At 47.2% G+C, this 60948-nt stretch overlaps 1 protein-coding gene across 1 annotated transcript; it reads left to right on the forward strand.

The window, feature by feature from the left end:
• The first annotated feature begins 18292 nt into the window (after window positions 1–18292).
• SMTNL2 (smoothelin like 2) lies at window positions 18293–59524 on the forward strand. Its single transcript, XM_090025192.1, has 9 exons — window positions 18293–18710; window positions 44737–44824; window positions 45592–45834; window positions 46615–46677; window positions 47992–48067; window positions 49941–50111; window positions 51044–51161; window positions 52598–52749; window positions 57922–59524. Exons 1-9 carry the CDS (start codon window positions 18333–18335, stop codon window positions 58046–58048), a joined length of 1416 nt encoding a protein of 471 aa, XP_089881318.1. The 5' UTR covers window positions 18293–18332; the 3' UTR covers window positions 58049–59524.
• The last annotated feature ends 1424 nt before the right edge of the window (window positions 59525–60948 follow it).

Consider the following 60948-nt stretch of genomic DNA (forward strand, 5'->3'; position numbering starts at 1 on the left):
CTTGTCATGTTCTTCCACGTCTAAAGTTATTGCACAGAAGTGGTGGACAGATTACTCCACATTATCTGGGTGCCCCGTGAAATCAGGACGTGGTCTCTTGGCTGTTATGTTAAGCTGAAATGAGTGGCACGTCTTTTACCAAACGGGCTGTGGGTTTGCACCTGAATCCTCCTTGCATACAGATACTGTGTGTTGTCTGTAACTGAACCGATTATGGGAACTGAAACACTTGGCTGGGATGCAGGAGATCTGGGACTAGTTCCTGACTCTTACAAACACTGTATGGGTGCATCTACATGAGATGCGTTAATGTGCATTAGCCTAATTTAATGCACATTATGGGCATGTCTACATGTGCATGCCCTTAATACACATTAAAAATGGCAAAATTAGGCTAATTATGTCTAAATTTGATACCTGCAAATGCAGGTATCAAATTTAGGTGTGATTAGTTCAAATTCATTAATGCACGTGTAGACATGATCCAACACGAGGTCTGCCCGTCCATTAGAGGCACATGGCAGGGCTGCAACGACTTGGCACTAACTTTAGTAGACACCTGCCAAAAACCACTTAATGCTCATTAGCTTAATGCGCATTAAATTTAGTTACGCTTAAATGCATGTGTAGACGTGCTGTGTGTGAAAATCACATGGGGGAGGGGCAGAAATACTCAAAGGGCAGTAATCCCCTTTGTCATGTCTGAAAATCTCACCCAAGACTCTCTGTGCCTCACCTTCTCACCTGCAAAAAAGGGCAAAATAAGACTTCCCTTCTCCCACCAATTGTCCATCTTATGTAGTTATACTTTGAGGGCACTTACACACATACAGGGAGCCTGCTCCAACACGTTGGAAATCCTGTGCATCAGAGCAAACTGGATTAATTAAGTCTGCTACAGCATGTAAGTTGGCGTGCTCTGGCAGCCTTGTGCATCGCATGTATCAGCGGCGCAGCATGCCTCTGCACTGAGAAAATGGTGATGGTGTGCTTTGAACTACAACATGCCCAATGTGCTTTAGTTCAAAGCACGCTGCCACCATTTTGTCAGCGTGAAGGTGCGCTGTGCTACTGATACACATGATGTGCGGGTGCTTTTAATTAGTGCGGCTTGCTAGTTAAAAGCGCCTGGCACTGCATCGGGAGCACGTGTAAAAACGCCCTGAGCTCTTTGGAGCTGGAACTGTCTCTTACCATGTGTGTGGACAGCACCAAACACATCTGCCTGTAGTTCTTTCAGGAGCTCCTCCAGCCAATAAGTACTGAAAATAAGCTAGAGTTTGTAAGTATAACCTAGGAACTGTCTATGTTCCTCAACCTTTATCGGGAAATTCTAGCCATCATACTTCTCATAATTCTTGGCTAGAGTACGTAATGTTCTGGCAGGAAAAGATAAGGGCAAGCCCCAGGAGGATGAAGCGATATCACTGAAAAGTACATATTTACAGAAGCCTCGGAGTTAGTCTCCTATTAATTATAATGATACCATTTGTAGAGCTTTCAAGTCTCACAAAGATGGTGACCTCATTGTTTTCATAATTAATCTCTACCTGTTGTAAAATGCAGAGCCTCATGGTACTGTAAGTAGTTGCCTGTCATCATCTCCTCTGCCATTGTGATAATTTGATCCTTATTATAAAGCTAGGAAGGACTCAGCAGAAAAATCGTGGAAGCCAGAATGTCTGGCTAGTTCTTGTATGCCTGGATAAATTCCTAATAATTGCTTGGTATTGCAATATATGATTGCAATCCACTCTACAAAAGAGGCTTTATGCTATTACTCAGTCTAGGTCTTTCTGGGGTTAGAATATCAAACTGAGTCTTGGAGATATTATTCTTTTGGGCCAAAACACAACAGATAAATCCAAATCCAGAAACTGGATACCTCCAAGTTTGGAGATGTTTGGAAATGGGGTCTTGGTTCAAGCCCCTCTCTTGGCTCTGTAGTTAGATGAGACTGTCTCACTGAGGTATATAAAACCCTTCATGCCACATGAATCTACCCTAGGTAAAACGATCCTGACAACTACTTTTTCCAAAGTACATCATTCCATTTTGGAGACTTCTATTTTGTTTCGTAGTGCATTTAATGCATGTGAAAAGTGCCTGATTGACAGCCTTGGAGACATGAGTCTGAGTACTCTATCTGCTATTGCTAGAGTAGCATGTTCCCCTGGTGATATTTTATACAAGGCTTTATGCCATGCCTAAGCTAGAAAGCAGTACTATTTAACTATACCACTATAGCATAGCTGTCAAGTATGTGGGGGCCCAAGTGCCCTGGCTCCCCTCGGGAAGAGGGTAGGGTGACCACCAGTCCCTAACTGAGCAGGACAGTCCCAAAATGGGAACATCAGGTCCCCATTCTGGGCTGCTTGACTCTGGGACAGCATTGTGCAGGGATCTAGGTTTTCTGTTTGCTGCAGAAAAACATGGAAAACAGCAGGTTTCCCCTTGCAGACTGCAAGGGGCTGCAGGGAGCAGGATGCAGGAGGCACCACATATGTGTGTGCGAGCGCACACATGCATGTGGCCAGGAATATGGCCCCAGCCAGTGGTGAAGACCAGCTCCCCCAGCTGCCTGCAGGTAAGTCCATGGGGGGAGGGGTGCAAACTGAGGCCCCCATGGTGAGGGAGAGAGTGGGGCAGGGGCTGGGGCTGGGGGCTCCCCATGCCCAGCCAGGATGGTATATGGGGCCCAGGGGTGGGGAGCAAGACAGAGCCACAGGCCCCAGAGCCCAGGGGGTGGGACGGGGGGTGCAGCTCCCTGCCACTGTACACACTCCTGGGGAGAGGGAAATGGGGGAGCATGTACCCCCCAGATTTGTGTGCAGGGCGGGGGTGGCATTCACTTCTGCCAGCCATGGGTACTGCTTGGCTCTGCTCTGGCCAGGACACTGGGGGCGGGGCATCATCTTAGCTCCCCCAGCAAAAATAAAAGTCAGTGCCTATGCAGTATAGACAGCATGCTAGGACTTTGACCCACATAACTGGTTCAGTAAAATGTCTCTTCCTTTACGGGGATTATTTTACCTACCTTGGAACTGTAGAACAGTCCTGAGAGCAGGAGGAAGTTGGAAGGAAGAAGAAAAAATGCTAAAAGCCAACTGGTACTCAGGTCCTCTTCCATTTCAATCCCTTTCTGCTTCAGGGCTTTGGAAAAGGTCACATCCCAGTTTGACATGCTATTGAAGAGGCCTGCAGTAGGTACACCATTTTCGGGGGGATCAGATGTTTTTCCTTAATGACCAGCACAGTTTTGAGTTTTGTGTGCTGCCCATATCTCAAGCAGAAAGTTAGTGTGGAGTTATCCACAAGTGCTTCCAAGCTGTACAAAGAGGGGACGAAGGCTGCTTTATCTTAGAGCACGGCATCCCATGGCCTTGCCTGCCTGATGAGGTTTATCTACATCACACATTATTCAGGTCTCTCCTACCTTTGCTAATACTCCTACCTTTGTTTGTGCTCCACTAGTGTTATTTTTCTTGTATAGACAAACCCTTTCCTTGATGTCTCTTGCCCTTACCGCAGAGTCAAGCCATTCACTTCACTTTACCACTTTGAAAGGTGCATGGGAGATTTACTTAGTTAAGTATGCCCTGATATTAGTCAATGATTATAAAATGCTTTCAGATCATTGGGTTACTTGGTCAAGTGATAAGGAAAGAAAGGTAGGAAGGGAACTAAACTGCAAAGGGTTTGGATCAGCTCTAGGATCGTGGATATTAGAGAAGAAAAGAACTAGTCCCGTAACTCCACAAAAGCACAATTGTTTCCATCACTCTATTGTCTAGTGTTTCATCCATTCTAGTTTCAAATATCTGATGTGACAGCATTAGCCTTTTAAAGTTTAGTGCATCCCAACAGGATCAAATTATAGTGTGTCAGCATGACTGCGCGGGCACCATTTTCTGAATAGGAACATCTTGGCCTCCTGTGCTATGTGTGGCAGTGATACTTGTGAAATAGTCTGGGCCTTTCTCTGGCTGAATACTCTTCAGAAATGTGGAGGATACTGTGCATGCCGATAATGATCTGCCCAGCACTCAAAAAAAAAGGACTTTCCACCAATCTGATTCAACAGGAAATGGCTCTGTCTGCACTGGAAATAACTGGAAGCACTGGGCACAGAAACCTTAACCATCTGTGGGAAATCACATCTCAAAGTGGAGCCAGAACTGGAGAACGTACATGTGCCCCCTGGTATCTCTCGTCAGCAGTTCTGACGTGCAAATTGAAGAAAATTAGGGTTGGAAGGGACCTCAGGAGGTCATCTAGTCCAGGCCCCTGGGCAAAGCCGGACCATCCCCAAATACATCGTCCCAACCAAAGCTTTGTCTATCCGGGTCTTGAAAACCTCCAAGGATGGTGCTTCCACCATTTCTCTGGGTAACCTGTTCCAGTGTTTTACTACCCTCCTAGTGAGAAAATCCTTCCTAATATCCAACCTAAACTTCCCTTGCTGCAACTTGAAACCGTTGCTCCTTGTTCTGTCATCTGCCACCACTGCGAACAGTCCAGGTCCATCCTCTTTAACCCAGCTTCAGGTAGTTGAAGGCTGCTATTCAATCCCCCCTCAGTCTTCTCTTCTTCAAACTAAATAAGCCCAGTTCCCTCAGCCTCTTCTCAGAAGTCATGTGTCTCATCCCCTGAACCATTTTTGTTGCCCTCCAGTGGACTGTCTCCAATTTGTCCATATCTTTTCTGTAGTTGGGGGCCCAAAACTGGACACAGTACTCCAGTGCTGAATAGATAGAAATAATTATTTCCCTTGACTTACTAGCAATACTCCTACTAATGCAGCCCAGGATGCTGTTAGCCTTCTTGGCAACAAGGGCACACTGCTGGCTCATATTCAGCTTATTGTCCACTGTAACCCCCAGGACCTTTTCTGCAGAGCTGCTGCCCAGCCAGTCAGCGCCCAGCCTGTGACGGTGCATGGGTTTGTTCCATCCTCACACTTGTCCTTGTTAAACCTCGTTAGAGTCCTTTTGGTCCAATCCTCCAACTTGTCTAGGTCACTCTGAATCCTAGCTTTACCCTCTGGCTTATCTACTACTCCCCCCAGCTTGGTGTCATCTGCAAAGTTGCTGAGGGTGCGCTCTATGCCATCTTCCAGGTCATTAATGAAGACATTGAACAAAACCAGCCACAGGACCGACCCCTGGGGCACCCTACTTGATACCAGCTGCCAACTAACCATGGAGCCATTGTTTACTAGTCTCTGAGCCCAATGGTCCTGCCAGTTTTCTGTCTACCTTACAGTCCATTCATTCAGCCCATACTTCCTTAGCTTTCCTGGGAGAATGCTGTGGGAGACCGTATCAAAAGCCTTGCTAAAATCAAGGTACACGACATCTACCGGTCTCCCTGCATCCACAGATGCTTAGGAGACCCTAAGCATCTGTAGATGCAGGGAGACCGGTGGATGGAGTGGAATCTGCCCCTCTGACTACCAGTAAATCCCAATGGATCCAGGAGCAGGGTAAGAGGGGTGCTCCCTGTTCCCCTTTGGCTGTGTCTTGCATGCATCATGGGCTCCTTGTATGCCAGGCCAGTTCCATGTATGCCATGAGCTTTGAGCTCACCAGATGATGGGTGTAGGGAGCTGGCTGGACTGGGACCCCTGCTTTCATGTTGCTTTGGAGCTGGAGGGGTGAACGATACTGCTGTTCATCATCCTCACCCTCCTCCTCCCCGCTGAATTTAGAATCAGGAGAAAGTAGGAGATGAGCAACAGTGGCAGCCCTGTGGAAACAAGGACTCCAGCCAGGCCTCATGCCAACAACTCACGTGTGGCACAGCCAAAGAGGGGTCCAACTGTGCCCTCCCATCCTCCAGATCCACCCCTGCTGACTACAGTGGGATTTGAGGGAAACGCAGCATTTCTGGGGCAGTGCACAACACTTTGCAAGGTGGGGTCTTGTGTTTCTGACTTTTTTTTTTAGTAAGAAAGAGGAGAAATAGAAAGGAGCCGTGCATCATCCTCCCTGTGTGGGGCTCCAAGGCATAAATCATATATTTTTGTATTTTACGAGGGTAAAGATTTCTCCAGGCTGCCAAGCATTTCTGGATTAAGGCAAGTGCAGTGTGGCCTCCTGTAAATATTCTATTTAGAGGACAGTTTGCTGTGGGGGCACCATGAATGCATCTGCCTGCGGGACAAACTAACTTTAAACTTTCTATGTACATGGCAACCTGCTGTAAATAACGTATCCTGTGTGCACAGCCACTCTGCAGGCTGGGACAAATCCTGGCATAATTTCTGTTCTCAGGGCAGCGCTGACATGGGAGTCGCTATTTCTCTCCCACGGACCCAGTCTAAAGCTGCTGTAGTCAAGAAGGAGTCTTTTGACTAACTCGGTTGGTTTTCAGCGTAGACGGGGCAAAGATGCTCCCCTACAAAGGTGCTCATACCAGTGTAGCTTAGTCCTGTGTGAGAGGGTACATAAACCAAAATAAGGAACCTTAGTACTGGTATAGCTGAGCCTGATCCTATTCTAGCTATTTGGTGCCTGAGTGCACTTTACAATCCAATTCATACCTTTCTCAAGTCCCTGGCAGACCATTAGCTTATCTGCCTTTGTAAGGAGGGGTCATTAACCTTAAGATAAAACTCTCAAGAATGTACCAAGGAGGGAGAGGACCCACCCACTTTTTGCATTGTTTTTCAGCAGTATGGGGTAGGATCACATTTAGATAGCTAAATCCACCTAGTACCTAATAAGTGAACTAGAATCCCCTCCACACTGTGTTGCGCTATGTTGTCATAGGACAACACCAGCAAAATTGCACCGCTCCCCACCCCTGCCCCCTCAAGCCCTCATAGCAATATCACTAACACAATTTTTTGTGTAGATATTCAGCTTGCATTTTGGGATTTGCGAGAGACTGGTGGCTGGAAGCTATCCAAGCCTCTTCCCTTCTTCAAAGCATTGTGCGCCTGTAAATCTCATTTTCTGGAATTTTGGAGGGGAAAGGAATCATGGTGTGCCCCAAGTTGCTTGGGGCTGATAATTTAATCAGGTTCAAAAAAGAATTGGACAGAATCATGGAGGATAGATCCATCATTGGGCGTTAAATGTGGTCGGTAGAGTTGCAGCCTCAAAATTAGGATGTGCTAGTCCTTGGAATACTTGAAGCTATAGGGAGAAGGGCAGGAGACAGGTCAGTCCGGACAGATTCTGCATAAATAGCCTTTCCCTTACCATCCCTGCTCTGCCCCACTGAGAGGCAGGACACTGGGATAGATGTACCCGGAGTCAGATCCAGCTCAGCACTTCTTTTGTTCTTCAGGTTTAAAAAAAAAATGCAGCACAGATGCATGCAGCATAAGAATACTCTGCACACCTGGTAATGTGATTACCATGACAGCCACCTCTTTCCTTCCTTCCTCTAAAACTATTTTAAAAAGACAGTTTATATTTGGTTTAGAAGAATTACACAAATAGCTGCATTGTGTTACCATTTATCATGTTAAGATTTGCATGATAGTGGCAACAACAAACTGTAAACTAATGACAAAATCACTTGCCGCAGAGTCCTGGGCTAACTCCAAGAACCTATCAAAGGCAATTCAACCCCGTGGGGACCAGGTAATCCCCTTCCTGATAGAATTCACAGTGAAGGGTCTCAAACAACCAAAGCATTCATCAGCCAAATCCTCAATTGATGTAAATCAGTGGCAGGAAGGGATGCGTTAGAGCAGTGATTCTCAGCCTTTTTGGACTCAAGGCAGCCCTCACTGTACTCGAGGCACCCCTCCTTAACTTTTGTGACTCAAGTAGCACCCAATTTCAATTTTTAATTTATGTATTGCAGTGCTTCCCTCTTTACACAGGGGCTGGACAGTAGGGGTGAGGGGATCTTCCAGGCAGGGACAAGCCTGAGCCTGGCTTACCTGCTCGGTTTATCTGCTTGTCTCCTCACTTATCTCCTCATACCTTCTGACACCCATTTTAAGGATCTGGCAGCACCCTAGGGTGCCCTGGCATGTGGTTGAGAATCAGTACCTTAGAGGGGAGACAGAAGGAGCATGGAGATGGCAGATCGAGGCCCCTGCGGTGAGGGAGGGAGTGGGACAGGGACAGGCTGGGGCTGGGTAAAGCCACGAGAGGCTCATCTGGGGCGTGCGAGGAGCGGGAGGGCAGATTCTGCAGCTATGTATACTGCCAGGGCAGCCATGGGGGTGTGTACCCCCCATATCTGTGCGTGGGGCAAAGGCAGGCTGCCGCTGCGGACTGGGGCCAGAGGTGGTACTGGGCTCTTCCTGGCGAGGGGGTTGGGCCAGGGCTGCGCTCTAGGTGGGCGGCAGCGGCACTGGGGATGGAAGCCTACAGGGAGGCTACAGCCACCCCAGAATTTGTCATAGCACCCCAGTAGCCCCGCTCCCAGTGCCGCTGCCCGCCCTGAGAGCAGCCATGGCCTAGTCCACCCCCAACTGGGAAGAGCCCCGTGCCAGTGCCGGCCCCAGCCTGCAGCAGCAGTGCGCCATCATCCCAGGCACAGATCGGGGGGCACACGCCTCCCATGGCTCCCTTGGGGTTGCACGTAGCAGCAGGAGCTGCTGTGCCTCCCCGTGCTCCCCAGACAAGCCGCTCCCAGCTCTGTCCCGTGCTTTGCCCCACCTGGATAGCACCTGCCCCAGCCCCAGCCCCTCACTGCAGAGGCCTCAGTCTGCCCCTGCATCGTGGCAGGGCACTGTAGGTGCCTGCTACTTTAAGGGCCTGAGCCAAGCTGCCAGCATGTTCCTGATTGGGGCAGCCATTTTAAATCCCTGGCTGCCTTTATAACCCGATCAGTTCCCTGCTGGCGGGTGAGGCAGCAACATTGCCTGGCTGTAAGGCCACTGGTATCATCCTGGAGGTAAGGGAGCAGCTGTAGGGGATGGCTTGGAAGCTCCTGGTCCTGGGCATGACCTAAAACTGCACCCTGCCGGGAGTGGGTGGCCTGGCGGGGCTCTCAGTGGCACAGGAGCAACCAGGAAATGCCAGGCCAGTGATCACCCTGGTGAAAGGTGGGTAGGGGAGCCTTAACCCCAGCCCTCACCTTTGCGTGGGTTGAAAATAACAGCAATTGCCAAGCACAATGACCTGCTGCTCCAGGTGGGGAGAGTCCCTGTGAGACCCTGGAGCACCAGTCGTGGTGTGCGCAAGGGGAACAACATCAAAGGAGACGTAGAGGCCAGGTAAGCTTCTGGAAGTGCCTGAGACAGTTGGGGAGAGACCCCACAGGGCCAGGGTCACTCCCAGGAGCACCTGAGCTGGGAATGGGGAACCGCACTCCGTAAATGCAGGCAGGAGACGAAGACCCTGCTGAGGGACTCAACTGGTCAGTGCTGGGGCCAGGACCTGAGGGCCAAAAGGGCCAGGGGCCCACCGCAAGGGACACCCACAATGAACGCAGAAGCTTGGGGTCCCAACTGGGCCTGAGATGGGGCCAGGGCTTATGGAAGCCAAAGGTCCCCACGGATGAGGGCCACAGCTAATGGGCGAAGGTGAGGGTTCAGCTGACTGTCTGAGATGCCACCTGCGAGGCTTGGGCTGCGGTGTAGGGAAGGAACGGAGCCGCAGGTAGCCCCCCCTGCCCCAATATCAGGGTGCAACAATGAGCAGCTTCCCACCTTAATTAACAACTTTATTAATTGCCAACAAGGTGTGGTGGGCAAGACAAGCGGGTGGCGTGCCCAGAGCCAGGTGGGGAGCTAACTGCAGCCAGCCAGGGATCCCCACTTTGCCACACCCATCCATGCCCCTTTCCTCCCCTTGCCCCTTCCCCTCCAACAGACTTACCATCCAGACACTGCTCTCCAAGGTGCCGGGCTGGCTACATGCGTGCTGTAGCTGTGCGCATGCACGCAGCACTTACCGATGATGTTATTGGCCTCATCAGCCAGAAAACGCCAATTGCTGATAATGTCAATTTTCCTTGTATCAGTCCCGATATGATATGGACCGGTGTATCAGTGCACCTCTAGTTAAAATATTGGTGGATGCAAGCAATTTTTGCAGATATTCATTTCAAAAGTACACTAGTAATATGAGATAAGGGATGGATTTTTTTTCACAGTACTAACCCAGAGCCTCTCATGGAAGTCAGCAAAGTTACTTCCAGGCTAGGGACAGAAGTACACATAAACCAGTTTAAGTGATCAGAAACCGGTTTAAACCTGTAACAGAGCATAAGTTCAGTGCACATAAACCAGTTTCAAAATGGCCAAAACTGGTTTAAGATAAACCTGGTTACATGCAGTATCAGACTTAACTGATTTGGGTCAAACCGGTTTATGCAACTTCTGTCCCAGACGCCTGTCATTATGCCGGGGTCCCTTCCCAATGGTTCTGGCCCTTTCTGAAATGGATAATTGGAGCAAAAATCTGGCCTACGTTCAACCCATGAAGTCCACAGAGTGTCATCGCAGACTGGAAACAAAGGGAAATCAAAATCTTTTGCCAACATAGCTTTGGCCCCAATCTTGCAAGCGACTGCCTGCAGGGACTCTGGAGCCTGTCTGCACTGAGGACCTGGTAGAATGAAGGCTTTGGACGTCTGACATCTGCTTTGGTTGCTCAGAAGCCATCCAGACTGTAACGCAGCAGCGACTGACTCAGGAGGTTGAAAGCAAGGGGCGGAGGAAGGCCCTATGTGGAACTTTGCCTTGTTCCAAAGAAGATAAAGGAGCATGATGTCACCGCACCGACGTAAATCTTATGAGAGAAAACAGATCTCGGTCGAAGGAGTGCTGTGACAAAGGCTGGAAGCCTCCTTTTTAACCCTTCCTTGTGCTGCCCCCTTCACAATATAAACACGCCAGCAGATTTTTTCCATTCCCAATTCTGTGCCTCTGAGGGAGAGCTGGAAGGAAATGCCACCCCAGCCCCCGAGCTTCCTTGGAGTGGAATTAAAACTGTACAGGGGGCTTCAGAGTAAATTACCTTAAAGCAAAGAGCCCAATTCCCCTCCCACTTTCAGGAAAATAAATTAGAAGTATCCTTAATGACATTAATAAAGTTAGGCTTGCATAAATCAAACTGGTGTGTCCACTGCATTTTTTAAACAATGCTCAAAGTGCTCTGCAAACACTTATGGCCAGATCTGCAGCTGATGTATATCAGTATAACTCCACCGGGTTTGACGGGTCTATCCCTATTTACACATTAAGGAAAAAACTAAATCAGTGTCTGAAATCCCCTCACAAATCACTGTTGTGCTTGGGTCTTGCGCTCTGCTTGATCTTTTGCCATCCTTGTTTGCCCCTGAAGTGGCTGTTTCAGCATGCGCTGCGATCGCACAAAACCGTCATTAGCTATGTATCCATAATATAAAATACAGCATACAAATATTATGAAAGCCAATTGCTCTGCATGGAGTGGAACCAAAACGTGAACACACAGACCTCATAATGATCAACCCTCCACCCCAACAAATTCCAAAGTCAAGCTTAAATGTTAAAGGGAACATATGAATCACTTTCTTGTGGCCAGTTAGCACTGACTCAATATTTGTTTTAGCTCCATGTTACATTGTTGATTGAATAACAGCCTATTTTATCATACTTTACATGTGCTAGCAAATGACCCAGGAACATGTATGTCAATTGATAGCCTTTGGATTTAATATTTACTGACTGCCTTTACAGGGGTAGAAGTTAATTGATTGGATTAAGTTTAATTTGAATGATCTCATGGTCAGCGGGATGTGCCAAATTTTCACTCTCAGACCTCAAGGAGAATTTCTGAAGATTTATAGCAGCAAATAAAGCTATTTTTGTCTAACATTGTTTTATTCCAGCACAGTGTTGATATCAGAGATTCCAAACACTCAAAAAAATATGGCAATGGATCAGCGCAGACCTGCCAAAATAGCTAGAGTTTTACAAAAGCACACACGCGCGTGTGCACACACACACACACACATACACACACACAATCTGGCATCAAACTTTAATGTGAAATAACTCTTGGAACATTTAATAGATTAGGTAATAGAGTGTTTCTTTCCTGTCCCCCAATCAAGTGAGACAGATTTTTTTTTTTAAAAAAGGATCTTTGCAGGATTCGTGAGAGATTTGTGGTAGTGTTTATACTGCACGCATAAAAATGATAGTCCAGTTGTTGAAGGTACTATAATAGCTGAAATAGAATATGTATCTATTTATGCACTATATTATCAGGGGGGAATATATTTAAATCTGATGAACTCCTCTGTCAAACATTAGGAAAATGATCGTGCAACTTCTGCTTATACAAATTATCCAGTTTTGGTTTCAAAAGGATTATCTCCTTGAGTGTTACTGGTTTGAGTAAGATGGTTCACAGACCTTAAGAAAACTTCATAATGCCTAAAGGTGAGCGTTAGTTATAAAACACAGAGCTGAATTAAAAATTTCATATGCAGTGAAGTAAACACCTTCAGTGCTGATGTTCTGACTCTTGGAGTTGACCGAATCTTGGTTCTGCTTGCAGGCAGTCTTGGCATATTATTATTGCTTCCATGTGCAGTGATGGAAAGAAATTGAGGTCCTGACTCTGAAGGGTTGAGCTGCAGGCTCTGAGCCATTTTAAATAACTTTTTCGGAAGGTGGATATAGGATTTATGTTGGTCTAACTTACATATCATGGAGACTACTAGCAATAAGCAACAAATAGTAATAGTATCACCCCCCGCCCCCATGCATCACTGATGAAGTGGTTTGTCTGGTTCCAGTCAGTAATGTTGGAGCAAGGCCACTGAAGCAGTGGGCTTGTACCAGTATCATGGACTGTTAAACTGTTACTGGCTTGTAAACCTTTATTGCTGCTGCTGATGTGTGCAAGACTGAAAAACCCCAGGCTTGATCCTCAGAGCCCAGACTGAGTTCGCTGGGCTGGCATCTATTACAAAAAATATGTTTTATGAGTACACTGAGCTCATTTGTTCTGGAAATCATTGAGATGAAATAAGTTGGAGCACCCGCCCCCCCCTTTTTTTGGAGTCACCCTTCAGAGCAAGACCTCACTGTAAGACAGATCATTTCCAAGGCTCCAGCTACACCGGGTATTTAAAACATATTTTGGAGTGTAATATGATGTTATATCAGCACTTAGAAGCTATATGGCAACGATTGCTTTAGAAATATAATGAGACTCATACATAAAATTTGAGCACTAATCTCACAACCATTGTGGTCACTCTGAGCTGTAGTGCCTGGTCTTTTTTCATTGTAGAACACTACATACATTTTCATAAGAGTGGATGAATAGATCAGAACATAGTGCAGGGTAAATCACTTCTACTGTGGCTTGCGGAGCTGAGGCAAGGTAGTTTTAAGGCTGTGATTAGAAGCCCGATTCTTAAACAGACATCAATCACTCCTTTCCAACAGTGTGATCCCCAACAATGGCCTAGAAAGCCATGTTTGAAACAGTTTTTAGCAGGATGTTCCACACAATTCCAAAATGTGGTGACACCCCTGGTATAGATGGGGGACCTCTTTTATGCTGGAAGAAAAAGGTTGATTTCATTGCCCTGGACAGATTTCAAGAAGCTTCTCATTTGGACAGAAAAAAGGGCAGAGTGGGTTCTGTTTTAATGAGATAGATCGGTGCTACATGTCTTGGGCGGTTGTTATTCCTCTACAGGATTCTGTTTGGCTTCTTTTGTGCAGAAAAAGATAAGGAACTGACCCCAAAACTATGACTGGAAAGGTAGCATTTGGATCAGGCAAGAAGTGTGCTGGGCAGTTCTGTGCCCTGGGCTCCGAACGTGGTAGTGTGGTGGTTGAGAGAGTAGCAGTGGGTACCTAAGTTGGTACCTTTTTGTGTTATGCTGCTAGATCAGGCCCTAAGATTGTCTCTAAATTATTCTAGTTGAAAAAGTTTTTGTTGTCAAACTTAAAAAGGAATCATAGCTACAACAAAGCTCAAATTGGAGAGAGAGGAGTTTAATCTTTTAGGACCTAGGAATTGCTGTTCAAAGCTAGCGGGGGCTGGGCATCTAAATCCCTTAGGCAGCTTTGAAATGGAGTGTCTAAGCACTCTCCCCCCGGCCCTTAATTATGTCACTTGGTTTGTTTTTCTCATCTGTTATTTGGTTTTATATTACGTGTTTCGTGATGGTTTTGTCATTGTTTGTGGAGGCTGCACTATTCCCAAGGCTGTGTCCAGCTGTGACAACTTGGGAAAGGGAGCTTTCAAACAGATCCAGAAAGATGATGGGCATAATTTTAAATGTCTAAACATGGAGCAAAGAACCCCTTGTCCTAAAAACAGGAGACAGCAAGGCTGAAAAAATGGACTGTAATTTGCTGTGAGATCTTTCTCCCCACATCGGATGCATTTGAACGTGTATTGTGCAATATCCCAAATGCATCGGCAAAGGGAAAGATTCATAAATATTATGCCTTTATAGTTATTATTTGCCTATGTCAGAAAGCACCAAACAAAGCTTATTTTCTTGGATCTGGCATGTGCTGCTTAGGGTTGGTCCAAAATGTTGTGACAGAAAAATGAACTTTTGATTTAATTTAATATTTTCCTGCAAGGAGTTTGCTTTCCTTTAATTCCTTTTTTCTTTTTGTTGGAAAAAGTGATACCTGCCTGAATTTTTTTTCTTTTCAGCTGAAAATGTATTGGGTTTTTTTGGTTTTTTTAAAACAAATGTCTAAGTATCCCATGGAAAACCATTTCTAACAAACCTTTGGTCTTGCCGCTATCCTCCAGCAGCATTTTGGTCCTATCCATATTAGAATTTGATCCATACATACCATATCTTCAACTCTCCCATGAAATATGAACTTTCATTTCTACCCAGGAGAAGTTTTACAATCTTTGTAGGGTGAAAGGTGTTTGTGCCCGAAAGCTTGCAATTAAAGATTTTTTTGTTGTTGCAAAAATCCAGTTCATCTAATAAAAGATATCACCTCTACCATGAGCCCTGATTGCTCTGTCCATGCATATGCACACTTTACACAATGCATAATTAACCTGTTGAATTCACTGTCGTAGGAGGTGGTGGAGGCAAATAGCATAGCCAGATTCAAAAAGGGAATAGATAAATTAATGGATGATATATCTGTATTAATGGCTGTTGAACAAAATGGTTGGAGACGGTTCCTCTGGCATCTCTAAAACTATAATGATGAATGCCAGAGGGGGTACTGAATAGGACAGATCACTCTAGGGGTACCTGGTTCAGTGGTCTCCATCTATAACATCCACTTTTGCATTTGCCCCTCTCGGATACAGGATACTAATCTAAATGGACCACCGCTCTGACCCAGTGTGGCACTTGTTATATTTTTATGTTCTCAGGGCCAACCTCAGTGCTCAAACATCACATGTCAACCACCTCCACCAATATAAGAGTTTGGCTTTGAAAAAAATCACAGCATTTTACTCCCAAATATCCAAAAATGTATTTTAATGTGCATTTCCACCTAATCATGAGGAATAAACAAAAGAGAGACCTGGGAGTACCACTTAATAACTCAATTCTAGTAGCTGGGAGCTTTTAGTAGAAGAGAAAATACCTTGCTTGCCTCTGTAGGAGCTGCCCAAGGCTCTTTCACCTCAAATGTGCCCCGATGTATGTCTAACGCAACAGTACGCTGTGGTGTAAATTAGGGCAGAATTGAGCCTCATTTGCCCGCTCTTTCCGGGCACAGAAGCTTAGATCCACTGTTGCTGCTGCCTGTCAGGGAACAACTGTTGAGGGCCGACCCCTTTCCTACGGCAAGAAAGCAACTATTGTCTTGCATTTGTCTGCAGGGGCAGTTCAGAGCTATGAACTCCTGCCCCCAAGATCACCACTACCAGGGGACATTGGAAGATTTTTTTACTTTGCCTCCTACCAGCAAAGCAAGAAAACAAGCAATCCACCGGCGGTTAAATATTATCTCCAGCTTAAGTGAATGAGTAAACACCACATACTCCTAGCGACGGGGTGTGTGGGGCCTCAACCGCAGCCACCAAGCAGAGCCCTTTTCTGGGAACCCCAGGTCAACCTAAGTTAAATACATAAGTATTTAAGTACCCCCAGCCTATAAGTACATGAGGGGGTCCCCACCATCATGAATATCACGTGGCTGGGGGGGCACCGGGAGCTCCCACAGGTGGTGGCAATGGGAGCGTGGCAGTGGCAAGCAGGGAGCTCCCGCAGGCAGCCACAGCAGTGTCAGCAGTGGGGAGCTCCTGCATGGGCAGCTGGTGCCTCCTGAGTCTGGGGGGGCACCCAATCGCCGACAGATCGGGGGTCCCCCAGCAGCCAAATGCCAAGTGCGAAACTACCAGCGGGGAAACCGGACGTGCGCTTCCCGTTTCATGGCTGGCGCTGCCAGGGGGTGCGCGGCCCATCGCAGCGGGTGCACGTGGACGTGAACCTCTACGAATATGACTTCTAGCAGAGGCTAGGGGGGCCTGGGAGGCTCTTGTCAGCTGAAACGAAGGCCGCTTTAGGGTCTGTCCAGCCCAGGGGCAGCGAAGAGCCGCGTGGCTTTGGGCCCAGGGGTGCCCCGGAGCTGCCCCCTCGGCCGCGGCTCCCCCGGGCAGCGAAGAGCCGCGTGGCTTTGGGCCCAGGGGTGCCCCGGAGCTGCCCCCTTGGCCGCGGCTCCCCCGGGCAGCGAAGAGCCGCGTGGCTTTGGGCCCAGGGGTGCCCCGGAGCTGCCCCCTCGCCCGCAGCTCCCCCGGGCAGCGAGGAGCCGCGTTGCTTTGGGCCCAGGGGTGCCCCGGGGGCTGCCCCCCCGCCCGCAGCTCCCCCGGGCAGCGAGGAGCCGCGTGGTTTTGGGCCCAGGGGTGCCCCGGGGGCTGCCCCCTCGCCGCGGCTCCCCCGGGCAGCGATGAGCCGGGTGGCTTTGGGCCCAGGGGTGCCCCGGGGGCTGCCCCCTTGCCGCGGCTCCCCCGGGCAGCAAAGAGCCGTGTGGCTTTGGGCCCAGGGGTGCCCCGGGGGCTGCCCCCCCGCCCGCGGCTCCCCGGGGCAGTGATGAGCCGGGTGGCTTTGGGCCCAGGGGTGCCCCGGGGGCTGTCCCCTCGCCGCGGCTCCCCCGGGCAGCGATGAGCCGCGTGGCTTTGGGCCTGGGGTGCCCCGGGGGCTGTCCCCTCGCCCACAGCTCCCCCGGGCAGTGATGAGCCGCGTGGCTTTGGGCCCGGGGTGCCCCGGGGGCTGTCCCCTCGCCCACAGCTCCCCCGGGCAGCGAAGAGCCGCGTGGCTTTGGGCCCAGGGGTGCCCCGGAGCTGCCCCCTCGGCCGCGGCTCCCCCGGGCAGCGAAGAGCCGCGTGGCTTTGGGCCCAGGGGTGCCCCGGAGCTGCCCCCTCGGCCGCGGCTCCCCCGGGCAGCGAAGAGCCGCGTGGCTTTGGGCCCAGGGGTGCCCCGGAGCTGCCCCCTCGCCCGCAGCTCCCCCGGGCAGCGAGGAGCCGCGTGGCTTTGGGCCCAGGGGTGCCCCGGGGGCTGCCCCCTTGCCGCGGCTCCCCCGGGCAGCAAAGAGCCGTGTGGCTTTGGGCCCAGGGGTGCCCCGGGGGCTGCCCCCCCGCCCGCGGCTCCCCGGGGCAGTGATGAGCCGGGTGGCTTTGGGCCCAGGGGTGCCCCGGGGGCTGTCCCCTCGCCGCGGCTCCCCCGGGCAGCGATGAGCCGCGTGGCTTTGGGCCCAGGGGTGCCCCGGGGGCTGTCCCCTCGCCGCGGCTCCCCCGGGCAGCGATGAGCCGCGTGGCTTTGGGCCCAGGGGTGCCCCGGGGGCTGCCCCCTTGCCGCGGCTCCCCCGGGCAGCAAAGAGCCGTGTGGCTTTGGGCCCAGGGGTGCCCCGGGGGCTGCCCCCCCGCCCGCGGCTCCCCGGGGCAGTGATGAGCCGGGTGGCTTTGGGCCCAGGGGTGCCCCGGGGGCTGTCCCCTCGCCGCGGCTCCCCCGGGCAGCGAGGAGCCGTGTGGCTTTGGGCCCAGGGGTGCCCCGGGGGCTGTCCCCTCGCCGCGGCTCCCCCGGGCAGCGAGGAGCCGCGTGGCTTTGGGCCCAGGGGTGCCCCGGGGGCTGCCCCCCCGCCCGCGGCTCCCCCGCGCAGGAAGAGCCGTGTGGCTTTGGGCCCAGGGGTGCCCCGGGGGCTGTCCCCTCGCCCGCGGCTCCCCCGGGCAGCGAGGAGCCGCGTGGCTTTGGGCCCAGGGGTGCCCCGGGGGCTGCCCCCCCGCCCGCGGCTCCCCCGCGCAGGAAGAGCCGGCTGCCGCGGGCGCGGCGGGGTTGCGCCGCCCAGGGGTGCCCGGGGGCCGAGCGCCGGCGGCTCCGCGCCTCCCCCGGCGCCCCGCTCCCACCCCTGGCGCGGGAGCTGCCTCCCGCCTGGGGGCGCGGCCGCGCGGGGCTCGCTCGGGGCCGCGGCCATGGAGGCGGCGGCGGGCGCGGAGCTGGCGGAGCTGAGCGGCGCGGAGGCGCAGAGCGTGTGCGAGGCGCTGGGGCGCTACGAGGACACGCTGCGCGGCGCCGTGCGGGACATCCACGCCGACATCCAGGCGTTCAAGCAGGGCGTGGAGCGGCAGGTGGCCGAGGTGCTGCGCCTGGCCGGCCCGCTCGGGCGCTCCGTGGCCGAGCTGCAGCACGAGAACCGGCGGCTGCGGGCGCACGTGGAGCGCCTGGCGCGGCAGGTGGAGGCGCTGGGCCGCGGCGCGGGGCTGCCCCCGGACGGCGCGGGCGCGGGCGCGGCCGGCGGGGCGCCGCGCTTCTCCAGCCGCGCGGAGCTGGCCCTGGGCGGCCGCAGCCAGGTGAGCGCCCCCCCGCGGGGCACGTTTGGGATCGCGGCGATGCCCCCCCCGGCTGGCTTCAGCGGGACAAAGCCGCCGCGGGCCGCCGGCCTCCGGGGCTCGGTCCCGGGCGAGCTAGGCGGGCGCCGACATCATGCGCAGCGCGGCCGAGCGCGCAGGGGGCAGCGATGTCTGCGGCACCGCACCCCGGGGCGGCCAGGCCCCTGCCGCCCGCCCTGAGGCACGCTGCCGAGCAAAACGCCTTGGAGAGACCTGGCAGAGCACCCTGCTCTCGGCAGGAAGATGCCCGGGGTCGGGCGGCCCCAGCGAGGGGACTGCCCGGGCTCTTGGAGACCTGCTCCCCCTTCCACAGTCTGGACACCCTGGCTGTGAAGGAGCTTTCTGGTGTTAAGCCAGGAGTGTGTATGCAGTGGTCCTCTGCTGGCGGGGAGGGCGAGCATTAGGGCTTGCTGAGACCCACGCCTGGGCCATCTGAAAGTGAGGAGGAGGAGGAGCGAGGAGTGAGCGGGTGAGGCGTTTGCTTTGCTCCTTCCTGCGGTGGATGAATTAGAGCGTGTTCAACAGTAGTTGTTACCAGTGCAGCCCTTTCGTGCTCGCAAGCTGTTTGCTGCTACAGGTTGGGCACGCGTCAGCATTCGTAGAACGGCCCTGACAAATCATCTTTACCCGGTAGGTTGTTTGTGTGTTTACTTTGACTCATCACCTTTCATGCGGTTGGGCTGGACACCCAGCACTGCGTTTGTGGTCTTAAGCCCTGCTCCTGCGCACGTTTTTGTCTGCATTCCCCTTTCAAGCACCTGCCTATGCGCTCCGAACCCAGGCTCACTTGTACAGCTGGGCGTAGGGGATAAATCCCAAATTGCACGTTTATCTCAGGCTGGAACCTGCCCACTTTGCAACGAGGATGCAGACAAGTTCATTCAAGAGCTGACAGTCCTCCAGTGCCCTGCCAGTGACTCCTTTACCCCGAAGGACAGACTTACAGTATTGATTCAGAGGACATCCTAGCGCTGGGGGATATACCTCCAGACACACGTGGGAGAGTGCAGAGGACGGACTGAAGAGCTGGGTGAGCCCTGGGGATACCTGCACCTTTTTGCTGATCACGCCCCCTGAATCCAGCACAGGGTGTCAGCGTGACTGCATCTGTGGGGTAGACACAAGTTGTATAAAAGCTTTTAAAGCTGCCTTGGGCTGCCTGAGGGGCTTTCTAGGCAGAGGAGGTTCTCGAGCTGAGCTGGCTAAGGTAATGTTAAGGCAGCATAGTACAAAGTTGTCTAAAGTAGCAGCTCTCAAGTTTTTTTGTACCAGGACCCATTTGTAAACAGCAATGGCCAGTCCTGACCCAGTGCCCCTCACTCCTGAGCGACTGCCCCTCCACCCCAAGCGCCACAGTGTGTGGGGCAGGGGGTGGGTGTGTGGGGTAAGGGGGGCCCCAAGCAGCCCCTCACAGGCTTGAAGTCTGCCAGCCTGCAAGGGAAAGTTTCCCACATTTTTCTTCTTTAAAGGAGAATCCATTGTTAAAGTTTGTTTGCAACCCTTTCATATATTCTTGCAACCCCCTTTTGGGTCACGACCCACAGGTTGAGAAACGCTGGTCTAAAGGCAGCTCCGAATCTGGTTCCAAGTGCAGATCAGCAGACAGTGCAGCCTAAGATCCTATAAATACGAAGCAGGCCAGTGCTGAGAGCTTTTTAAATAGCGTGTTTATAGGCAAGGGTCCATATCGTTTCCTCTTGCAGAGAGAGCAGTGTGATCCGTAAAGCAATCTGGATTTATTAATCGTGGTATCAGATAATTTCACTTGAGTAACTTGAGCCAAGACTGTTGTATGTGGCAGTTTTATTTGTTACAGTCTTCTGAAGGATCACCCAGGAAAGACTTGTTCATCCTTCCTTCTCCATTCTGGAAAATTGGTGGAAGTTCAGCGTTCAGACTGAAGTGGCACATTTGATGCCTTCACAAAATCCCAGGAAACCTTTATTTATCTGTTGCAGCTAGCTCCTGAAGTGTTTGATCAGCTTTTACTCACTCGTAGCTCAGTAAGGATCTGTTGTTGAAGACAGTGGAAATCTTTTTATTGACAAAATAAGGCTCATGTCTATACATAAGAATTGCACAGGGCACACTCCAGAGCCCACTGACATCAATGGGAACGTCTGCACTGAGTTCAGAGGTCTTTGGATTGGGGTTACAGAGCAGAAGGAGGCCCCCCAAATTCTTGCACTCTAGTGTCTAACATTTGGAAGTCAAACCTAAAACATCACCAGTTTAAAATATTGAGGTTTACATTGTTTTGGTTCTGGTTTTTGCACCCTTGCAGTACAGTCAGGTTATGTTTTCAAGTTTTTATCTGCAACCATGGGGGCTAGACATTTGTTTTATGAAACAGTGGCAACTGCTGTACTTTTAATCACATGACTCCTGGACCTGGGGCTGCATGGAAAACTCCCAAATATCACAAGACTTGCAGTAAAGTATAAGGGCTGGTAATAGTGTGAATAGGAGGTCAATTCAGCTTCAAAAGTCCCCTAATTACGCGTGGTAGGTAGGTGCTAATTACAGCACCCCATCCATTAATAGGAGGGTGGGTGTGATGTAAAAGTTTTCAGTAGAATAGATCCTGGATATGTTCACGTATATGGTTCCTTTAAGATATCCCCGGCATGTCCTTTTCACAGAGAGGCACTGATGTTCTGCAAAGCTTTGATGATTCAATGGAGACAACTCCAACTCATTAATAATGAAACTGATTCCTGGTCAGCAATGCTGCTTGACTCCGATGTGCCCTTTATGTTAATGCATGATGGACAGATGAACAGAAAATAATTAACAGTATTTCCATGCATTTCTCTAACTGAAAACTCACTACTGTTGTTCCGGGACATGAGTCCCAAAGGTGAAACACAGATCTCACTGAAGTCTATAGGAGTTGAAGGAGCCGGCCAGTGTCATTGTGGAACCCCTGACAAAATTCTCCCACAACTCGTGGCACTCTGGAGGAGCCCCTGGGGACTGGAAGAGGGCCAGCGTTGTGCCCAACCACAAGAAGGGCAGGATGAGGGACCCGGGTCATTATAGGCCAATCAGCCTAACTTCCATCCTAGGGAAAATCCTAGAAAAGTTCATAATGAGTCTATCTGCGATAATAAGCTTGCAGAAGGTAAGATTCTGGATGACAGCCAGCGCGGCTTCGTCGTGGACAAGTCTTGCCTTACCAATGTCATCTCCTTCTGTGACCAGGTAACTCGCCGCCTGGACACGAGAGCAGGTTGACATTGTATACCTAGACTTCCAAAAGGCCTTTGATCTAGTATCCTACAATGTCCTCGTGAGAAAATTGGAGGATTGTGGGCTTAACTCCGGGACAGTCAGGAGGGTGAGAAACTGGCTGCCAGATACGACCCAGAGAATCGTAGTGAACGGATCTGTGTCATCCTGGCGAGAAGTGGGCAACGGTGTCGCACGGGGGTCGGTGCTCAGTCCGGTACTTTTCAACACCTTTATTAATGATTTGGATGCGGAGGTGAAGAGCTCACTGGCCAAGTTTGCGGACGACGCCAAGTTATGGGGAAGTTTGGTCACGCTTGAAGATAGGCTGCAGATACAGGAGGACCTAGACAGGCTAGCAAGTCGGGCAGATGGGAACCTGATGAAGTTCAATGTTGAGAAATGTAAAGTGCTCCACCTTGGGGTGAACAACCCCCAACACACCTACAGGCTTGGTGGTCCCAAACTGACCAGCACCACAGATGAGAGGGACCCGGGGCTAATGATAGACCACAGTATGAATATGCGCCGGCAGTGCGATGCTGTGTCAGTAGGGCAATAATACTCTGGTGTGCATCAGTCGATGCATCTCCAGCAAAGCCAAGGAGGTGATTCTTCCACTCTACTCAGTACTGGTGAGACCACAGCTGGAGTACTGTGTCCAGCTCTGGGCACCCCACTTTAACAAGGACGTGGACAAGCTTGAGAGAGTCCAAAGAAGAGCCACCGGTAGGATCAGAGTCTTAAAGCCGTATAAGGAAAGGCTGAGGGATCTGGGACTCTTCAGCCTGAGGAAAAGAAAGCTAAGAGGGGACCTGGTAGCAGCTTACCACTACACTAGGGGAGTACATCAAGGGCTCGGTGAGCAACTGTTCATCAGGGCACCCAAGGGGAAAACCAGGAGTAATAGCCACAAACTCCTTGACGATTGATTCAGACTCAACATTAGGAAAAACCTCTTCACAGTCAGGGTGTCCAGACCGTGGAATAAGCTCCCTCCAGAGGTGGTGCAATCGCCTACCCTGGACATCTTCAAGAGGAGACTGGGCGATCTCCTCACTGGGGTCACCTGGCCCCAGGTATCTTCCCTGCGTGGTGCAGGGGGCTGGATCCGATGATCTTCCGAGGTCCTTTCCGGCCTTACAACCTATGGATCATGAATCTATGAGTTTTAACATTGACATGGAGGGAGAAGCATTGGTGCTAAATATTAGTAAATACCAATTTATTAGTAGAATTTTGTGTTGTTGTTTGTATTGGTTAAAAACGTGTTTTTTGTTTCTGTCCTTGTTTACAATAAAGCCAAAAATAGTTTAACTGCAGATTTCAGCAGAAGCCAGAACCAAAGCATCTTTGTTGATAAAACCAAAAGCGCTGATGACAGTTTGTACTATATCAGTTGCATAAATAAATGTGTCCAAATTGCTAAGACTTGCCTTTGTGAAGTCTCCCAGAACAGAAGGCGGAGAGTTAGGAATTCTTGCATGTTAGCCCCGGCTTTAGATTTGCTACAGTGAGGAAGATAAGCAAGTATTTGGAGAAGGAGGAGTTAGGAAGTTAGTTCGGGACTCACAAGACTTGGGTTCAGTTTACATAATGAAATGAATCAAAAGGCAGTGGTTTATTTAAATAAAATATCGACTCTTTTCCAAATGCAGATGCCTGCCTTTACATCCACTGATGAGTAAATGTGGTCCTTTAAAATCTATTTTTGATCTATCGATAAATATTTGCATGATGTAAAAGTTAGGCAGATGAAGGAAATTCAACAATTATGGGGAACCAGGAACATTTTCAAGGAAAATTCTGCAAAATAGAATACTGTATTAATGTTATTGTTGTTATTCATGACTGCTATTACAAAAGGGTCTCAAAGACTCAACTGAGATCAGGTCCCCACTGTGAAGGGGTGCCCAAATGCAGTCTGCAGAGCCATGGCATCTGGGATCCCACCAGGTTGGGAAGTTTGGCAGCAGGGAAGTGGTGGCAAATAATACAGCCACCCTCCCCCGCTACCAAATTCCACGAGCCCTGTGGCAGGTCGGAGCCAAGCCACATCCTTCTCTTTGCACAATTCCTCCTCTCCCCTCATGGGGCTGGGTCAGACCCCTTCCCTCCCACCTTGGGGCTGGTTGGGGGCTGCGTGAAGCCCCCTTTCTCCCATGGGGCTGGGTTGGGACCAGGCTGTCCCCTACCCCCCTCTTTGCACCTGGATGGTGCCCTGCCATGCTTGTCCCCAGTGCTGGATCGGGACCACCAGCTGGATTTGGCCTACAGACAGACTGGGCCCTGTCCATCAGACCCACCAGGCAAAAAGGTTGAGCACCCCTTAAAAAAACCGAGAGGCAAACAAACTTGCAAGGCCAGGTCTCCTGAATCCCAGCCCAGCTCCCTGCCTGATGAATCTGTTGCTTTATAGTAAGCAAGGTAGTAGGCTGATGACACAGATCATACACAGCTCCCTTCTGATTCAAGCGTGATTTCATAGTGCTAGTATTCTAATTCTCTCATAATTTGCCAAAAAAACAGAAGAAACCTTGTTTATTTCTCTGTTGGAAGTTTTCTTTCAAGGAGTCATTTAGTCCTCCATTTCTCTGGGTCTTTATTTTGCCACAAGCGTCTGATTTTAGCTGATGCGCACTGCTAAATTCAAGGTCAGACCCAATATTTTGCATCTGCCAAAGAAAATAACTTAAACTTACACCTGAAGAGTCTTGTGCTTCCATTATTTATAGAAGCACCAGGGTTTTTTTTCCCCCTTCACAGCTGCATGTTAATCTGGAGTGCATGTTATTAATGCTATGAAAATGGGGTTGGATTCTTAACTCCAGCTTTGGCAAGTCATTGGTCCTGTGCTATGTTTCTGACAGCTCTTGGTCCGAGCTGTCATTACCAGTTACCAGTGAAGTCATTCTCAGCAGCTGGGTTTGCAGATCCCCTGGGGAGAAGCGAGAAAGCACTTACAGCTGGAGCCACCTCAAGCAGCTATAAAAGACAACAGAAGTATTGAATTTATACAAATATGATTAATGACTTCTACTTGCCTGGGGATGAGAGGGGCTGGGATGTTTCTGTCACGCATGATGGGTTGAAGTCTTAGAGTAACAACTGCATGGGACACATTCTTGTAAGTGGTTTTTATTTTTAAGCCTAACCACCCTGTGGTGCCAACAGGAATGCTGTGCAGAGACCAGCAGTGCAGGGGACATGACTCTAAGCCTGAGTTCCTCTCCTACATTGATGCAAAAGGTGAAATTCGGACCTTGTTGAAGTCAGTAGCAGTTTTGCCATTGAAAAAATCCCATGCATTTTTGACCATTTCAGGTATCCAATGCCAGGTTTGATCATTTAAACGAAGGATTTGCATGACCTGTTGGAAGTTCGCCATGACTGGAAACTTCACACTCAAAGCAGAATGTCAAAGCCATTATCACCTCTAGAGCAATAACTAATTGTGTGTCACGCTCCCGTACAAGATTTTAGCTGCTAACATGCAGAGTTGCTTGCTGCGGAAGGGAATTGCTTTTGTGTCTAGATAAACCAGAGAGGAAGGAGTCTGCTCAGCACACCCTGCCTGTTCTAACACAGCACGTGTGCATGCATTAATGTGCACGTGCACACATGGATTAGTGCCCTAAAGCATCCCTTTGCCGATGGGTCCTCCTTGACTAGCAGTTGAAACAACCATGAAACATAAAGTTCACTCTGACTTTGAATTCCCTGAAACTGGGTTATTCTTGGGTTTTTTTTCTCTGAGACTTTTTTGACCCTTAGTTTCCTCTGCCCAGAGAGTTGTTCCCACCTGCCAGAATGGAGTGAATGAGCTGCCCCTGCCCCTGTGAGTCAGCAGGAATGAGCGTGTGCGTCCAGGCTGGGATTTTACAAAGCAGGCCAGCAGAAGAGCCAGTTCCCCGATCAGTGTGGCTGTGGGCTCTGGGGAGGTTGAAATCTAGATCCAGTATGATGGGGGATGTGGAGGCTGGCATTTTATCTCTTGGACCCATACATGATCATGTCTGTGGCCTCCAGGTTTGGTCCCCCCGTTCCTGTGACAGGCCCTTGGGGAGCGCAGTAGAATCCGGGTCTGACAGGCAACTTCCTGGCCAAAAACGTGGAATTTCATCGCAACTGAACAGTGAAATGTTGTTGATTTTTGCCAGGAGAGGATCATAGGAAAGGAGGGCTGGAAGAGACCTCAGGAGGTCATCTAGTCTAGCCCCCAGGTCAAGACAGGATTATCTCTGACTAAACCATCCCAGCCTTTCTAACCTGCTCTTGAAAATGTCCAGGGGTGAAGATTGCACAGCTTTGCTAGAGAGTTTGTTGCAGTGCTTGACCAGCCTCATAGTCAGAAAGTTGTGAGATGAAATTTGTCTTGTGTTTCACATTTTTTTGAAATACTTAATTGATCGCTTTCTCCCTTTTTTTTAAGATAATGGGATTAGGGGCCATAGATGCCAGAATTGCAGCCCATCTCTTTATGCACATCTGTTCGAGCATCTTAGCTTAACAGATCCCTGATCTCTGCCGAGGGCCCCCCCAGCTCCACCACAAGCCAAATAATAAGAGAACAGAGTCCAGATATAGTGCAACAGCTCTGTGTAAAGATGGGGGCGATGGTCAGAATCAGTATTTGAAACATCTCTGAAATGCCACTGAGCTCCCAAAGCCTGGGTTAGCCATTACTAGGGGTCTGTTTAAACTGCGCTGGAAGTATGCTGTGCAGTGGCTCCTTTAATCTTGCTTTTTTTGCCATCATTTGCTGCTGATTGGCTGAGGGATCCCAGCAGCCCCGCTGCTCACTGCTTGCTCCTGATAGGCCAGGAAGCAAAAACCACAGTTTTAGATATGCCGTGGTTTTTGCCTCCTGGCCAATCAAGTAGCAAGTAGTGGAGCCACCGGGGCCCTTTGGCTAATCAATGGTGGGAGGCAGAGTTTGTGGCATATTTACAACCGTGGTTTTTGCCTCCCAGTCAATAAGGAACAAATAGTGAGTGGAGGGGCTGCCAGGCTCCCTTGGCCAGTCAGAGCAAGATTAAAGGCGCCACTGTGCAATGCGTTTCTGGTGTGACTTAGGTAGATCACTAGTCATCACTGCCCCACTTAGCCGACTAGGAAGGGATTTGGGTGACACAGGATCATGAATTTCATTATGTCCCTAAGCTCTTTGCACCATCCTCTTGGGAGGCAATGCAGAGCCTGCCATTATAGTACAACCAGGACTTCAGTTTGTGGGTCCCTGTGCAGGCATTACCTTCCATGGGGCTTAAGTGATGCAAAGAGCCAGGTACCAGCTTCTGGCGTCAGGGTGAATTTCCCTGTTGAGACTATGTGGAGTTAAAAAGAAAGGCAGACCCAACTCCATCCATGCATTTTAATAGCATCTTAGGCTGATTGCTGAATGCCATTTTAGGTCTGCTGGACAGAGTAAGATTTATTGCTCTGATTATGAGTAGGGGAGGACTGAATGAGCTAATGCAGGTTTGCTGATAAGCCTATTTCTGTATTATTCCCAAAGACCATGCACATGTGATAGAAGCTTTGGATTCAGCTGTGGCATTAAGCCAAGCGTGCAAGAAGATCAGTGGCCTGGTGGCTGCTGGGAAGTAACATGGACAAGCACAAGATCTCAGTCTCTGTCCTATCTTTGAATAAAATGCAGCGGACACTCCTCTTTGGGGCAAGCTCTGGTAGCCAGAGTGATGGGAAATGGGACCATAATATGTAGATTGAAGGAGACCAGCATCTCCTGTTCTTCCCAGTGCCTTCTTCCAGCTGCCTGTGCGGCTGGCAGTAACCTAATGAAATGCTGTTAGTGACTGCCTTTCTACTCTTGTTTCGTAGGTCAGGTTTCAAGGTTTTGTCCTGGCACCCATTATTGCAGTACCTCATTGACACACGCGCTTTCCCCTGCCTTGTGTACTCTCTTGGACAGCTGCGCAGCACTGGGTGCAGTTGATTTTTTAGGAGTAGGCTCTGCAACGTACTAAGCCTTTCCAACGTGACAAAGTGATAAGTACCTAGCTGGGGCTATCTGAGGCCAGGGCAGGGGGTCGGACTCTGTGATCTACTGAGGTCCCTTCTGACCCTAAAAATCTATGAAATCTGAAGTGCTAAGCACTTTCAATTCATGGCGGTCAGTCGGGCCAGAGCGTATTGACTGCAGGTCCCAAGTAACATGAAGGCTACGGCCCTTACTGAGTTAGCCTAAAGTGTTCTGTTAGAGTTGATGTTGTTAGAGGAGTGGTGCATGAAACAAATGTATGGTTAATGGAAAAGAGGCTAATTAATGGGACTGAATAAGCGCCATTTCTTCTGGGTGTTGCAGGATCAATGTAACCTTTTATTGTTGTGTGTTGGAAATGGCTTCTTTACTCACAACTCTTACCAAGTATCACCCAGATCTGGTTTCCGTTTAGTTCAGATCTCATGACTTGCTTAAATAAATTGATGACCTAAAAGATTCATATTAAAGGGCAGATGCCATCCCAGCAGTGAGTGTTGACACAGCACTTTCCTTCCCAAGAGACCTGCTTTGTTCCAGGCCATATCTATTTACTTGAATGACTAAATTAAGTTTTATTGTGTTTACTGCTGCAGTCCTTGCCTAGGACTGTTCTGAGAGAGCCAGCTGGGTTGTATTTTGGCTTGTGCCTTTGTATCAGAATAGCTACCCACATTATAACCACAACGTCTCTACTGCTAAGTGTAATGCACCATGGAAAACCAGCCTTGCTTCAGTCTTCAGAGGGCTGGACATATAACACATTAACCCTGGTGTAATTTCCAGTGGTTTTGTAATTTTCCTATTCGAGATCAGAAAAAAGTCAGTTTCTCTCTCTTAAATAATAAGACTGATCTCACACCTGTTTTACCCTAAGATTAGCTCTGATGACTAAAAGGAGTGCAGAGCAGTTATGGCTTATAATATTACTTGCACCTTCCTTGTCTTTCCTTACACCACTCTTCTATCTTAGTGAAATAAGTGGAATCACTCCACATTTACACTGGTGCACGAAATAGCAGGATTTGACCCTGTTTATTTTAGTTGCATTTGAAATGGTGCTGGCGAATAATAATGGACTGTCTCCACGAATCCTCAGATTCTGCCTGCTAATGCAGGGGATGCGCGAGTCCCGTTGGTAGCACTCGAAACAACCCAGGCCCAGCTTCATCTTTCTTTTTTTACAGCCACAGTGTTTCTTAAGTTTGTGAAACACAAATTGGGGGAAAAAATGTCTTCAATGTTGGAGATAAAGTGTTCCGTGCTGAAACTCGGTCTTGTGCCTGAGTAATCATTCAGGGCCCAGTTTGCACATGAAGATGGCCTGATCCTGCATCTGTTTTATCTTCACCCCCTGAGTGAAGCAGAGGAGAGGCAGGCTGGTTTGCTTTGGCAGCATTTGCGTGCACTCATCTGAGGAGTATTTTTCATCCTGCACCAGCCGATAATGTAACCGTAGGAAGGAGCTCCCAGACATTTTTTCCTTGGCCTGATGTTTCTTAGAAACCTACTTTTCATAATAGGAAACCAGTTACTGCTTCGTGAGTGCACGTTTGTCCAAAGTGAAAGCCAGGTCATTTAGATAACCTTCCAAGTGTGGCCTAGCACATGCATGAGTTAATTTGGGTGCATCAAATTATTTTGCTTTTGAGCAGAAAACTATGGTTCAGGTCATATTACATTACCCCCAAAACTACACCCGTATGCCGTTGGTCCAGTCTTTGTTCCCCATATCTTTGCTGCCTCCTCTCCAAAGTGATGTTTTTTATCCAAGTGCACCACTTCTTGCTTCAGCCCTTTATGCCAGCCACATCTTTTTTTCATTTCTCTGACACCCTCAGTCCAACCCCTTTCATCAACATCATTCATCAGTGGCTGAGCGTGCAAACTAAATTCTCAAGGGCTCGATTTTTAGGTATCCACTAAAGCTCATTAGGAGCTGCCAGTGCTTCTCACCTTTGAAAACTGGGCCTTTATTGGATGTTACTGGAAAATTTATGTCTGTCTGAAGAATAAGCTTGTGAGGCACTGTATACATGAAATACCTGTTGGGACACTTCAGCATGGCATCTATTGCAACAGTGCTGCCTGATACCCTTTGCAATAGCAACTCAGTAGATATAAGTTGATTATTGTATTATACTACTAGTGTTAGTTTTATTGGGCCAACATTTCCAGAATCATTTTGGGTGCACCTATTTTAGATGTTCCTCTTGAAACAACTTTAAAGTCCCATTTTCAGCAAATCCTCTATACTCAAGACCAATTTAAAAAATACTTGAAATTGGCAACCAAAAACACGTTTTAAAATTAGAGAAATTAATAGTTAATTATCAACCCAATCCTGGATTCCTCATTCAGGCATGAATCTTAGAAGTCTGTCAGTGTTTTTCCTACAAATGCATACGTTTAAGAAATTGAAACCTCCTGTCTTCCAGAAATGCCCCCAGTCCATCAGTCAGCCTGTCCATCACTCAGCAGCCATGGCCAGGTCTGTTCTCATGTAGCACGTTCTCTTATGGATTAATTAAAGACATATTCAGAAAGAAAGGCATAAGGTTATACAGTATGACTTCTTTTGAAAGAGAGAGGGCACATTGTGCAATAAAGGCTTGGTAACTCAGAAAGATTGTATTTCGCACAGTGCACAGATAATTCAGTGTGGTTCAGTCAATAAAAACAGCAGCTGTGTTTTTATCTCTGCAGGAAACAAATCCAAGTATTGCTTACCCAAATCCAGCAGTTCATGGGGCTTGACTGTATTGTTTTAGCGTTGTATTTGCCATGATGCCACCTTGGCAACAAAGCCCATTTGGGTTCTGCGTTCAATCAGTAGGAGGTTTCTGTGGGTTGTTTCTGAGAAATCAGCACAGCCAAACGTCAGGGGGGAAACCCCGTGTCTGAGTCAAGCAGGATCTGATCTGCAGCTTTCATTGGTGTTGAACCTCAGCATCCCAGACCCTTTGAGGTGACTCGTTTGTCCAAACGTACCTGTAAAGCAGCGATGTTCTGGTATTGCCATTTCACAGAAAAGGACAGAATGACTCGCTTGAGGTCACGTAGTACAGAGCAGAGCAGATTATACATGTGATCTACCAGCACCTTCCCCTCCAGTCCCCACTACAACTTCAAAGATGTTATTTTCAATCCCTGCATTTGACCTGCATATTTTTGGTGTACACTCCCCTTACTCTCTCTTTCTCAGCTCTTGGGCTACATTGGCCATTTATTTAAAGACCTGGGATGTGACTGTCCTGGGATTTTGACTCCCCAGCCACTGTCCTGGGCACACACTGCATTTCGACTCTGGTCTGTGCTGCAAAGAGGGCTGGGAAATGGGACAGGCGGGAACGTGGAGGGGTCCATGCAGGAAGACTCAAAACCCCGTGAACACAAAGGATCTCTGTGTAGGAGCGGCTCCAGTGCAGTCTATTGGTCTGTGCAAAGCCTGGCTTCTTTGGCATAAAATCCCAGTTGCTTCTTCCCACAGACCACCCAGTTACTCTGCTTTACAGTCAGGAGAAAGCTAGTATCCAGAGGGATACTAACTCTTTTACTTTACTTGCAGGATGAGGATTTGGCACTAAATTACGGTGAGAAATTGATTCTGGGAATGCCGATTTTGCAGGTCTCTTATTAGCGATTGTAGTTCCAGGCTTCTTTATTCTTTGTCTCCTGGAGTGAGGGAGGGGATGCTTCTGACAACCTTTCATTTTTCATGTCCTTGTAACAAGGTACTTAGTAGAATTTGCAGACTCCTTGAATCGGACAGGCTGTGCCATGAGCACTTCTTCCATGGCTTCTAGCTTGCAATCTCTGGGCGGTCTACCACGTGCCTTAGCACCCATGCCACCCCAGCTAGACATTGACATGTAGAGAAGAAGGAGCCTTGGGGTGCATCCAGACAAGTGTGGTTGTGCGGTATGTAGCATCACATACTGATCGTTTGCAACACCACGTACTGCACAGCCTAGTGTTCTCCACGCTGCAAGGGTGCACTGCCTGAGCATGTGCTGCACTGGGGGTTTTTTCCACTTTTTTTTGACCCCGGACATGCAGGGGTCAGAAAAAACCACAGGAAAAAAACTGGAGCAACGCATGCGTGGCCAGCGCGCATTGCTGAAAAGCGGAGCTGGGCCACCCGGAGCCACAGGCTCCGCATGACAAAATCACTGCAGCTGCAGCCCCGGGAGGCCCCCAGGTAAGGCTGCTGGCCCCAGCCTCTCCTACCATACCCAGGGCAACTTGCCACACACGTGTCATTCCCTGGGGACAAGCAGTGGTGGTGCAAGATGCACCGCCACCGCTTGTCCCAAGGAACCACATGTCCATGCACATCTGGACGCGGCCCTTGGAGTTTGGGTGCGAGTTGTGAATAGCGCACTCTGTACAAGCATCTAAGGGAGGGAGGTGTGTGATTGAGTCAGTTGGCAACCAGGAGGCAAATGCTTGAAACATCAGAACAGCAGATGGAACCATTTCAGTCCTTCAGCGCCTTTATGAGCAAACTGACCGTAAGCTGGGAAGATTGTGTGGCCTAATGGACAAAACAGTGGCTTTGCAGTCCGGTAAACTCAAATTTATTCCTAGCAGTGACGTAGCATGAGTTACAGCATCTTTCTTTGCTTTCTATTTCCTACTTAGATTGTGATCTCTTCTGGGCAGAGACGGTCTCTCATTGTTTATGGACAGCACCCTGCACAATGCCGCCTTTGTGTTGTTTGGGACCGCAGGTGGTGCTGTAACAGAAATATGAGAGGTTAATTTGTTTTAAACACATTTCTCATCACTCACTTTACCATTATTCTTTTAATAGATGTTTCTGAAACCATCTGGGCATCAGTCAACCTTATCAGTTGGATGGGCTGATGCTAAACTGACAGCTGAGGAAAAAAACTAATGCATAACCTTTTCCTCGCTGTGTTTAAATACAGAAGTCAACATGTAGGAAATGCATTACTCTGTTACATTATTAGTAGACAATTTGGTCCTGTTGCTGTAGCCAAGGGTTTTAAAGAATTTGGATCAGATTTAGTAAAATACTACATTTCCTTTACTTACACTGGAGCCAATGAGAGGTAAGAGGATGCTGTATCTCATAGACAGTGTTCAGCAACCGTCTTTCTGGGTAGGAAAAACAGTGGCTAATACAGCACAGTGTCCACATCACAGATATTTCCCCAGCTCCCATAGGATCCTTCTTTAGTACCCTTCACAGAAAGACAATGACTGAATAGGCCACGAAGGCCGAGTTCTCCTTTCACTTGTAGGGGGCAGCAGCATCGGTCCAGAGTGGTTCCTGTTGAATAAAACCCAGTATCCCAGGGCTGTCAAACTGCCTCCTTGTGCAAGTAGTGAATGCACATAATGTTTGTGAAAGAGTAAAAGCAATAGTCCCAATTTTCAGTTTAACTTACTAATCAGCCTTCATTGTAGTTTGCTTTTCTTGTTTTCAAAACCATCACCATCCACCAAGCTTTCCGCTCACTGCTGAGCCCTGAAATCTGACGGTTGCCCTGCAGTCGTTTTCTTCTTCAAATCGAACTCAGTCATTTCGATCTGGATTCCATTTCATTTGGGACCTGGAGCTGAGTCTGAATTAAGGCTAGGACTTAGCATTGCAGGGAAGGATTTAAAACATGGCCAGCTCTTCAGCCTTCAGTGATGTATCACTTTCTGTTAGATCTACACATATTAAGGTGACATCTCACAAGGATGTAGTGGGAGGATAGAGAGAATCCTTATCTGACAGGGAACCTGAAGTGCAAGAGCTAACTCTGATCCAAAAATTAAAATCCAACCCACATCCCCAAATGCTAAGTGGTTCCATTTGCGAGTCTAGTTCTGGCCCATCTCTAACACTACAGAGAGGATACCAAGAGGACAAACTTGTCCTTACTTGCCATACTTTACACTGCTAACATCCCAGCCTGAAATCCTTGTTGCTAACATAAATAATGATCAGAGACCTAATAAAGGAAGTTAATAAATGCTTCAAATGCCTGCCCCTTGCAGCAAATTTAAAGCGACCAGGGAAATGCATTTCACAAGATAATCAGTAGTGTCAATTTAGGATGGTTCAGCATAAGGCGACCTACAAGACTTGTAGGACCACAAAGTGAAAATGCTTTGGGGCTGTGTGATGATTGTGGCTACTCTGTGTACTACTCTGAGTATAGCTTATAAATTATTACTTGTTTAGCACTGAGTCTGAAATCACTGCTTTGTTAAAAGGTTACATTTCCCAATGTCCAGTGGAGAAATAAATCACATCCTAACTGTTTTCATAACCTGGTTTGAGTACTAGCTCCATTCTTTTTTTTAAACTTATTTCATGTGTAAATGTAACAAGTCCAGATGTGAAGTCTGGCATTCTCTGCATCCAGCTGAAGGAAGTGTCTGAAAACATGCTCAAAGGTACAACAGTAGAGACAGAAAGAAGCAGTTTATATGTCCGGAGTGTTATTTCCTGTAGATCTCTGTCCTTATATCAGGTCATGAAAGAAGCAGCATGCAGCGTGCAGGCAGACAGAGCACATGAAACAAAATAAAACTGCTACCTAGAGCCTAGTACTCAGCACTTCTGCTTAGCCGCGCAAATGCCTGGTACAGAGAAGTGTGCATTTCATCTAACTCTGCTTCTGCCACTCAGCCACTGTGATTTGAAATAAAGGATTATCTGGCTTGTTGGCACCACACTCTTTATTTGGCACCAGAAGAGACCGGAATCTGGGAGTCAGTAGTACAAAAGTGGGCTTGGGGGTAGAGAATATGATGCGTCTGAAGGGCAGTTTTTAAAAACAGGGTACCCGAGCCATAGCAGCTCTGCTCAGATCAACACCGCGTGATTCAATCTGTTGCTCTTTGTCAGCATTTTAAACCCCTGCATTCCCTCTCCTACCTGCTTGTGATTGTTAGAGGAGGAAGAGGTCTTCTGTCCTGTCCTTTCTCACTAATCACCTCTGTCTGACATGCCTCCCGTAACCTTATCGCCAGCAATCTTTCTGCAGCATGTGTAGTTGGGCATAGTGCCTGCATGAATAGGGTGGTCTAAAAATGTAGCAAGGGTGTTCTATTTTGATTTTGTCACAAGAGAGTCCCCTTTCATCGTGCTTAACATGTTGTCCGTGAAAACGATGACGGTAACTTCATAACTCCCTCCAGAGTGCCCCCCTGCATGTGCCAAAAGCTTGCTGCGCCTCATCAGGAAACAAGGCATGGGGGGGAAGTGGAGATTTGGCTGAGAAAAGGAGCACTGTGACTCCTTGCTTGTTTGTCCCTTCTCAGAAAGGCCTCAGGACAGCAGCAAAGTCTTTGCATTGAATATCAGGCGGTGGCCTCCTGTGTGGACCGCCTCCTGCCATTCATTTTGGAGCACTGCAAGGGAGATCCACTTGGAAAGCACATTGCAGAAGGTCACGGGAGATTATGCAAAGTGGAGTTCTCCCTGCCAGTCTTTCCTGGATCAGATGACCTATTTGTTCTCTGCAATTTTGTCAATCCAGTGTCAGGATTATTATTTTTGCTAGCATGAGATCAGGTTGTCTTGCAAATGGAGCTGTTGGACTATGCGATGCACTGTATGAAGGGTGGCTAAAGACAATCTGTATGTTATGCTCAAAGCAGCACAGAGCATGGATTATCTGCTAGGATCTCTTTTGGACACCCTCCTCCCCCTCCCCATCTATTCTGTGCCATTGTCGGGACATTGGTCACTGGTGGCACCTGGATCTCTCCTCTTTTCTGCCTCTGGTACTCAAGCATCCAGTCAAGACATGTTGAAATGTAATGGCCTGTGATATACAGGAAGTCAGGTTAGATGATATAACAGCCCCTTCTGGATTTAAACTTCCTGAAATCATCCTTACTGTGTTTTCTGAAGAAAACCTGGATAATCTGGTTTTCTTCCTAGTTGGCAAAAGAACCAGTCATTCCACTTTTGGGCCTGGAATGCATTATGTTTTATATAGTCAGATGGGGAAAGGCTCACAGTGTGGCAGCAGGGAACACGCTTCCTGCTGTGTCGTCTTTGAACTGCAGCCCTCAGCTCCACGGCTGGAATTACCCCACTGATTTAGGTGCAGTTTCTCTGGATTCATGCTGGGGTAGTGCAGAATAGCATTTGGCCCAGGCCAGAAAAGGCCCGTTAGATCATTACATCCATCTTCCTACCAGAGAAGAATTGCTCCCTATTGCACATTTATTTTTTCCAGCTTTAGAAGCACGCCAAGAAAAAGGGCTTCTACCACACCCTTAAGGAGGTTATCCAATGTGTACAGTAGCTTTCCTAATATAGTCACGGTGCCAAGGGCCTTTTCAAAGTGGCCGGATCACCTCCTGATGGCAAATGCTAATGTCATCTACTAGATTATGCCCTTCCCATGACTTCTTGCTCTGACCCAAGACATAAGAGGGAAAGATCATGTCATGCTGCTTTCTGCTGTGTTGTGATCTAGTTTGTGGTCCTGCCCGCTTCTTGTGCTTCCCCCTTCTCTGATGTATCTGGGATCTATTTATGCGCGAAGCACAGAGTATGTCACCGTGGCTCTTTGAAAACCAGAGGGAGTTTTACCCTGGGTTTATGTGGGGCCAGGATTCCACCCGGAGCACGTAATAATTCTTCACATGCACATTGTGAACTGAACCTGGCCAACTCAAGTGATTTTATCACACGTTTCATGGTATTTGGTGTTGTTATGAAACCCTTGGCTCCTGGCGACATGCAGTTAGGTGAGAATCTCAGTTTGGAGGGCTTTCTTCCCCCTAAATCACGTTTCTAGATCTCAAGATTGCAGAGGAGGCCTCAAAGATACGACCTGAGTGCATTCTTACATTCTCAGAAAACAGAGGGCAAATATAAAGGACCCAGCGTTTGTGCTGGGAAATACTCAAGGCTAATATTTGGCGCTTCTACGGCAGGTTTTACTTGAGGATCTGAAGGGACTTCAGAAACTCAAGTGAAACAAAGCGGCCAAGCAGCCCTATGCAGTAGGGAGTTACAGCAGCCCTGTCTCCCGGAGAGGGACCAGGGACACACAGAATGTAGGTTTGATCTGTCCAAATTTTATCTGGTTCATCTCATTCACTGAAATAGTCTTGTTCTTCGTCAGATGGACTGGAATCAACACGTATCACCATCTGGATTCTCTTTCTTTCTACATGTTCATTTAAAACAAAAAAATCTGTTTAACTGGAGTCCGGAGTCTTAGTCAATACAGAACTTGAGAGTGATTGACAGTTCCAGGCTGAAAATGAACATTTCTGAGTGTATTATTAAATGTCTCTCAAAGCGTCTCAGGCAGATGTTTGTTCTCTCAGATTTTCCAAACGTTACAGGAACCCCAGGCAGCACATTCCTCAGAAAGGGATGTCATCATCACCTGTGTTCATACCCAGGCTCATCCAAGAAACGCTTTCATTCCAGGGTAACTGGTTTTGCATTTCTGGTGAAGCTCTTAAAATCCAAAAACCCTTTCAGCTGTGGGCAGGAGGCCTGGTGGGGGACACAGGGACTCCATGACATAGCACGGGGACCACCGCTTTGCCAGGCATTAAGCATTCGTTATGATTGCAGCTTATAGACCACTGCGTTACACTTCACCGTGCCAGTGGGAGGTGGGAGAAGGACGTTGTCATCTTCCATTTCGCACAGGGGGAGAGCATGGCACAGGGGAGTAAAGGCCTGTTTTCAGTAGTGGCGTCTATATGTACAGTGATTTTGGGGTGTCCAAATGTTGACTCCTCAGGCTTAAATTTCAGAGGTTGTGATCACCCCCAGCCCCAGCTGAAATCAGTAGGAACTGATTGTGGGTAGTGTCTCAAAAATCCAAACCCAGGAGGCTAAATGTGAGCATCCATACGCTCCAGCATCCAAAATCAGATGCTGCTTTGGAAAACTGCAGTGCAAGGGACTTAGCTGGGGGTCTCAGAGGAAAGTCCTGGGAGATTTGGGAAGAGAGGCTCGCCTTGCAGGTCACCACTTCACCGCTATACACAATCCCAGATGCTCAGCAGCCTGAGCTCACAAGCGTGCTTGCAGAAGACCGAGCTGTTATTACTATGCAGGGTCTATTATCTATTTTCAAAATCACTGAGAGTTTTTTGCTGGCAGCAATAGCAAGATAGGCAGTATTTTGTTTAAATTTCTGTCCTGTTGCTGTCCACACAGTGGGTGAAACCGACACCACTGAAGTCAACAGGAGTTTTGGCCTCGACTTCAGCGGGGTCAGGATTTCACTCACTCCCTTAATTAAATGTTTGTTACACATGGAGAAAGTCACTGTGCCTACTGCAGGAGGCATGTGTTTCTGTGCATGCCAAAGCAATGCATGTCCTCTAGAGAACAATGGAGTTAGCTGTGCTTTCTGTTTCGATTTAAGTTTGACATCTTTCATCCTACACATACAGCATCTTGGCAGTGTTTTGATAACTCTTGTTCTGCTTGACCCATTTAGAGCAAACAAGTCATGTCAGTATTTTGCCAGATGAGAAAATAATTCCTTATAGTTTATAAGGTGACGCTGTCAAGGGTGGAAGGATCCAGATATGACCTACCTGTGCAGCTTACAAAACCCCTGGAATTATTTTGCAGACTTCCCTGTAGAAAAGGGATTTCAGAGGATGGGATTTTCAAAAGGCACTCAGCACTGCGCCAATTTTGCTCCTGTTTGAAGCTGACCTGAACTTTACTACTGACTCCTACTGGAACAGATTTAAGCTAATGCTTTGCAAAATGGTCAGGAAGATCTTGGCAGTATGTTGCTCTGCTGAGCATTGGAGGAAAGTCGACTACAGAGTCTTGCACACCTACTGTCTTGCACAGTGCAGAGTTCAGACAAACTGGCCAAAGTGTAGGAGTAGTGATTGATAAATCCTGGTCATATCCTGAAAGTCCTGTTACAATCCTGCCCAGAGGCTTGATAAGAAACGCATCACTTTTGACATGTGACCAGGAAAGCACCAATTTCAATTCTGTCTGGCCCGGGGCAGGTCCACATCTGGCCCAGGGGTGGGGAGCAGCCCAGGCCTTGGGGTGTGCGGCCAGTCCTGCTGTCCCCAGGTGCATGGGGACAGCAGCCCTACTGCCTAGACACCGCGGCCCATCTGCCCTGCACCCAAAGCCGGGGGCACTGGATGGAGCAAGAGGTCCGGGTCGTAATGGCAGGGTGCGCTTGGTCAGCAGACGGGATGGGGCCGGGGGCAGGCAGGGAGTGGCTCTGGAAGCAGGTGGGGTGGGCAGGGCTGGGGCTGGGATCACGGGGCAGTGACAACGCAGGACCAGGGCCATGATCCATAGCAGTGCCAGTGCAGGGCCGGGGTCCAGGGCAGAGCTGTCATTCGCAGGGAGTGGATCGTGGCTCTGCCCTGGGTCCCGGCCCTGTGCTGTCACTGCCCCACGATCCTGGCCCTGCCTGTCCCGCTCCCAGATGCTGCTCCCTGCCCACCCGTGGCCCCATCCTATCTGCCTGGCTGAGCACGCCCTGCCCACGGGAGTCCCAAGCCAGTCTCGAGGAAGACCCTGCCTGCCCACGTGCCTGCTCCATCTTGCACACCTGGCCACGTGCAGGGCAGTCGCATCAGGGCCGGATAGGATCAGTGCCCCCTCCCCTTCGCCCCCCGCGTCGGGCCCGGTTAGCACCCTAGAGTTTACCATTTTGATAACATCACTTTAAGAAATGACCTGTGGGAATCCTTGAGTCTGGGGATGACCTTGCTCACAGTGAAGGGCAATCCAGAGGTATAACAGTGCAGCTCTCTACCTGGGGAGCACCTGCTCCTGTTATGCTGATTAAAGCAGTGTGATCAGCTCTTGCTGTGGCAGTGACGGCTTTCGCACCCCCCAAATCCCCGCACATAGGCAGCACCCAGGGCTGCTGTCCTGGTTGCCCCGTCTCAGTTATGTCATGGGGGCAGTAGGTGGAATTTGCTCCTGTTCTTAAATGGTAGGGAGAACTTGGGCTAGCTGCCTGCACTGGGTGAATAGTCCCTGATGAGGAGCACAACTGGGAAACTCAGGACTTATATGGCAAAATATTTATTATAAGCCAAATTTCCATGGAAGTCAGCGGAGGTAATCCAGTGCACTTCAGTGAGGGATTGAGACCTCCTTGTTTTGCATGGCTTATATCTAGAATAAAAATACAGCTGCTGAAGGGTGATGTTTGCTGTACTTTTCTCAGATGAATCCTGGCTGGTAACTATATTTATTCCTGCAACATAACTGCTGCTAATCTTGGGGTAGAAAGAGAAGTTTCAAAGCAGCTTTTATTTTTAAAAATTACGATATCTGTACACGATGTTACTGATTTAGTTTAGCAGCACTGAGTCAGAGTTTCATTCTGTTTTACCATGTATGCACAAAGAAACTTTCACAGAGGGGACAGGTGGTGCAGTAATACAAGCAAAGGATTATTTTTAGGTATTATTGGTAAGACGGTGGGACAAGTTCATGTTTATAAAAGATGTGGTTTCTTTTGTAATTGATGTGCTGGAGAGCAAGGCTAAATGCCAGATTTTCAGAAGACCTCAGCACCCATTCAGGGACTCAAGTAAGTGGTGACATAAGGAACCCAGTGTGTCGGGCATCACTTCTTCTGAATTATGTGCCTAGATGGAACAGAGCTATTTAGAAAAGCTGACCCCGGTGACGTACGTGATGTGTTGATGTCTCTAAATAGCTCTCAGCAGGTGAAAATGCTGGGAAACGGGGACAACTTCTGATCATCCGCCTTGGACAGGGTTTTTGTTCCTTTTCTATCCATGTCTATTTAAAAAAGAAACGGGCAAAAGTTTCTTTTGTTTCTCTAGGCCTGGGTCACAGCATCTTAGTATGGGTGTGTGCGATCTCTGATGTTTCTCAGAGGAGGATAAAGCTACTTTTGAGGGACCATCCTCAAACCAAGCCACCTTCCTGAGCTATAAGCCTAATTGATGCAACAACAAAGGAACAACAAAGGAACCGTGAGGGTTACTCTTGTTAATGAAGCTCCAAATAATATACTAATAAAACACACTGGTGCCTTTTCACTAGGCTAGTGCATTAAACCAAGACATGTGGCTTCTGTAGTTCGAGGGTAAGCAGACCGAAGAATACATTGGCGTATTCTTCTAAGCTGTAGGCCTTGATCCAGCAAAGCATTTAATCAGATGTATAACTTTAGGAATGTGAGTAGCCTTGTAACATTAAGCATGTGAAATCAGTACAATTACCCATGTGCTTTAAAACTGCACAAGCGTGAAGCTTTGGTTGGACTGGACCTTAGTCTTGGTCATAGTTCCACCTCCTGATGAACAGGGGGGCAAGATTTTATGAAGTGACTAGTGGTTTGGGATGCCCCAGTTTTTGGGCACTTCAGTGGACTTACCTAACGGGGCCCCTTTTCCAGGAGTGACTGCTCAGATGTTTGGGAAATCAAATTGCTTTAAAGCTGGGCCCCTGAAAGCTAATGCATCTGAAAACTCTTGTTATATTTGGAAATCTTATCCCAACGCCCTGCTTCTGTTCTTACTTGTTCCAGAAGGAACCGAAATCAGGATCCGGCCCACGTAGGAGACTGGAAAGATCTTATCTGGTCAAGCTGATCTTAAAATGGTCTCAGTGTCTTGCTGCTAATAACTAGTTTCTTCTGCAGCCTGTTACCAGGGTAAGAGGCTGATTTAGAGCCAGCAGCTCAGGGGCAGGCAATTATTTTGGGCAGAGGGATGCTTACTGGGTTTTGGCAAGCCATTGAGGGCCACATGACAGGCAGCTCAGGGCAGATTAATATTAATTTTCTAAATTTTTGAGGAGCCCCACAGGCCGGATAGAATGGCCTGGCGGGCCACGTCCGGTCCCCGGGCCGCATTTTGCCCACCCCTGCAGTAGATCAATCAGCATAGGTCAATCCTTGTTCAGATCAATAGGATCCTACCCTCTTTTTACTGTTCCCCACCCTCCCAAATTGTGCTGTAGCCTTGCACAGCAGAGTCCACTCATAGTTTGCAAACGTAGGTTCCCACCTCCTCTCGTGGAGGTCAAGGGAAAGCCTTCCATTGACTTCAGTGACGTAGGTTTATGCTACACTGCATGATTCTGCCCTGCACGACCAAATCACATTTATGCTGCCATGTTGTAATCCAGCCATCTGAAACTAATGGAAAGCATAGACACAGACCACAGACCATCTCCCCGCTTGGCTATGAAATGGTAAGAATTTAATAATCTCAGAAAGTGGATAATGTGATAGTAATTCGCTGTGAATTCTAAGCCCAAGAAGAGATTATTTTGCATGATTTAAAAGCTAACTGTGAGGCATGAAAAATCTGTGTCCAGGATCCTTCTTTAAATTTGAGAGAGTATAAACAGATGTAGATTAAGCATCACATAAGGGCCAGGAAACTACATTTTCTGATGAATTATCTTGGGTTGATCATATGGTTTCTGTATTTTGCATGAAATTAATTCACTTCCAGTAACAATGATTTTAATCGTTTATTATGAAGCCACAGAATAAATATGTGAAGTGAAACCACCAGCTTTTCTGCACAGTATCCCTACATGAAAACCAAATGGGGAGACCAGGGAAAATTATTACTTAAAGGCATACTGCCCCTTCCTTCTGTTTTCTATTTCATTTTATACATAAATTCTTATATCACCTTCACAGCTACAGTATTTAAGTGCCTTCTTGTGGTACAATAAGCAATAGGGCCAATATCTTTCCGAAATATTTTTCTGGGTAGCAAAAACCAAACAGGGAAGCTCAGTTAATGAACAGACACAGCTTAGAAGTATCCCCTATTTCTGTTGTATGTCAGTCTATTTTATTTTACAGTTGTCTTTTTTGTTTGACCCTGGCGAGCTTTTAAAATGTAAGTGTGAGTTTAACATTAACTAGACAAGTCGTCTTCTAACTTTCGAACCAGCGTGATTCTTCAAAAACCTTGCATAAATCCAAATGAATGGGTACGTAGCGGCAAATGGTTGTGTTTTTAAAATTATTTGGTTTCTCATTGTGTGATATTCTGATAGTAACACGGATAAAAAGGAAATGCATTTAGTTTGCAGCACAGGGGGTCAGATCTTCAGCAGGTCTCCGCATAATTCTGCCAGCCTTGGCCAAGCTGTGCTGATTTAAGCTACTTGAGGATATGGGGAATTAGAAGTTTATTGGACATTGTTTAAGACTTTGCAAAAAACTGTGAGAACTTGCACCTTTTTAAAATCCGTATAGTCTAGAGTCAGAAATGGACGTGTCGCTTTTGTTTCAAACGTAAGAAACTAGTTCCAGCATCCAATGTTTTCTTTTGTGACTTGTTTGGATTTAGTGAACACAGAGACTGGTGCAGATTGATTGATATATTTATTAACTTGTTGGGCCAGCCCTAATGCTGGGCTATTTACAGTCAAATGAAAACTTTCTCATGCACTTTAAGCTTGAGGAACTTTCAGTTTCCCAGAAACAGGTACAAGCACCACAGGCATTTTTAATCAAAGCGAGCACGCAACTGCAAAACATTTTTCTTTTTCTTTTTCCTTTTTTTTGCTGTTTTTTTCCTAGAAGCCCAAAATTGCATCCTTTCTTTTTAATGATCATAAAAACTAAATCTTCTTGGCTGGTTTGCCCAGAAATAAATTAGAAAACATCGAAAATGTTGTGGTCTTCCCAAAAATAACATCCTTTTGAAAGTTACAAGTTGTAGCTGTTGTAAGCTTCCAAGATGTTCTTTGTTTCCCCCGTAATATCCTTTCCATATGTTGTCTAATTCTGTTGACTGTCATTAGACAGTCAAATAGGCAGAAATTGTATAGGACATTAAGAACTTTTATGTGATGTTCCATAAATGTTGTATAAAGAAGATTCATGTATAAACATAAGGGTGTCTTCAAGCTAATGTTGAGAGGAGTTATGGGCTTACTTCCATGTTTTGCCCTGGTGGGAATGCTTTTATTGTCTCATAAATTATACTTCTACTTCACGTACAGTGCACTAAATCATTCTTGAAGTAAAAAATGCTAGGGAAGGGCTTGGAAGGGTTGGTGGAAGGGTAGCAACTTCATTGTGTATACAGAGAAAAAGTTGCACCTTGCATCATCCAAACAACATGGGGAGAGGAGTACATGTGTTTGCCTTAACCTGCAAACAAAGTCAGGCTGTAGCTGCCTTGCTCGTGGGGATGATCCCATTGAAGTGAATCAGACCATCAAAGATTTGCACAGGGATCATTTCTTACTGCATTTCTTAGTGCAATCCCTGCCTCCTTGTGTGAGGTGCTGGGGACCCCTAAATACTCAGCACCTCCTTGATGAAGGCTCTTTGGATATGTAAGTCAGTCTCAGTGGCTTAAATGGACCTAGTGGGTGTGTGTTAATTTATGCATGTGTCAAAGCCTTTGCAGAATTGGGCCCACAGCATGAAAGATGGCATCACACTTTTGAAAGCCCATGGTTAAGAAAAGTCCTTCTATGGTCAATACATATGGTGTTTACTTTGAGTGCTAGAGGAAAGCAAAGCCATCCTGCCTGTGTTATGCCCTGTTACCACTGGATATATACTTGAGAGTAGTCCTTGGGCAGTCTTGTAAGTCATTCGTTCCATTCGTTTTAGGTAACGCCTATACTGCTCAAGTAATCAGTCCGGTACTGAAAAATTGGCCCCGCTGTATAGCAGATACCTGACCTTGACCGGAGCCTCTAGAAGTTGCTACAGCTTCTGCCATTGATCATTTGCAAGGCATAGCATCATTGAGCTATTGTGTATTTATGTTTTGCAGAGCTTGGACCTGGATGACCATAGTGAACCAGAGCCGAGAAAAATTTCTAATTCCACCATCATTGAAAATGGACATCAGTCTTCAGTAGGTAAGAAAGAAATGCAGGAAAGACAAATAAGTTCCAAGACCAGCCTCCCCGGCAAACTACGGCTGCGTGTAAAGTCGGGCTGTGTCGGTACGAGCAACTTCCTGGTGTTGCAAGTGTCAGCTTCATACTATTTCAACGTGATTATTGTACTGTGCTGATGATCTTACAGACCTTCAGGCATGTGCTTCATTTTTCTACTATGAGTAGTCCCACTGACTTAGTAAGCTTGTTCCTAAGTGTAGGATCTGGGCCTAAATCTTAGCATCATCGGTGCAATTTCCAGTAATTCTGAATAAGATTTAGTAATCTGGGTGCCTTTCTGTCCGTACATTTTAAAGAATTCTGCGTGCTACTAAATTAACTCTCCCTTCCCTTCTGGGGAACCGGTCTTATTATCTCCATGATATGCAAGAGGAAAGCAAAGCAGAGAGCTTTTAAGTAAACAAACCAACAAAAAAGAAGAGAGGAGTCCTGAGACTTGGTCCCCAGGAGCAGATGTAGTGGCAGCAGGCACAGTGGCTCCAAAATGAAACATAGTAGACTGCCATATAGGACAAGGCATCATCATGACTTTTACAAAGCTCGATTTCAGCATGCTCAGTCTCCTGAGAATGACATGGTACTGTTAAAGGGGAAATTAATCTAGTTAATCCGGTGTTTCAGAAATCAAAATGAAATAAAGCCACTGTGCCTAGGGGCTTGTTTTGAAATTTAAAAATAGCTGAAAATAACATAATTTTCCTCCCCTGTTTCCTTTTATCCCCTAGGTCAGGCAAAGGTTTCACATGAAGTGATCTCTTCTCCTCCCATGTCAAACTCTTCCCCTGAAGCACATGCCCCTGCTGTGTCCTTACAAATGCCACACCTTCCTGTGACTGCAGTGACAAGAGTGCCAGAAAAATTTTCTGGAGAAACCTCCTCATCATCAGGGACAGCCAATGCATCCAGTGGCCTGATAGGACAGAGCAGGAGCAAAAATGAGACTGTGATGAAAACGTCCAACCAATCAGGTAAGAGAGAAATGTCTAGCTATGAAAGAAATTTGTTCACCTAAGCTAGGTCTGGTATTTTTATAAAGTAAAAATCATCATTTGATTCATCTTCTAGCTGTTTGGTGTTGAATGCTTTGGTGACGTGCAGTTCATGCAAGCTTAGTAGCTGCAGGGTTTATAGCCTAATTTATTTAAACATAAATTTCACACTTCAGGGAATATCCCATTAAAGTCCATGGGAATCCTCTCATTGAGTCCAGTGGTTCTGGGATCAGACCCATAGGGTTTTATTCATGAGGAACCCATTACAGATGAGGAAATGGAGGTGAAGAAATTTCAGGTGACCTAACCAGAATAACAAAGGGGACCAGGCAAGAAAATAGAGACAGAAATGAGACAAAGGAGTTCTGACGAGCTGGTAACAAAAAAACCCCCACTTTTTTTGTTTTGCTGGCAAGTGAATGCTTGGTATTTGAACCAAAATTATTTTGGTGCTCAGCTGAAATTCTTCAGTTTCTAACCAGTATTTTTGCATTTTTAATTTACTTGGATCTCTGAGGTCAAAATCTCATGTTCATTTTAGGACTTCACGGGCTCAGTTCTCCTACTGCACCGGTTTGACGCTGATGGAACTGCACTGATTTCAGCAGAGCCTTTCTTGTTTGTGAAAGGGGAGTTCTGCCCCGTTATCAACGTGAAAGAGAAGCTGTTTGCATGTGAATCAACAATTGTTTCTTGGGGTTTCCCTTGTATGAAAACAAAGAAATTAGCCCACATCTTCCCTTTTTTCCTTTTCAGTGAGTGCTGTGAAGACCTGGAATTCCAGTTCGGTGAGAACAGTGGGCACCTCTGTAACTGCAGGTGGGTGCTTTTCCCTACCTTCCTTGCAAGCATCCTACTATGCAAGGATGCTGTTCGTGAGTTTGGCTCTGGGGTTTTGATCTGGGCTCCTCTCTCCACAAACCAGCATAAATTGAACAGTCGGTTCAAGTCATGACTACATAGCAATGCTGAGAATGTAACAAGGCATCATGAAGATGTCTGATGCAGCTCCACTGAAGTCAGGGGAAGGCTTTCGCGTGACTCCAGTGGGCTTTGGATCACACTTCAGATGAGTTCATAGCAGAGGCTGTAGACAGATGTAGGTTTCAGCCACTTTAAAAGGGGAAGAAGGGTTGGCCCTCTGGAGTGCTCATCAGCTGTGACAAAGTAAGTGTTAGGTCTGTATGTCTCTAAAGCAGTGTAAGAGAGTTAAAATGCTGTAACGATAACCCAGAAAGAAACAGGTTTAAAGTTACATCAGTTTTGTTCCACTTATGCCATACCAATATAACTGTTATGTCTGTCCATGCCCTGGCCCATTCAGCTTCTTTGCAAACTTCTGGATGTTCCATTCAAGCAAAGGAAAGAAAAGAAAACAGGTTATTTTGAATTACCCACAGTGCCATCTTTCATTACGATCAACATACCCTGTAATCAGCCTCCCGCAAGGGACTTTCTCTTTGGACCCTAAAGCTAGCCCTGAGGTCCCGATGTTACTGGATCTGATACATCTTATGCAATATGGTGAAAGGGGGGCAAACATGACTTTCTGTTGGGCAGCACAGGTAGACCACAGCGGTGGGGCTCGTGGGAAAGAGAAGGGCTCTGTGATGCTCCAACCCCCTCAGTTGGTGACTTTGCAGCCGTTGGAGTCTGGGCTGCTTTTGGGGGGCTGAAATGGTTCCCAACAGAAACTAAATAGCCCACAAAGCAACTCTGAATCTCACCATATGACTAGGGCTGCATATGACTTTCCAGCAAGAGTGTAGCAAGCTGCGCTTTAGCTCTGTTTCTTCTTGCACTGCCTTCCCACTGGCTCCATCGCTAGCATACTGTACTTCTTAGCTTGCGCCTTGTAGAGGGGCCAGAATGAGTCTGCCTGGAGACGCAGTGTCTGCACCAAGGGGCTTGTCCCAAGGCTTTCTGAGGAATGTTTTAGCTCTTCAACACCACTGCAGTGGGACAGGTCCCTCCCCAAGAGCCTGCTAGCTTCTGCTGGCAGAATAACCTGCAACTTTTCCCGGTGGTGAGGAAGAATAAGTGTGTGGCCATGTGTCAGGAAGCTGATTAAAAACATATGGTGGGGAAAACACTTAGCACCGATGCATCTCGTTTTTATTGCTATTTACGCAGAGAAAAGCACTTCCGTCACAAAGTCTGTGTCAGCTATGAGCTACGGAATGACTAGTGGAACCAAAGCTACTGCAAGGTAGGCCTTTCCTTGATTTTTGTTACACTAACAAGTGTGTTCACTATACCTTAAATACAGAGACCAAGTGAGTCCTATTGGGTCCAAACCAAGTATGTAGAAGGGGCTTGAGATGCCCCATTTGAGGCGCAGGGAAGTGGGGAATGGATAGGTTTTGTAGCTCGGTGGCTAGGGAACAGTCAAGCTGAAGATGGTGGTTAAACTGAGGTTTACATCTGTTGACATGAAAGCCAACATGACAATATTTGAAGCTGGTTGGGAATACTGTCTGGTTACTGAGCTGTCATCATTGGGTGAGGGGGAGGGTGGCTTTGTGGTTTAGGTGCTAAGTGGAAACATAAGTGATGTAGGTGTAACTACTGGCCCTGCTACTGCCTGCTTACATGACCCAGAAAAAGTCCTCCATTTGCTTTGCACATCCATTTTCCTCCTGTAAAAGAAGGACCACTACCTCTCTGCCTTGTAGGAGTCTTGGGAGCATGGGCGACTGGTGCCTCCTGAGTCTGGGGGGGCACCAGATTGCAGCGGCAAGACCAGAAGGGCACTTCCAGCAGCACTTCCAGCTTCGCGGCTGGCGCTTCCAGGGGGTGCATGACCAATCTCAGAGGGTGCACATGCACCCATGTGCATCCCCTGTGCATTGCCAGTACTTGGGAGGATAAATCCATTAATAGATGAGGTGCTCATTTACTGACTGGATGGGAGTTACATGAGCTAGGCAGATAACTTCAATAACCCCTGATCTAGCTGAATACCCCATCCAGTATGGGACTGTTGATTGCAGTGTACTCGGTTGTGCTTTGACAAGACAAGTGACCCGTGGCTCCAGGAACAGGGTATTCTACAGCCCCATGCTACTAGAACATCTGAGTGCCTGCGTACAGCGAGCCGAGCACCATGCTATCACCTGCCTTGTTGCTAGCTCAGCTCTAATCTCTGTGAATGAGCATGTGTGGGATGTACAATGCCTGTTTTTTCAAATTGTCCTTCAATGGACATGCTGGGCCCTTTGTCAGCTCCTTTTAAAGTATTCAGCTGTGTTGAAGTTTTTATTTTGGGTCTGTTTTTGGAAACTGCACACATGACCCATCAAACATTCTTATTTTCACTGGCTTGGAGCTTAGCTCCTAGCGTTAGGTTTCCAAGCGCCTTGCAGGACACAGGCTGACTTTCTGCCCTCCTTGGGAAGGCTGACTACCACACATTTTTGATTAATTCAAAGGCACAGTTGTTTAGTGTAGGATTACGCGGTATCACCATTGCTGTTGGGGATATCAAGGCATCCTCAGCATGCAAAATATTTAGCAATACAAATGGAAGGGCAGACAACTTCAGTTTCCTTAACGGGGCTTGCATCTGCCTCCCAAATTAGCCTAACCTGGGTATTAAACTTCTGATGGGCTGGTAGGTAAAGGTGCTGCACCAGCTGTTTGTCATTTGAGTCACAGAAGGATGTTCATTTTGGGAGACAGGATTCTCTTCCCAGATGTTTGTAAATTATTATATGACCATGAATCATTCACTTCATCCCACTGTTCCTCAGCTTTCCTAAGGCTCCTAATGCCCAGATTTGTCAAGGTATTAGGCATTCCTTTGCTCTGTGCTGCGAGGTCTTAGTGATTTAGACAGCAAGCCCAATTATCAAAAGTGCCTTAGGTTCCTTAGTCCTATTGACTCAATGAAACTTAAGCTCCTAAATGCTTAGGTCAGTTGTGAAAATGGGATTGGGGTTCCTTTGAAAATATCCCCCTGTATGCATAAATGCCTGGAGTTCTGCTGGAGCTGATGTCAGTGCTGCATCATGATACCCGCACCCCAGACAATTTCTCTTTTAACGGATTATTTTTGCATTCTTGTGATTTTTTTTCTGCAGTGTCACTGACAGTTACAGCGATGTAACCCCCAAATCCCACTCCCCTCCACCTACTGTGCACCGCCAGGTGGAAAGGAGGAGAGAGCTCGTGAGGTCGCAGACACTGCCACGGACTTTGGGGACGCAGTCCAGGAAAGCTCTCTTTGAGAAATTTGAACAGGACAGTGGCAAGTATGTCATTCCTTAGGCAGTATTGCATCCAGAGTGGGCTCAGTAATGGGGAAAAAAGTCTGTTCGCTGATTATAGTGGAGGTTGCCTAGCTGACGATATCTCTCAGGGTTTGAATGGCTGGAAATCTTGGGCTTGATCCAGCTCTCGTGAAGTCACTGGTGAAATTTTCATTTATTCCAGTGAGTGTTAGATCAAGCCTTTGGTAAGCAATTCATGATGAGCTTGAAGATCCAATAATATTGCATAGTCAACCTGGAAAAGGAAGAAGCCAGGAAATACAGAGCTGTAGCTACAAGCTGCCTTTGCTGTTGTCTAGTCACTTTACTGGCCCAGCAGGTGTCCGTTCTTTAAACAGGGATATTATAAAAAATTTCCTCTGCATGGCTGCTTACTAAGGCTTATGAGAGGGAACTGGAAATACCATGTTGTTATTTATGGCAGTATGTGCTGTGGTCCTGGCTTTAAAATGTTTTTAATCCAAATAGAAGATACAGGTGAAATCCTGGTGTTACTGAAAAACCAAGATTTCCTCCTGACATCAATAAGATGGGGGTTTCATTTTTTTGCATTTCTCCAGTGGCATACAGGTTTCCCTCGCCAACCGCTGGGGTCAGGTTCCTGAAAGTTCCCGTGGCTGAAAAAGCTCTGGTTGGCAGGACAAAAGACTTATGAGGAAAATGGCAGGTGGCGGGCTGATGCGCGGCCACGGAAAACCAGGGTTACTCAAAACTATACCACGGTAGCCAAAATGGTATATAGAATAATAAGCATGGAAAACTGTGGTTGGCAAAGGAAACCTGCACTGGCAGGGTGGTGGGCTTGGAAAAGTGTATTGGTGTCCCCTATGATGTATTTTGCTGCAAGGATGTAGCTGACAGGAGTCTTTTAACCTTTTCTAGACTTCAGTCTGTTGTCCCTTTTCTTTTTCCAGAGGGAAAGGAGAGTCCAAAGCAAAGCTGAAGAGGTCCCAGAGTTTTGGGGTTGCCAGTGCAAGCAGCATCAAGCAAATTCTTTTGGATTGGTGTCGCTCAAAAACCATAGGATACAAGGTGAGGAGACCCTGTCCCTTTCTGAGCTTTTCCTTCCGAATTCCTCACAAATATTTTTTAGAGAAACTGTACTGAAAAATATGGATTCTGCTGTTATTGAGAAGCAATCTAAAACACTCCAAGCAATTGCTTATATTCATTTCAGGACCTTAAGGCCCTAAGAAAATGCAGTTTGATGTGTGTTGCTACATGTGTACTGCATGTGCAAAAGTAAGTGCACATGAGCAATTCCATTGAAGTTAATGAGACTTTTCACATAAGAGCAAAAGTGAATGGTTAAGTGCCTTGCTAGATGGAGCACTTTATAGGTGTACAGTCTTTACGTTGCATTAGTGCATTTTCTCTTCATTACACGGTTTGAGTGTATGTACCTTATGTATGGATGACATCTGAATAGGGATGGAGATTGCTCTGTGTTAATATTACATGGAGATTAAGATAATTTTGTTATGTGGTAAAATGGGCTGCTCTATTTTGGAATGAAAGATGTTAGGATATAGCAAATGGTGGGGATTAAATTCCCCCGGTTTCAACATGTTCATGTCCTGTGAGGCTGTATGAGTGTAACTGAGAAGAGAGTTAGGTTTATAAGTTTTCGTTGAAATTGCCTGGCATCAGCCTGCATTGCTCAGTGTAATTCTCAGGGGAAAGAACAGCTTTCCCAGATGTGTGAGTGCAAAATGGTGCACATTCAAGAGTTTTATTAGGCAATAAAACAAAAGACAGCATGTTATTCCTGAGCTCTAAACATTCAGTTTGTTGGGGATATTATTAAAATCTATTTTAGCTCTAAGCAGAAAGACCAGGGACTGGATTTTCTATACTGGAAAAAAATTAAGTGTTATGTATCAAAAAAGCCCAATTCTGTCTTGTTGCACTGGTGCAAATCCAGAGGAACTCTGGACTCTTCGCTGTGATTGCAAAGGGCTGGCTATTGCTGATGGGCTCACTTTCATGTTGTGCCATCCAGTGGGGTCCAGCCCGTCCCCTGTTTGCACCCATGTAGTGCCATTGAAATCGGTTGTGCTAGTCAGGGGGTTAGAGCTGATTTGAGCAGGGAGTAAAGCATTGAGTTTGCACACTCCTGAGCAGCAGCAGACAAATACCACTATCTGGTTAGCAACTACTTCATGGTTGCTAGAGATGCAAGATAAGTCATTCACTCGTGTTACCTGAATGCAGGTTCAGGACCTAGGGCCAATGCAAAGCCTGTTGAAGTTAATGGAAATCTTTCCATCGTCTTCTGTAAACTTTGCATCAGGCCCCTAGGCCACCCATCTGCTTTGCACCTGCGTCAGATTTGAACTGCTAGGAGGGTCAATGTTTCGCGTTCAGATACTGTCCTGGTATTGGATGAGATACTGTCCAGCAAGAGTGGGCAGCTGCTGTTCCAAGTCTCTGCCTTGTCCTAAAACTTTCTGTTTGCATTATGACAGCACATTGATCTGCAGAACTTCTCCTCGAGCTGGAGTGATGGGATGGCGTTTTGTGCCCTTGTGCATTCTTTCTTTCCTGAAGCCTTCGATTACAATGAGCTTGACCCAGCTAATCGCAAGCAAAACTTTGAGCTAGCTTTCACCATGGCTGAGTGAGTACCATATTACATGTCTGTGACGTGCATCCAGCGTTGTCTCACCAGGTTGTGCAGTGAGTGTTCAATAATTTGTCCCTCGTGCCATACATTAATTACAAGGTGAAATTTATGATGCCAGGAAGTGGTAATAAAGCTGTGCATGTGAGCACATAGAACAGGAGGCTCAGAAATAAAAAGTAAGATGCATGTTTAGCAGATGTCTGGTAAGATGTAAGTGGGCGTGTCTACACATGTGCTTTAATACTAATTCACTTATTTTAATGCGCATTAAATGTGGTATTTAGTTAATGCCTATTAAAATAGGCTAATGTGCATTAAGGCAGGTTAATGCACATTTTCCTAGTACCTTACAGTGGAGGTACTAGATTTCATGCACATTAACTAAAGCATGTTAATGCATGTATATATGTGCCCAAGTAGTGGTTGCAAACAAACTCCAGTGCTCTGTGCCCTAGTTTGCTCCCAGGTTCATGCATTCAGATCTACCGATGACTCATATGCATACGTTCAAATTCTGCCCCTAAACCTATGTACTCAATTTGCCTCACTACCCAGGGGATTTTTACTCACACTATTTTTACACTGTTTCATAGCAATTTTACAAAGGGAATTTTCAAACGGTACTCGTTCTCCTAAACCCTTTTGAAAATCTTCCCCCCATAATGCTTAGCCCTAGAGTACTTGTGAAAGACTTTGCATTGGAATGTATTATCGCTGGGTTTGGATTCAAAGGCAGTCCTCCCACTGACCTCAGTGGGAGACACGATAAGGTCATTAGACCGTCACAAGAATGTATGTGCATTCAGTTAAACTTCTGGTGCACCTGACTTAAATCAGATGATACATCACATTCGCTTGAATGTTTTCAGGTGATTTAATTTGCCAACTTCTAGCTTGTAGTAGCTTTCCAGGGTTCAGTCCAGTAGCCTGAGTCAACAAAACCCATTTTCTAATGGGATGTTATTTCCCCATGTGTTTTTTTTAAAGGGAAAATAAAATAAATAGCTCCTGCAAATAAATTATATTATTACTATGTGTTGCTGACAGGTTGGGCATTTACACAGATTTAGAACTAACATCTGGAAAGCTCTTAAATCTTACACATTTTATTTATTGAGATTTGGGGAAAAAACAGAAATGTACTTAGCATGGATCATTAGTAACTCTGACAAAGTAAACAGAATGAGCCGTATGACACAAGTAATTGTTAACCAGTTGGATTTCAGCGAAGCTGGGAACTAAACGGATGCACTTTGTACAACCCAACATCCAGCTGCCTGAAGGACTTAGGCAAAATGGAAGAGCCAAGCAAACTGAATTTTAAAGAAAAAAGGTTTGACTCCATTGTTAAGAGTACTACTCACCTTAAAAAAATCTTGACTAGTTCCTGTTGTAAACTGGCAAAACTTCAGTGCGTTGGGAGTACATTGGCCTGCGTCCATTGATTTGAAAGATGTGAGGTTGATTGATGGCAGCTCAGAATCTGATCCTGTGCCTTCAATTTACACGGTCAAAGATTCGTTACCCTGGTGTTGAAGAGTTCAGGATGTGGAACCAAGAACTAAAATAAAACCACGGAGTCATGATGCCATAGTCCCTAACCAACCCAACTCACAGAATGTGTCTGCTTTACTGTACTATAACTTGGCAGGTAGGAGAATTGCTACCTGCCAAGGAGTTTGGTACTACCCACAATAGAACAAGCATGCCTATTACAGGGACATTTGAACCTCAGATCATTTTCCTCCGCCCTGTCACTTAGGGACAGTTTGTCATGGCAAGCAACATTTTAGTCACGGGAACATACATACAATAGTGGTAAGTGTAATGTTTTTTACTGGGGAAGTAAACACAGAAATGAAATAAGTGGAGGAACAAGAACTTAAAACATGCATCAGTCAAATGGCTGTGCTTGAGTGGTCCTTTAAGATGGCATTTATTTCTGGTTTGCATGTAGTGTATAGTAAGCCCTTTCACCAAGGTCATTAGATGCATTTGATGCCGATGTGTTGCTTGTATGTATGTCACATGAATTCTGTGTCCTGCCTTTTCTGTACCTTTCTGTTTTCCTGCTCTGGATTTTCCTTCCGACTCTTTGGCACCCAAAGAGTGCAGGACCAGATCCTTAAGGGTTGTGTTGTTTTCATTGTTGCTCTTTGTAGTGCAATACCATTTTTTTCTAGAGCAACACTCATCTTGCTTTGAAAAGAATTATTAAGAGGGAGGCAAGTTGTTATTCCTGCGAACTGTTGTCACGACAAGTGAATATGAGCAATTAAAACATCAGCCCATGGCACTGTAATTAAAAGCTGTACTTGTCTAAGAGCCTGCTTGTCCTCAGGATCTCTGCACCAGTCTTCTCTAGGTGTAACTCACACCACAGATATGTTGTACTGAAGCGGCTCACTGAGGTCTGACACTGAGCTACGCTGCTGAAGACCAGACCCAGCGGTGCAGCACATCTGCACAAGTGATTTTGTATTGGACTAGCTCCACTCATGCAGATACCCGCAGCGTAGGCAGACTCTATGTCTGGAAAACAGGAGTTGGAGAATTAGGAGCTTCTGTCTTATTTAATTCTCCAAATAGCATCAAGGAAAAAACACTGCCTTTAGTGACTACAGAGCACAGAACTCTTGCTTGTTCAAATGGGATGCTGACAGACACGGGGGGGAAATAAAAGCGCTTTACCAGGGGAAGCAGGACATTAGTTTGACCCCGCTCCACTGCATGTATATAGATCACATGCTTAGTGGGGCTTTTTGGCACTTTTATTTAATAGCTGATTCAATCAAATAGAACCAAAATCATCTTTATAAATATTCAATCAGCTGTTAGATAAAAGCACCATAAAAGCCCCGCTGAAGCGCCAGATCTGTACAGACGCCGGGTGAGCTTGGTCCAATCTTCTGGACTCAGCATGGGGGCACGCAGAATTTAAAGTAAAGCACTGTTTTGTTTTGTTTTGTTTTTGGTTTGGTTTTTTTATGCCTGTAAGCAGCCACAGAGCACAGATCCACTGTCTGTTAAAGGCAGAATTGTTTTAACCAGCTGCAAAGGTCAGCCGACAGGCCCCTCCAGTCTCCAGCAGATGTTTCTTCTGTCCAGACCAATGGGAATGTCAAGTGATGTTTCCCTTCTTCCTTCCTGAGAGTAAACATCAAGAACAAAGCTTTGGCCTAATCAGCATTGTCAAGACCAAATCCAGGCTTAGGAAGGTGCAGGTGGCTTAATAGAGATGGAGTGATAGTAATATTCTCATTAAAATCCTGTTCTGCTCTATCTCATTGTTGCTTCATAATAGACCTAGTGTTGGAAGCTCAGTGCTGTGCTATAAAGACGAATCTTGCTATTCATTTATAGATCAGATTGTATGGCAACTGGACAGCAGTCAAGCCAACCCTCCAGGGACCCTCTAAAATGCTACAGTTTATGGAGAGTAGTTCATTTTAGCTGTTTAAAACCGTTAATTAACTCCTGTTTTGCAGATTGCCACACTTCTACTGGTGTTTAGACCTTCAGTCTTATATTTAGGTTTCTGCAGCTTGCGTCATCCAAGTTGGAGGACTTTACAGGCATTTTCATGTAATGCAGCCTGAGAGTTTGTTCACTGATCTTGCAATCAGGGCTCATGGACTCAAGAGGTGATATCTTGTATTAGACCAACAAAATTTGTGCAAAAAAATATCTTTAATTGCAAGCTTTCGGGCACAAACACCCTTCATCAGGCATCAGAAAAGTTCCACCTATCTTGGGATTTCATCTATTTGATTATTTTGTTTAAATGCAGAAGAAGTGATATTTTAAGGTTCTTGGTCCAGCAGGAACATGACTCATACTTTGTTGTTGTGCTGTGTAGTTTGGGTAACAATAAGAACACTGCATGGGGTATTTAGTCAGGTTCAGCATGCTCTTTTCATATAATCACGGGATGCAGGAGTGCATGGCTACAGGCTTCTACAACTTATGATGTGGCTTCAAACACCATTGCACATTGAAGTAGGGCCCAGTTAGACCCAAGTTCTTTAATGCAAAATGGCAATAGTACTGGGATCAACCATCAGTTGCGATTTGCTATGAAGCAAAATACTTTGGACCGCTCGCCAGTCAGGCAAACCCACTGTTCTTTGTAAGGAAGTTCAGTTGAAGAACATTAAAAATGAAAGGGGGAAGATAATCTTTCATACTTCTGCTGCTAATTATCAATCAGGCGAGGAAGACTCCTGGGTCTTAGCTGATTCATTGATTTAAGCCTGCCTTTGGCTCTCCAAGGAGAATTCTGATGTTCTCATATCAAAGATGAAGTATGGAGACAAACATAAGCTAAAACAGAAGACATCCGGACAAACAGTACTAATCTGGAATGAGATGAGAACTGCTGGTAGAAGTGTCAGTATCTCCATGGCTGTTGGTGGCTCTGACCAAGCTACTGTCTTCCGATGCGCGGGGGAAATTCCTCTCTTTCTTTCCTTCTTTCTTCCGGTTTTACCTGGGTTCTCTTGGTTATGCCTTTTCCTGCCCAGCCCGCGTTGTTCCACAGATCTTCGTCTTGCCTCAGCAAACGCCTCCCTTATACTTGACTTTGGATGTGAGCCTGATTTCAGCACTTGATCCTGATAACTGTCCAGGAAGGTAGCCTGTACCACTCAAACCTAAAAGAAACATCCAGTCCTCCTTTGCCTCTTCGTAAGAGCCTGTCCCACTTGCCAGCATCCAAAGCAGTTGCCGGAACAACCCCAGGCTTGCTTTCCCCTGAGAGCGGGAGGGGTTTGCAAATCTGCACAACCCTGTTTGCTGAGGCATGTAGCTTGCTGAGCGGTGGGGGCATGTCCAGCAGAGACCAGGGGCTTGATCCCAAAACCTAAGAACCCAATGGAGAAAATCCCACTGAGCTTTGAGTCTTATCCCTCAGTGTGGAGAAAGGCGATAAGAGGAACAGGAGGCTCTTCCAGTCACAGAAAATGGCAGCCTATAAGTATGACATGAACGTGACCTTTTCAGTGTTACCTACAGTGCTGTTATAGATATTTCTTTGAGAGGAGATCCCATTGTGTTGGTACGAGCCAAGATGATGCTGAATCAAGGCAGCAATTGGACCTTGGAAATATATGTACAAACAGTGGCCATAATCTTTTATATGACGGATCTGTTTTGCTCTTACTACAGGAAACTGGCTCACTGTGACCGCCTGATAGAAGTGGACGACATGATGGTGATGGGTCGGAAGCCGGATCCCATGTGTGTTTTCACCTATGTGCAGTCACTGTACAACCACCTGCGTCGCTTTGAATAAAACCACAGCCACCTCTCCAGCTGGGAGGATTGAGTCCAACCCTCTCCTGAGAGGACTCTGGCCCTTTGCGAATACAACACTGCCATTATTTCTTGTCCTTAAGCTTGTTACCATCCCTCCACTTGCATTCAGCTGTGTCACTGATTGAATTACTGCCAAGTAGGGCCCCAAAGTGTTGATCACAGCAGTGGGCCAGTGCCGTAGAAGAAGAAGCAGAAATTGTCATTTTGGTGCTAATTAGAAGTTGTTTTAAGTGCCCTGTTGATAAAAGATGGAAGGAAGCTATGTTGTAACACTTGTCACAGTCAAGTTGGAGGACACAGCTTCACAGGGTGAGGGTGCTCGTGCTACACGGTTGCTCTCTCCTAACACAAGAGTGCAATACCCACAGGACAGCATTTGCATTCTCTACCTCTCTCTCCAGCACAACGTACAGCCAGCAGAAGGCAGATTAAGCCCTAGCGTTATGAAGGAAGGGAAGCTCTGCTCTAGTAAACGTGAAGTTGTAGGATTAAACCATTGGCGCCACGTCACCTCCCGTAAAGCGAACATGTTGGTTTGATGCTGTTATGCGTGTGCAACATGCCATCCCCTGGGAGGGGTCATTGCACAACAGTGGCCCTTATGGGGATCTGAACTGCGTTACCAATATGCACATCTCCCATGTAAGCGAAAGGAATTGCTCGCTGCACTTGTCACATTAGTTGGCTCTAACCCTTTGTGTTAGGGGAGCACCACCACTTAGCCATTATTGGCATTCAGATCCCCATCAAGGCCATCACAGGGTAACAAGCTGCACCACTGTGGGTTAATGAGGATCAGACTTAAAACCATTTGCCCAGGTGGTGTGTTGAACCATGTGCAGAACAGCCTGGTTTCACTCGTGGTCAAGGAGGCACTTGGAGGTGGGGTTGGTCATTTAATGCATACGTCTGGGTGTTTACGTAAAGGGGAGGTTAACAACCGCAATTCAGTGCAGGCAGCAAGGGAAGAAAGCTGCCCAGCAGTGTGCCTCAATCCTGCCGTAGGAGAGAGTAGCACTAAGATGTGAGAGAGGAACTCAGTCTCCGTGCTGCCATTGGTGCCTGGCCGCTCTGCTGCGGCAGCAGCCAAGGCACTGCTCAGTGTGAAGGGGCAGAGGTTCTGAAATCAGCATTAATGCCATTAACCTAAATGGGGTGACCCCAGATTTACACGCGTGAAAGGGAGATCTGATTTCACGCTCTGGTTCCTGCCCACTAGAGCAGCAGGGAACACATTGACCATACAAGAACTTTTTTTTTTGTTTTAGTCCCCATGTTCCCCTCCTCTTCCCTAAGACCAGGCTCATAGAATATAAAATTGCCAGGCAAGCCAATTGCTCGTGCTAAAGAATGGTTTTTACCTGCTCTGTTTACGTGCGCCTTGCAGATATTTATAAAGATGATTTTGGTTCTGTATCGATGACCATTTATAATAAAACATATGCCAAACAGCCTCTGGGCTCAGTGCTTCTCTTTGAGTGGAAGGTAAAGCTGAAAGGGGCTTCCCAAGAAGCTTTTCTAAACCTGAAATATATATTTAGACTTGAAAGGAAAAATAATCTCACTTGGCCTGATGGTGATCTCACTCAGGGCTGTAAATCTAGGCTACCTGCTGGCTTCAGTGATCACTACGACAGGGCTTGATTCTCTGGCAATACAAGTAACAGGACTAATATTTATTAGGCTGCAATAGTTAGGATTGGTAAACAGCTGCTCTCAATAACAGCATCGTGCCCCTTACCCAGTCCATTGCATCTACAGGAGGCTGATCAAGTGCTTAGGGGATTAGCCCAAGTCACTGAGACTTCAGCTCAAACCCTGGTTCTTGCTGCAGTCTTGAGCTGGATCCTCAAAGCACCATTGGCACCTAGTGAAATCCTAGGCCCCAAGATTGGCACTGGGATCTCAGGAAGCAGTTGAGTGTTCAAATCCCACCTCTGCCCATTGCCCCAATAGACTTTTAATGTCCTATAATAATGCTGGGAATACAAGGCTACAGCTGCTGGCACAGAGGGAAGAGTAGGTGTGGGTACACAGACACCGCCGTGTGTACCCACATCTTTGAGACAGAAGAAGATGGCAGAGTGGCATACAAGGGCCTTATTCAGGGAACTACAGGGATGCAAGGAGCCCCTGAGCTCACTTGGTCAAAGCAATGATTCATATGACTCCAGCTTCTAGCAACTTAGGCCATAGTCCTACACCTGCTGAAGCCAATTATAAAACGTTGACTTCACGAGGAGCAGGATCAGTCTTCATGGAAATGTCAGAGCAGCCAGTGCATAACCCGGGTGAGTGAACACACGCAGAGCTGTCGAAAGCTACTAAACAAGCTGAGATGGTTCAGGCGGTTCCAAATCTGTCAGCGTGATGGATGGGGCTTGGAAAACTCATTAGGTCAACGTCTATTGTGTTACAGCGATTCGCAGTCGTGCAGAACAGCAGACTCTCTTGTCTGCCCTGTTCTGTTCCAGCACTCAGTACTGGACTTGCAGATGTATTAGAGATGTTCAATCCTATCCCCAGGGCTAAGGCCGTCTGGTGCCAACCACACTGTAATAATCAGGCACTTGCCCTGATTTTCTCACTGCAGGAAAATGCTGAAGTCCAACTGGGGTGGGCTGGCTTGCATGCTGGGGTAAATGCGCGATTCCATGACTATTCACTTGCAGGGATCTGCTCTTGCTTACCTGGTCTCAATTTTTCTCTGAAGCGGAGAGCAAAACAGCTTATCAGGGTGGAAACAAAAGAAAACAGATGGAAGAAAAGGCATCAAACCTGTGGCCAACCTCTGCTTCGCTTGCCATTTCACAGGGAATCCACAGTGGAAAACATACAGAGGTTTCCTAGTTAGAAAGCTGCTGTGAAATGCTTTGC

Source organism: Crocodylus siamensis, chromosome 13, assembly GCF_052110815.1.
Source record: "Crocodylus siamensis isolate JL-2025a chromosome 13, ASM5211081v1, whole genome shotgun sequence".
Taxonomy (NCBI): domain Eukaryota; kingdom Metazoa; phylum Chordata; order Crocodylia; family Crocodylidae; genus Crocodylus; species Crocodylus siamensis.

What these genes read in the sequence shown, in the direction of transcription:
- SMTNL2 (XM_090025192.1), top strand. Translation starts at nt 18,333, where the DNA reads ATGGAGGCGGCGGCGGGCGCGGAGCTGGCGGAGCTGAGCGGCGCGGAG. An exon ending in GGAACCAAAGCTACTGCAAG is followed by an intron (nt 48,068 to 49,940) that starts GTAGGCCTTTCC and finishes TTTTTTCTGCAG; the next exon opens with TGTCACTGACAGTTACAGCG. An exon ending in CAAAAACCATAGGATACAAG is followed by an intron (nt 51,162 to 52,597) that starts GTGAGGAGACCC and finishes GCATTATGACAG; the next exon opens with CACATTGATCTGCAGAACTT.